Source organism: Enhydra lutris, unplaced genomic scaffold, assembly GCF_002288905.1.
Source record: "Enhydra lutris kenyoni isolate GAN:26980312 unplaced genomic scaffold, ASM228890v2 scaffoldscaffold13, whole genome shotgun sequence".
Classification (NCBI taxonomy): Eukaryota; Metazoa; Chordata; class Mammalia; order Carnivora; family Mustelidae; genus Enhydra; species Enhydra lutris.
The window spans coordinates 32,322,992-32,393,165 of NW_019154097.1; the positions used below are offsets into that span (position 1 = coordinate 32,322,992).

The 70,174-nt window shown below is 56.0% G+C and overlaps 1 protein-coding gene across 1 annotated transcript; it reads right to left on the bottom strand.

The window, feature by feature from the left end:
• Positions 1-883: 883 nt before the first annotated feature.
• Positions 884-52,224, bottom strand: LOC111146267 (family with sequence similarity 129 member B). Its single transcript, XM_022501741.1, has 14 exons — positions 52,033-52,224; positions 20,656-20,786; positions 15,541-15,669; positions 13,793-13,898; positions 12,302-12,469; positions 7,503-7,618; positions 6,847-6,951; positions 6,600-6,762; positions 5,304-5,491; positions 4,317-4,472; positions 3,700-3,816; positions 3,454-3,561; positions 3,260-3,371; positions 884-2,852 (listed from the first exon to the last, which is right to left on the bottom strand). The coding sequence occupies exons 1-14, from the start codon at positions 52,085-52,087 to the stop codon at positions 2,269-2,271; spliced, it is 2,238 nt and encodes a 745-aa protein (XP_022357449.1). The 5' UTR covers positions 52,088-52,224; the 3' UTR covers positions 884-2,268.
• Between the last annotated feature and the right edge of the window lie 17,950 nt (positions 52,225-70,174).

Consider the following 70,174-nt stretch of genomic DNA (forward strand, 5'->3'; position numbering starts at 1 on the left):
TGCCCCAAATCTGGGCTCAGCTAAGGGAGACTGAGACCTGGGCCCGCAGGGCCACACAGGGCACAGCGTTTTGCAAATCACCAGGACGGGCTCCTCACTAGGCCCAGGGAGAAAGACTGGAGACTGCCCCCCCCACCCCCACTTTTATAGATGGAGCCCGAGGCTGGGTGCAGGGACTTGCCAAGGACCACAGCACGACTGCAGCTGAAAGTTCTGGTCTCCAGCCCCAAGGCCCCCGCCATCCTTTACCCTGGCCCTTGTTGACCAGCCCTCAGCCACTGGCCACCGTGGACAGGCTGGCGCCAGGGAAGCCAACGTCCCCCAAGGTGACCGGCTGCCATCCCACCCAGTAGGCCTTTCGCCCCTGCGTGGGACAACACCTCCCTTCCAGCTGTGTGTGTGGTGGTTGGGTGTGTGTGGCCTGTAATCTCAGCCAGGGATGCACACCTGCTTGGGCCTCAGTTTACGCCGTGGTGAGATGGCAGTAACAAGGGTGCCCTCCTCCTGGAGTGCTCAGCCCCTGGCAAGGGCTCAGGCAATGCTGTGTGACCAGGAGTCCCGAAAATCCCCACACCGCTGTTCCGATCCGGCTTGGGCCCGGAGGCCTCTCCCTGCTGCGGACGCCCCAGGGCGACTTGTCCTTAAAGCTGCTGCCACCCCCTCCTGACCTCCCTGGCTCCGAACAGCCTGCACCGACCCAGCTGAGAAGGCCAAGCTGCCATCAGGCCTGTCCCCTGTGCGCCCTGCACCTCATCTCCAGGGCAGTATCCTCGGACCAGGCATGGAGAGGGGGTCAAACGATAAGCCCAAGAAGTTGGTGCACGGGTGGTCCTAGACCAGCTCCGGCGCAGGTCTCCCCCTGCCGGCACCACACACAGTCTGCTGGCTTTAAATCGTTTATTGATTAGTAAAGCTTAAACAGTTTGCATAATATTTTCAGTATGATATCTGGGAAGGATGATTGAAAAACCCCCCAAGAGAAGGCACCAGAGGAGAGCTCAGAATACGGACTGTGGTGGTAGAAGGTTAGTGAGGCATCTGAGATGAAGGCTGGGGGACCGGAGGGGTCCCTGAGCACCAGCCACCGCCGCACGTCCTGGGGGCCTGAGGCCCCTGCCCCGGGAAGCAGATCAACGGGTCAGAGGGGACTGGGGAAGCCAGGGGGTCCCGGGCCCTGGGGTAGGGGCTGCTCGCTTGACCTTAACCCCCTAGCCCCCAGATAAGCCACTGAGGGAGGAGGACATCTGAGAAGGTAATCTTTCAGGGTGAGATGACTTGGTGACTCGAAGGCAGCAGAGGCCAAGTCACAGCCTGACCCCACATCCTCAGGGGCCACCAGTGGTGCCTTGGGGAGCCGTACCCAGCTCCCCTGGTGGACAGTGCGTACCTTGGGGGTGGCCCTCAAGAAGACCGAACCCACACCCCTCAAACCCCACCTCTGAGTGGCCTGTCACCCCTCCGTCCCAGCCTGGAGTGTGTCTCCACTGGAGGGGCAGGGGGAGGCAAAGCCTTCTCCAGCTTCCAGAGCCCTTCCCGCGGCCACCTCGGCCTGCACTGGGGACACTCCCGGCAACACCTCCCCGGCAGCTCACCTCTCTTCTCCTTTGGAACACTTCCTCTCCACAGACCAGCACATCCTGGGCCTTTCTCATTCCAATCCCAGCCCCTCGCCCCTTCTCCTCCATGAGGCATCCCCCCAACCCAGCATCCCCAGCCTGAAGCCCCCTCCGTGCACCTCCCCTCACCCAGGGCAGGGAAAGCGAGGCCAGTGTCACTCCAAAACTGGCCTCTGGAGGCACAGCCAGGATGGAGGACGACAGCGGTCTGGACCCAGAGCTGGGCCTCAAAGCTCCCTATTCCTGGTTCCAGTGAGCCTCCCTCCACTGGCGAGAAGGGGGCGAGTAACACAGCGAACAAGAACTCTATATCCGTCTTTCTGAGAAGGAGGGTGAGACCAGTGATGGCCCCAGAAGGCAGGAAGGGAAGACCCAGGGACCCAGTGGCCACCTCAGCCCCCTCAGCTGTGCCCACCTCCCAGCACAAGCAGGAAGCCCAAGATCATCCCACAGAAGAGAAAACAGGGAGCAAAGTGTGACTGAACCCAGTAAAGTGACTCAGGTGGGCCACCCCCGCCCCATAAGGGCAACAGCCCTCCCATTCCTCCACCCCGAGGCCTAGATCCAGGGCCCTCCACCTGGAGCCAAGCCTGCCAGTGTCTCAGAGGGGGTGGCCCATGTGCCATGTCCAGCAGGAACTCAGGGGAGGAGCCTAGAACTCCGTCTGCACCCCTGCGCTGTCCTCGGTGGTGGTGTGGATCGGGGGGCGGCCACCAGGGCTGGATACCTGCTCCCCGGTCTCCTGGTCACTGGGTTTGGGAGGCTCAAGGTCCGCAGCCTTTCCAGAAGGGGGTTGCCGGAGGGGTGAGGCAGGCGGCGATGAGGCCTCAGGGGCTGCCGTGGGTTGGGGGCTCTCCTGAGATGGGGCCCCGTTGAGCAGAGGGCCGGCCGGCGGGGGGCTCTCAGCCCGCACATCCCGGGCCAGCAGGCCCCGGAGCTCAGTGACACTGTCCGGGGACGCAGGTGATAGTGGCTCAGAGCTGGCCTCGAACGGCAGCTCTGCCTCCTCGTCCTGGACCACAGACACCACCTGCTTGGCACGCCGTCGCTTTTCCGAATGAGTGGCTGCTTCTGGGACGCTGGGGCTGCTACTGTCCCCCATGCTGCCACCGTACTCCTCACCCCAGTCGATGGGCGCGCCCTCGGCCAGCAGGTGCAAGTTGGGGTCGCTGTTGTGCATGACCATGCTGTCCCGGTAGAGGTTGTGCTTCCTCTGCACGGCGGCCTCCTTCACGGCTGCAGAGCCAAAAGGGGAGTCAGGATGTTTGGCGTGGGGGCCGCGGCCGCCACCCACTCCCACCACGGTGCCCAAGAAGGACCCCCATCGCCGCCTCTGGCCTCACGATTAACCCAGGCCTCAGTGCTGGGAACAAGCAGCCCAAGCCATCACTGTGTCCTCCTGTCCCTCCTCTGACACTGTCTGTAATGCCAGAGCCCTGAGCTGACACACAGGACAGCACAGAGAAATGATGCTACCTGCCCCAGCCCGCACCGCGTACCTAAACCAGCCCCCAGGCCTAAGTCTCATGGTTTGGGCTGGGTCCAGGACGACCTCTCAGCAGCCATCCGTATCACCGCCCCCTCCCATGGCAGTGAGGCTCCCCACGGCAGCTCCGCAGCCGCCCCCCGCCCCCCTGCCCTACCCTGCAGGATGTCCTTCATGACCGTCTGCAGCACCACCTCCTCGTACGTGTTCTCCACCAGGATGAACCTGGCAAAGTCCTCGAAGATCAGCTCCTGGAACCGGGGCAGCTCCTGCAGGGGTGGGGCAGGCGGTTAGGCCAGCTGGGTGGCAGGAGGGGGCCGTGGCGGGGTGGGGGGTGAGGGGCACGCTCACCGACTTGCACGTGGGCGCCAGCTTCCTGAGCAGGAACGGGATGGTGATCTGCAGTAGCGCCTCCCGAAAGAACCGCTTCCGCACTGAGCTGCTGTCGTAGTCGTATTTCTGCCAGGAAAGAGGGGTCAGGGGGATGGACCCGAGCCTCGGAATCCTGGCCCAGGTCAGGGGCTCTGTGGTGCCTCCCGCAGGGGCAGCAAGCCTGGTGCCAGCCCGGGGCCTGGGCTCGGGGGCCAGGCCGCTCACCTTCAGCACCCGCTCCAGGATCCGCTGGATCGACTTGCACAGCTCCTCCTTGGTGGGCCCCTTCCCCAGCTCCTGGTGCAGGAGGGTCTCAAAGGTGTACACGGCATTGTCCATTTGCTGCAGGGCACACCGCGGGGCACATGAGGGCCCTGGAGTGACCCCAGCCGCCCCCTGCGTGCCTCGGAAGGGCTCCTCAGCCTCTGCCCCCCAGGTCCACTAGGGAGGTGTGCAGGCGGCCTGTGTGTGAACCTACGTGTTCACCCCCATCTTCACTCAGTGTCTGCTGTGTGCTGGCACAGTGCTGGGCACCAGCCAGTCCCTGCCTCGAGGGAACAGAGGTCCTAGGCCCTGCAGGGAGGGGCTTAGGGAGCAAGGAGGGCTTCCTGGAGGAAGGGGTCTCTAAAGTGAGACCGGAAAAGGAGTCCAGACTAACCAGGTGAACGGAGGGGCGGGTATTCCAGCAGCTGGGAGCACCCGAGAGGCCAGAGCAGGACTGAGCATGGCTGCTGGGGGGCCCAGGAGGAGGCAGGGCCAGGGCGTAAGGCCACGGAGGGAAGGGCCTCTGCCCAGGAGATGGGGCCCGTGGCAGGGGGACGGCAATGGGTGCTGGGGCCCACCTCTCGCATGTGGATCTGGGCCCGCTGCTTGAACACGGCTGTGCTGGACACGTCGAAGCGCTGCTGCAGCCCGTCGAGCCGCAGCGGCTCCATCTTCTCGTAGCAGCTCTGCATCTTGAGGGGGTGGTACGCCAGCTGCGACAGCTTCTCCATGTACTGCAGGGGAGCGGGGACCTGAGCCGGGGCCGCCGGAGTGCAGGCAGACCACAGCCTGCCCGGGGCCCCGGGAGTCCGGGCCTGGCCCTTGCGGGGTAAGCTGCCCGGAAGGATGAGGACGCGAAGGCTGGAGCATGGTCCGGCAGCCACGGTGCCAGGCGAGAGGCTCTCATGCCTTCTGGGGCACTGTGGGACCTCGGCAAGTCGCTCACCCTCTCTGAGCCTCTGACTCTGCAGCCTCAAACTCAGGGGACAGTTTTTCATGATTTCTAAGGTCCTTTCTGGTTCTCAAATTCCGATAGTGTCTGTGGACCTCAGTGCGGGGTATGGAAGAGGAGGCCAAAGATTCTGGGATCTGTTCTGTCCCCACCTGACAGCCACAAGGGGTGTCAGGCAGACATGTACCCCAAAATGGGGTCTGTGGAAGGTTGTGCACCCTGAGAACTGGGTAACGGAGAGGTGAGAGAGAGGTGCCATCTCCACGGGTGGGGTACGTGAAATGGTACCTAGGTAATTCTGCTTCCCGTCAGAGGCTTGCCTCTCCTTCCCTCCCCCCCTCTTCCCTTCCCCCTCCGCCTCCCCTCAATTCCTCCTCCCCTCCTCCTCTCCTTCCCTCTTCTAAGTCCTTTGAGACTAAAGTAGCCAGCCTGGTAGAGGGGATCGGCGATCCCCCTTTCCTCTGACTGCTGCCCCCCAGTGCCTCACACCCTCAGGCCCTTGGTCTCCAGCAGACCCTCTGGTGACAGGTTACACCCTGAGTCACAGCCTGGCAGGGGCAGAGCAGACCCAGGCCCCGCATGCCGTGTCCTGGGGCCCGGGGCATGGCCTCACCTCACCCAGCTTGTCGGCGCCACCCTCGTTGATGACGTTCAGGTTCATGTCGGTGACCTCCTTGAAGAAGACGTCCCGCACTTCGGTGAAGCCCTGGCTGGTGGGCACCATCAGGGCTTCCAGGATGGACGGGATGTAGGGCTGGACGTGGTTCCGGACGCACACCTCTGCCTTGGGGAGGATGAAGGCTGCGCCCAGAGGGAGCCGGGTGAGCGGATGGCTCCCGGAGCCCAGAGACTCGCGAGCGTATTTGCTTTTAAGGAAAACCACTTGTGGGGCACCTGGCTGGCTCAGTCACTAAGCGTCTGCCTTTCGCTCGAGTCATGATCTCAGGGTCCTGGGATCGAGCCCCGTGTCAGGGTCCCTGCTTGGCGAGAAGCCCATTTCTCCCTCTCCCACTCCCCTTGCTTGTGTTCTGTGTCAAATAAATAAATAAAATCTTAAAAAAAAGAAAAGACAGCAAGCCACTTGTGACACCAGCAAACTGCATGACAGATCCATGTGTCAAAGAGAACGAAGGGTTCTGAGCCCGGCCCCCGATTTTTCTCAAAGTCTGAGGGCAAGGAACCAAGAGAGCGGCTCGCCCAAAGGTGTCAGCATTGTTCTGCTTCACTTGAAGTGGAAAGAAGCGCATCTCTAGGGGTGTTGTTGCTTTGTTTAACGAAACAAAACACACCCTGGTAGACTCCCCGAGCCTCTAGGTTTTGCACGCGCTGAGCCAGCCCCTGCTCTGTGCAGCCACGTACAAGGCCACGGGTCCCCGGGCACGACCAGCTCCAGGGCACTCGGACCCACCCAGGGTGCTGTGAGGTCCGTCCCCCTCCTCTGCCCAGCTAATGTTTGTTGCACCAGACAGCCGTGAGCTCTCCGAGGTCTACCCAGCACAGTGAGGACAGAAGGGGCTCAGGCAACTGACATGTCCGGAAACTGCACGCGGTCAGCGTGCGGGGCAGGGGACGGGGGGCCGGGAACAGAAGGGAATGTGTGCGGACCCCGAAAAGCGAGCCCTGATCCAAGTGCATCGTCACAGCTAAACGGATGCCTATGAAGCCACGGTCAAGTCCGTGACCGACTGAAGCTGAGCGACACACTGGGACTTCCTTGACAAGACAGACATCTTCAAGGTCTGCGTTTGCAAAAATAGCCACAAAACTACACCCAGAGGTTGGAAGGACAATGGCTCAGGTTGGTTTTCATTTTTCAAAATGACCAAACGAATCGAGTCACTTGTACACGGGTCCAGCACAGACGGGAGGGCCGCCCCGGGCCCCCGAGCACAGCAGGTAGCCTGCCTACCTCGGATCTTGCTGGCCAGGTGCTCCTTGGAGGTGATGATCTGGTCCATGTCTGTGCGGATGGTGGCCTCCATGGCCGGCCGGGCCAGCTGCAGCTTGGCCAGCACCGCCTCGAAGCGTGCCTTGGCCTGCTCGTATACCATGCGGTACACAGCGTCGGAGATCTGCGGGCGGAGCCAAGGCGTCAGAGCCAGAGCCAGGGTGCTGGGCAGGCACAGCCCCCCGCCTCCGAGCCCCCAGGCACCCACCTGGATCCACTGGCGCTGTCGCTCCTGTGGTTTCCCCTTCAGCCGCGGGGCGAGCTCTGCCTTCAGCTCAGGGCCCAGCTCCTCCATCACCAGGTTGCTCAGGATCTAGGACCAGGAGGCACAGGCCAGGCCAGAGCTTAGAGCATGTCCAGCTGGCAAGTTCCTCTCCACGTTCTCCTCAAGCCCCACCTCCCCTGGGCCTGGCCTTGGCTCCATGTCTCCACTGCCCTCTCTTCTGAGCATCATTGTACCCCAGATCCCAGTTCATCTGCTCGAGGGACCTGCCGGATCGTCAGAACCAGGAGTCCCACCCCAGGGCCTTTGCACCTGCTGCCTCCCTGTCTGGAACATGACCCCTCCTTCCCCCCTCACTTGCACATAGTAGTATGTGTGTTTATTTGTCAAACATCTGTTTCTCCTGCTAGAGAGAGAATAAGGGCGCAGGCCATGTCCCTCTTATTCACAGAAGCACCCCAGCCCCTGGGTCAGGAGAGATATCAGTAAACAACTGAATAAAGTATCTCCACTTGTCCAAAATGATCTTATTGTCTCCTTACAAACCGGGAGCACCCGAGCCCAAAGTCTCTGTGCCTGGCACCACGCTCTGACCTTCGGGGTGACTCCTACGGTCCCCTCAGCAGCCCCCTCAGTCTCACCTGCACCTCATTCCCACATAGCATCTCCCAAGTGCCGTACAGCTCCTTCGACTGGCGGTACATGCGGATGGCATCCGTGAATGCGGGGCCCTCTACCTTCGAGTCCTCTGGGATCCCTGCTCCAGACGGAGGGAGAGGGGAGATCGGTGGGATGGCCCAGTGGCCTTCACGGAGACCGACTGGCCGACAGCCCAAACGCCCACTCCCTCCCCCGAGTGTGCAGACACAGGCACACCCCTCCTGCAGCCCCACTGCCTTCACAGCGATGGTGGCGGTCATGTCTGCAGTGACAGCGACAGCGATAATAGCCCTCCACCAACAGCAGCGCAGCACTCTCCCTCGTATGCAACTTCCCTTCTCAAATTTTCCCAACTACCCCAAACTGTCCTCAACCCTACTTGACAGATCAACACAGGCTGCAAGGACAGGCCACTGGCTGGACGTCCTGGGGCAGCGAGTGGCAGAGCTGAGTCCCAAGGTCACCCCACCCCTGCCGGGAGATGCGGCCAGCACAGCAGAGAGCGGGCCAGAGGAACCCTAAGGTCTTCATTCCAGTCCTGCTCCCTCCCCTTACTGTCCACATCGGGATCTCAAACTTTCCCCGCAGAGGGCCAGCCAGTAAATATTTTCAGCTTTGCAGACCAGATGATCTCTGTTGCAACCACTCCGCTCTGCCACGGCGGCATCAAAGCAGCCACAGACAATCTGGAAACCAACGAGCTGGTAAAACTTGATTTGCAAAAGTAGGCAATGGGCCAATTCTGGGCCGTGCGCTGCGTAGCTTGCCAAGTCTTGCTTCAGATCCCTGAACCCTAAGGGTCTCAGTTTTCTCTTCCTAGCAGTGGGAACAACGGCCCGGCCTGGCCTCCCACATCCACGGTGAGGCTCCAGCCGTGGGAACGGGCTGGGAACGGGTCATGCAGGGGCCCCAGAGCAGAACCCACCTCCACACCGTGTCGCCCTTTACTACGCCTAGCAGGGAAGGGGTGCTCTCGCTGTCCGTGGGTGGACTGGGTCACCCTCATTCACCACGGCATCCCGGTCCCACTACAACACACCAGTCCCAGACTCGTGCTACTGGTGGCGCTGGCAGCGGCCCGTAGGAGCTCACCCTCCTTCTGTGTGCCAGTGAGGTGGGTCAGGGAACGAGGCACGGGCCCCCCGAAACAGCTGCTGGGGGAGGCAAGCAGCAGGAAGTTGCAAAATCGGACTCGGGGAAGAATATGGTTAACACGCTGGCCCTATGCCCCCGACTGCTGTGTCCCTGGAGCCCAGGAAGGGGAAACGGCAGTCTGGGCCTCCAAAACCCCGGCTCCCACGGCACTGACTACAGGCTGAGTCACCCCCGTGGAGAAAAAGCCCCTCTGGGCGTGGGGACAACCCCCTCACCTCCAGCTGAGCGTAGGAGTCACTGCCTGTCAGTGCCGGAAGGGGGCTCAGAGGTGGGAAACGGGGCTCCCTGGATGGGGTGGGGGCGGAGGGGTCTCCCCGCTGCCTTTCAGGGACTGAGATCAGGCAGAGTGACTGGGGCAGGGCAGGGGTGCTCCAGCGGGGCTGCCCATCGGGCCAGGGAGGAAGGAGGAGCACGGCCTCCCAGAGGCCAGGTTTTGCCTAGAAAATGTGGGCTGTGCTGTACATGTGCCCTCGCTCACCCCAGGGCATTTACGGTCTACAGACAAGCAGGGGCGTGGGCGGGGGCAGCAGGAAGGAGGCTACAGCATCCCAGGCCTGGGCTCTCAGACCCTCAGGACATCTCTACTCCGCAGCTGGGCTGCTGAGTCTCATAGGAGAGAAGGTCCCCTTCCTGAGCTCTTCCCCTGAGCCTGGCTGTCAGGGGCTGTACGGTGTCCCCCCAGATTCCTAGGTTAGAGACCTAAGCTCTAGTATTTCAGAAGGTGACTATATTTGGACATTGGGCCTTTAACGAAGTAATTTAGGTAAAGTGAGGTCATTAGGATGGGTCCCCATCCAAGAGGACTATGTCCTTGAAAGAAGAGGCAATCTGGATGCAAAATGTGCACAAGGTGGGGTTGCTGCGTGAGAAGACAGCCATCTGCAAGTCAAGGAGACAGGCCTCAAAAGGAAACTAACCTATTGACACCTTGATCTTGGACTTCTAGCCTCCACAGTTGTGTAAGCCATCCAAGCTGTGGCGGCCCAAGCAGACCCAGACGCCAGGCCCAGCCTGAGACCTCACACACATTCCCTCATCTATGAGCCCTGTTTGATGGCTGTTCTCAGTCCCACTTTTCCCAACGGAGGAGACCGGCTCAGAGATGCCAGGTTACTGGTCGGAGGATACACAGCTAGGGAATGGCAGTAGGAGGGCTCCAGCACAGGACTGGAGGACTCCAGCCAAACCTGGGGACTTCCTGCCCGTGGGGTCATCAGGGTCAGACTGAGAAAGGAAACTGCATTCCTCAGTCCCAAGCAGCAGAAAAAGGGGGATGGCAGTCAGACAGGAAGAGGCCTTGACCTCTGCAGTCCCGGCCCACCCTGAGGGCTTAGCTCAGTGCCCCAGCTGCCTCCTGCCACCCCCAGCTGCTCCAGGAATGCAGGATGTAAGGGGGGCCTTGGGACGAGCTGGCGTCCCCCCAGCTTGGCCTCCTCCCCCCACACCTCCCCCCACTTCCTGGCAGCCCCCAGAGTGAGCAATTCCAGGCCCAGCCTCCAAGTTAGAGGAAGCAGAGAACTTTCTCACAGTCCTCAGGGTAGAAGGAAACTCCTCTAAACCCAGCCGCAGGCTGCCCCTTCTCCCCCCCACCTCCTGCCATAGCACCCGCACCCACCCACGGGGCTCCCCTCAGCCTCCCAGGTGAGTTCCCAGCTGTGCCAGGCATGGGGCCAAGAGCTCTCCCCAAACCAGCTCATTCAGTCCGCCCGGCAATCCCACGGAGCTCAAGCTTGTCATCCTTGCATTGTGCACAAGGGGAACCCACCCTTGACCTGGGGTGGGCCTGCCAGCTCAGCCATGAGCCCGGGAAACCTGGGGAGGGCAGAGCTGGGCCGGGGCTGGGGTGGGGAGGGAGAAGAAGGGCGGAGCGGGGCGGGTGCCCAGATGGCCTCCGCCGGCCCTGGCCCCACAGCCCCAGGGGATCTGGGAACAGGAGGCCTTTTGTGGGTGGCAGGGCCTGGTCCAGGTGACAGGGGCTGGCTCAGCTGAAGACCCGGTTCCTCCCACATGACAGATTCCAGAAAGAAGGCGGCTCTGCAGAACAGGGAGGATGGGTGGGCGAGCAGAGTCACCACAGCAGCCCAGCCTCCAGGCGTGGGTGCCCATGCTGTCCACCCCCAGCATGGGAGACATGCTGGGCAGGGAGGGTGGGGGTGGTGGCCTCCTTCTCCTGCCTGCCCCAGGCCGGGTCACAGGAAGGAGGGTCAGGTTTCAGTACAGGCTGTTCCTTCCCCGAGGGCACAAAGCCCCTCAGCGCCCCACTGTCCCCATTTTTGATCAAACTCCTTACGGCCCTGCAGGGCCCTCCAGACCAGACCCCAGGGCCCCCCAGTGCATTGGGTCACCCTCAGCAGGGCTTCATGCAACTCCTCCTCTAAACTGTCCCCACCTCCGAACTGCTCTCCAGGCTGCCCTCCACACTCAAGGCTAGAAAGCGCCTCCCCCGACTCGAGGACCATTCATCCTTCAGGTCTCAGTGGAGCCCTCAGCTCCTCAGCTGGCCCACTGTCTGCCCACACAGGGTCAACACCCACCCCCCAACACACACCCGACAGGCTCCCGGGGCGGTGCCCACCCAGCACCGGGCACAGCTGCTCCTCCTGCTTAACGTCTGCGGCGTCCACAGGGCTGCCGGCCACACAGGGGCAGGACCCGGGGCTGGCTCCCTGGGTGCAGCCTCTGCCTGACACTAAAAATGTCCACTGAAGGAATGAGCAAGTGGAAAGAGACCCCATTACTTTACAGAAGAGAACACTAAGAAAGGCCATGAATTCCCAGGCTACCCTACAGGTCAGGGTGAGGCAACAAATGACACAAGTAAGTCTTGGGGTGCCTGGCTGGCTCAGTCAGTGGGGCATGCAAATCTTGATCTTGGCATTGTGGGTTCGAGACCCACACTGGGGGTAAATATTGCTTAAAATATTTTAAGAGAAATTAAACAGGGCACTGGGTGGCTCCGTCGGTTAAGCATCTGCCTTTGGCATAGGTCAAGATCCTGGGGTCCTGGGATCGAGCCCCACATCAGGCTCCCTGCTCATTGGGAAGCCTTATTCTCCCTCTCCCTCTCGCCCTGCTTGTGTTCCCCCTCTTGCTGTCTGTCAAATAAATAAATAAATAAAATATTTAAAAAAAAAAAGAAATTAAACAAGTGAATAAATAAAAGTCATGACACCAAGCATCAAGTGGACTCTCACCGTGAATCCGTACAAACACCCTAAGACCGGGGAGGGATTCTTATCCCATCTCATGCAGGCTCAGAGAGGTAAACTGGTCTCCTCCTAAAGTCATGTTGCTAGGAAGGGGCAGAATCGGGACTGTGATTCTGGGCCCCAGGGCCCAAGGGCTCAACAACCATACCCCCTCTAAGAACAATTTCCCAAATTTTCTCCGAGCCTGACAGAACTGTTTTCTTCAAGGAAGAGAGTTAAAAGGCGACATCGCAGTGGCTTCCTAACAACCCCAGTGGGAAACGGAGAACAGCTCCTAGAGCAGGGTTGCCGCACCGTACTCAGCCACTAGGTGTCGCCACTCGGCGCATACCCCAGGCCACGCCCCCCACCCTGCCCCGCGGCAGCCGCCGCCACCACCACCGCCACCGCCACCACCGAGCCCAGGGGCCCCTCACCATTGTTGCAGTGCCGGATGCAGTCCTGCAGGACCGCCTGCCACTTGTCCTGCTCGGCTTCCGTCATCATGCAGAAGTAGTAGTGCCGGGCAGAAGGGTGCCAGAGGATGAGCGGGAACTGCGTGGGGCACTTGAGGATGGGGGCGGTGCCTGATTTTGACGAGGTCCCTGCGGAGACAGCGCCGGCTGAGCCGCTGCCCCCTGCAGTTTCTGGGGCGAGGGATGGGGCGGGGGGGGGGGCGGGGGGAATGGCAGGCGACGGGACGACGGGGCGACGGATCCCCGGGCCCAGCTCCCAGGGGCTGGCTGAAGCCCGGAGAGGGCTGGCCTGTTCTGGGCTGAGCAGCAAGTCAGTAGGGAAACAGCACGCTTCTCTGCCACTGCAGCCCAGCTAAAGGGACCTCAGAGTCCCCAGGCATGTTCGGACCCATTTCTCAGAGCTGGCACTGCACCCGGGGAAAGGCTCGCCAGTCCGTGCCTACAGCACAGGGAGCACGTGCCTACAGCACAGGGAGCACGGGTCAGAGAGGCCTCAGGCTCAGAGGCGGAGCACTACCTTCTTGGGTTTCCCTTCAAATTTCAGCTGTGGAGGCCAAAGAGTAGCTTAAATGTCCCAGGAGGAGGGAGGGTTGGGGGGCGGGGGACAGAAAATAAATAAAAGGAGATTTTTCTCTACTTCTTCCCCATGGATATTTGAGATCCAGAGAGCTAAGCGGTCCCGGGCTAGGACCTCGCCCCTGTTGATAACACAATGACAGCCCTTCTTCTAGGCCTGGCTCCGCATCCCTGTGTGGGGCCTGGGGGCACACAACACCTCGCAGGGTCTACACAACACCCCAAGGTCAGTCCTCCCAGTGCCAAGTTGCCGGAGAAGACACAACAAAAACAAAGCCAGCCTTGGGGCTGGAATTCAGGAATGCTGGGCTTTCTCAGAGCCCTCAACAGCACAGGGCGCTCTACCCCTAAGCCCTGTCGGGAGGGTGGGACACAGGCTGCCCCCCAGATCGGCGGCTCCCCCACCCCCGGGTTTCCCTGGGATCACCTGGAAGACAGATGTGCTCCTGTAAGGCTTCTGGGAGGCCCCGACAGGGTGGGATGGAAACGGGATACCTAGAACTCCTCACCAATGCAGTACTGACTCCACAGTTTAGAGAGTCACCTGGGTCATCTGCTCCAGGGATCTCACAAGGCCTCAGGGAGGTGGGAAGGGCAGAGAGCAGGACCCCCACGGCATAGCTGTGACTGTAAGGCTCAGGAAGCCGGCACGCAGCAGGGAGCCAACACCGGCCCAGGCCCAGTTCACTGGGTGGCCTCAGGCAAACCCCCTCTCGGCCTCCCCTCTGAGGGCACGTGCCATCCCTCGAGGCCGGGCCACTCTCTCTGCAAACGTGGAGCCTGGAGCTCTGTGATCAGGGTTGCCCTCTCCCCCGGCCACCTCCTGGGCCTGAGCAGGGCATCTCAGCCTGGGATGGGGTGCGAGGGCTCCTTTACCTGGTAAGGAGTTGCCAACGAGCTCCAGGTACTGGTCCACGGAGGTGAGGATTTTGTAGCCGGCACTGTTGATGATAGCCCGGGCTGGGACCTGCCGCTCGTAGGCCTGAGGAAGGGACAAGAGAAATGGCCACTGGGGGTTACAGCGTGGCCAAACCTAAGCCCCATTTTCCACTCAGGCTCCAGGGCCCTCTCAGTGTGACCTGTCTGACGCAGGGGGGAGGAGGGGAAGGGAGAGGGGAGAGGGAGAGAGGAGAGAGAGAGGGGAGAGGGAGAGAGGAGAGGGAGAGAGGAAAGAGGGGAAGCCTACCCACCGCAGTGATTTGAGACCACCTGGTGTAATGACCTGCGTCCTGGCCAGGGGTCAAATCCCGGCTCCACTGAACACCTCCTATGCTTTTGTCTCCTGACCTACTAAACCAGGGCGATGACAGCTCCCACCCCACAGGCCGAGTGAGGACAGCGTGAGATGATCGATGTAACATGACTGGCTCCCCGCCTCGCAGCCAGCCGCGGTGAGCATTCCCAGCACTCCCGCCCCTGTTAGCAGCAGCCCCCACCAGCTGAGTCTGAGTGTTTACTACACACCAGGCACCGTGCTAAGGGCACTGCACTGCTTCCTTCCACAAATTCCTCACCATCCAGTGGTGGGGTAACATCGTCAGCCACAAGCTCACAACAGCCCGTGCTCAACTGAGGACATGACCTGGTCTGTGCGCCTCCTGGCTCCAGAGTCTTTGACTATTACCCTGTATTGTCCAGCAGATTCCTAGGTTCTGAGCCCCCCACAAATCTGCTTTGGATGAGAATTAGGTCTGGACACTGCTTTCTTACACCCAAGCGGCTAAAAAGGGTCTCTGTCAGAGTGGCTTGTACAGCAGGGCTGCCATGCTGCCTCTGGCCACTAGGTGTCACTACCCAACACATTTTTTTCAGAACGGCTCAGGACCTCCAGGGCCCTGATTTGCAAAGGGTGGTCCTAGGTCCCAAGCACCATCAGCATCACCTGAGAATTTGTTAGAAGTACAAACCATCAGCCCTGCTCAGACCTCCATCAAACTGGGTAGGCCCAGCTTGTACCATACACCCTCCAGGTGGCACAGCTTGAGGACCCCTGCCAGGGGCCATCAGTCTGCTCCCGACCCTGTTTCTGTTTCCTTAACCCTGATTTTCCTTAAACAGAGGACACTCAGGCCTGTCCTTTGCTACTCTGGGGAAATGTCTGGGAGAAGAAATTGGGTCTGTGGCTCAGCCAGCGGAGCTTCCCCAAGGGCCCAGGGCAAAGATAAGGAATAATGGGCAGGAAGGACACTTCCCCATCAGGCAGCAGGTGGCCGCGGGGGGGGGGGGGGGTGTGTGGCAGAGGAATCAGGAAGGAAAAAGATGGGATCACCACCCTGGGGTAAGTGGGGGAAGGGAATGGCCAGACTCCTGTGTCAGCAGTCGGTTGTGACCATGGAAGAGCAAGGATGGGAGCAGCTGGAGAGCTGCAGGAAGCCCAGCCAGGAAGGAGGCTGGGAGGGGTGGGGGGTGGAGGGGAGAAGCTCCGGCCCTGGCACTGGAGGGACTGGACAAGAATCTGAGGTGGGTAGGAACTAGTGGCGAGTTGCTTCCAGGGGGAGGCAAAGTGAAAGGGGAGCCCCAGGGCTGGGCTGTTTAGAGGAAGCTAGCGGAACAAGCAGGCTGGGCATGGGGGCTGCGGAGAAGGAGGAGAGCAGGGGTGTGGTTGGGGGGATGATGGGGCTCACCACTTTGTTCTCGTAGAGCACCAGCCCGTAGTTGTGAGGCACGAGACTGAAGCGGTTCCTCCACTTCTTGTTGTCCTCCTGGTACTGGAAGAGGTTCCCCGAGAAGATGATGCGCTCATCCAACGGCACCTGCGGATGGGGTGGGGTGCGGAGTGAGGCCCGGCTCCCCGACAGCCCAGTCGGCCAGTGGGGCTCCCCCAAGAACGGGGGGTGCTGCTGAGCACATCCCTCATCCCAATCTCCCCGAGTCCTCCTCTGAGGCAGGGCTGCATCTTAGCCACGTGGCCAAAGAGCAGAGTGAGGCTCAGGGCAAAGGGGCTTCCCCGAGGTCCAGCCAGAGCCACCGTGATGCCAGGACTTGAACCCGGGCCAGGCACCAGCATTCGGGGCCCAGCCAGGACCAAGGTCTCCCACTCTATCCTGGCCCTAGAACCTTGGGGCGGGTCTCTGGAGCCCACGGCAGGCTGCTTCCTCATCCACCCACCACGGCAGCGCGGCGGCACCAGCCTGATGGGAGATGCCCACAGGCCAGTAGAGTGAAGGCTCCGGTGCCTGCTAAAGTCTCTTTCCTGCTCTCACCTCAGTTTCCTCTCAGGGTAACAAAAATTTGGCCAAGGTGGCTGCAGAGAGCCTCCCCTGGCTCTGACCGCTAATAAGATGAGCTCCGTGAATTCAGGTGGGGTTGGAGCGGACCTGAGTTTGGAGGGTTCAATGTTGGACCAGCATCCTGGCAGACAGGATGACCAATGGGGGCGGCAGAAACACCCAGACCTTCCTTGCAAAGCCCTAGCTTAGACTCCCCCTCTGACTCAGTGTGATTTCGGGCCTGTCACATCAGCTGTCTGAGCCCCGGTGTCCTCATCTATGACATGAGGACGGGGACAGCAGTGACTTCAGCCCAGTGTCTCGAGGATTCCGTGAGATGTCGTGTGCAGGATCGCACGCACCTTACAGGCGGTCTGCTTGGCTCACAGTCCCAGCCCCCGTGACTGCGCTGGGACTCCTGAGACTGTGTCAGTCTCCTGGCTCCACAAGCTGACTTACTTGGGGAGGAGGAGGGGTGGCCATGCCTGAGAGCTGAGAACGTGTTTCCTGAGAAACCCCTCACCGGGAAGTTTCAGGAAAGGGAGATACAGAGGCCACAGGGGGCAGGCTTACTCCTGGATGGACGGAGTTTCAATAGGTTCTAGCTGTTCTCCAATAAATATGGAGCCTCTTGCAAAAATAAACACGCATCCGATTAATAACGGCAGAAAGTATTAATATTAACAGTGCCTGACCCTCCCCAGCTTCCCCACTCCGCTTCTGCCCCCGTAGCTGGAGTCAGGTGGGAGGCTTGGTCCCAAGCCTCCCACCCCCAAGGCCTGTGTCTTCACAGGGGCCCCCCTCTCCCCAGCAACCTCCCCACTACTCTTCAAGGGGAAATGCCAAAACACTCTTGGAAAACGAGGGCCCATTGTACTCAAACAATAGTACCCCGGGACTGCTTCCTACCCGGGGATAAAAATATTTACAGGAAAAGAAAATGGTCCCCCCACCACCCCTCCCCACAACGCCACCCCACTGCATACAAGTGGGCTTTGCCCAGCCACAAAGCTCTCCTCAGTGGGCTATATTTAGACAGGGGCCTCCTCTCAAACCCAGCTCTCAAATCCCCGTCTTTTCTGGAAAGAAAGAGCAGACAGCTCTCCTGACACCCTGGTGAGACCCCCTCGCTCCCCCCCCACCCAGGGGCCCCCCACCCACCCCATTTGGTCCTCCTCCCAGCTCAGGGCAGGATCCCCGCCTCAGGGGCAGCCCAGCCCCCCCACCCCACCAGAGTCCACCCCCAGATCCAGGGGCAGCCCGTAATGGGCGGTTGCTTGCGGGTTTGGGTTTTATTTTTAAGACTTTCAAATGGCGGAGTCATGTTTCCATTGGAAGGCCTGCAGGAAGTGAAACGGAACCCGCCAGTCCAGGCAAAATATTTTGGACGCTGCCAAGTTCTCCAACGCTGCGCTGGGGATCTTCAGGGGGGAGGCGAATGGCGACCCCGGTTCCCACGGCCCGGATTCCAGCCCCAGCCCCACCGCCCACGCTGCGGGAGTCTGGACAAGCGGCTCCGCCTCTCTGAGCCTCCGTGTCCACATGGCGGGTGTGGACAGAAGTAGAATCCCTCAGGGCGATGTCCCGCCCGCTGGATGAGCGGTACCCACACAGCCCAGCTGCTATTTTTAACAGAATTTCTGGTTTTTTACTATTACTATTGCTACTCTATTATCATTTCTAATAAAAACAACTGACATTATGATGACCATTAACATTCGTATTTCTATTATTAGCCTGATTTATCACAATGGCCAGTTTCCTAAGGGGCAAAACGGGACCAAAAATCCCTGCTTTTGGGGGGTTGGGGGTGGTTTCCTTTTACTCCTCTTACTGACATGTCACTGTGGCTTTCCTACAACGGGCACTAAAGCGTTACTACAGACGTCCCCCCTGCAGTGACTCTCAAGCCTCGCGCCATCAGACACCACCACTCACTCGGGTCACTGGGACCCCGGCTGTCTGGGACACCACACAAGAGGGCATGTGCCAGACAGCCAGTGCGGGCCACACCTCTGGGCACCACCTCGGCTCTCTATTGCCACAGGATGGGGAGGGGGCCACAACACCAAGGGACCAGACATAAAGGGTCCCATGATGCTCCAAGGCTCAGGCGCGTAGCCCCGGCCTGCCCTCCACCCCTGGCAAGAATCGAACCTGGCTCGAATCCTGCCTCCACCACCCTGGACGACCCACTGAAAGGCCCAGCTCTACACGCCGCTCTTGCAGCCTGATGGTCTCTCCTCCTGGCAGGTCCTCAGCGGAGACGACCCCCTCCCAAGAGGCCCTGGTGGGACCACCATGACAGTTTACTGTCTCCTGAGTGTCTGTGGGACCAGTGTGGCCTTTGCACCTGCCTGGCTCCGTGTGTGGTCCTGACTATGGACCCACCTGTCTCTCCTCAGGTGATGCCTCCAGCTGTCCCTCCCACTGAGAAGACACCAAAGGGTAACACGTGCCAAAAGCCAGCTCCAGCCCCTTTGATCTCAGGATAACAGGACACATTTTCCACTACTTGGGTTTGGGGGAGGGTGGGGACATGAAGAATCCCAACCCTTCCAAGTCTGGGGCCTTCGGAGGCTCTTCTGCTGTAACACCTCTGCGACCCCCAGACTGGTCCCTTTCCGCATAATCTGAACCCCACCCGGAGGCCCCAGGACATCCCCACCCCATCCCTAGGCTGCTCTCCCACCTCTGGCCCATGAAAGCGGTTCTGGGTGTCCATTCACATGCAGAGAAACTGAGGCTCAGGAAGGTGAGGTGGCGGGCTGGAGGTTACCCGGCAACTCGGGACTTGCGTGTCTTACTAACCCCACCTGCTCCCCTCGTTCTCTCGGGAGTCATCTCCACAGCCCCCCGAAGGAGGTGCCCACCTGTCAGGTCAAGAGACCAAGCCCTGACGGTTGACTCAATTGCCCAAGCCAGCAGCTACCAAGAAGCTCTGGGCCCGGACCCCTGAGTTTTCCTCCCCCAGACCACAGCATTCCGGCCTCCTTCCTTCCCCTACAGTCCTTCCCCTGCCCCGGAAGCCTGAAAACAGGCTGACCCGGGCAGCTGGGAGGAAGCCCACAGGACTGGGTGGGGAGGTGCGATGAGGTGGCCCAGGGCAGCTTTGGAGCCCACCAAGCACGGAATTCAGCCACAAAGGACCGGAGCAGCCCCACTGAGCTGGCCTGGCTGACCTGGTTTGGAGTCCCGGTAAGGGATTGGCTCAGCCGGTCCAATCCCCCAGAGGGAAACTGGTGGGCGGACACTCTGTCCCCGGGCCACCAGCCAGGAGCAAGTAGCCTCTGGGCTGCTGCTGGGCCACTCCGGGGCAGGCCACCTGCAAAAGAGATGGGGCAGGCACCCTTCCTCCTTGTCACCCTTCCCTCTGCCACCCCTGGGCTGTACGGGCGGGGGTTGGGGGGGTAGAAGGTGAAGGTCACTGAACAGGTATGCCCTAGATCGTCCCTGGGCTGACTCAGAGCCCCCCGTACCACCCCAGAGGAGCAAGGGTTTGGGGGAGCACCGACCCCAGGTCCCATGGCCCAGAGGCTCACCCCATAGGCTCAGGCCTGGGGCCGCTGGCTTCCAGCTGGGCACTCATGACCGGTGTGTTCCAACGTTCCCTCACCTCCTTCCACCAGTCCCACCCCCGGCCCCACTCGGAGGCCAGTCTCTGCCGGGCCCCTTCCCAGGAGGCCTTGTGTGCCTCCTTCAGTCTGTGCTGACCCGTGGGCCACAGTCACACAGCTTCCAGTCCCACAACAAATATTTACTGGGCAAACACAATCCTGCTAATGACAGGTTAATGACACGGTTGGTGATGCTGACACTATGAGCCAGCGCCCACCGAGCACCTCCCCTGCTCCAGGCGCCTGGCCGACTAATTCTTTCACCCTTACAACTCTCCGCACAGGTGTTCTCACCCCATTTCACAGATGAGTAAACTAAGGTCCACGAGGGCAGGTCATTTGCTCACGGGCATTAGGCCTTAAAGAGGAGTGGCCAGTGGCGCCTGGGTGGCTCAGACGGTTAAGCATCTAACCATCCTGAGTTTGGTTCAGGTCGTGATCTTGGGGTCCCTGTATCGAGCCCCACATCAGGCTCTGCTGTCTGCTTGAGGATTCTCTCTCTCCCTGTCCCTCCTCCCGCTCTCACGGGCACATGTGTACACAATCTCTCTCTCAAACAAATAAATCTTTGAAAAAAAAGTGGGGGGCGCCTGGGTGGCTCAGTGGATTAAAGCCTCTGCCTTCGGCTCAGGTCATGATCCTGGGGTCCTGGGATAGAGCCCCACATGGGGCTCCCTGCCCAGCCGGGAGTCTGCTTCTCCCTCTCGCTCTGCCCTCCTTCTGCCCCTGCTCGTGCTCGCTCACTCTGGTACTCAAATAAATAAATAAAATCTTAAAAACAGACCAAAACAGACGCTAGGTGGGGCCCCTAGAGACCATGGAGGCAACAACGGTAAACTGAGGCCCGGGGACAGGAAGCCACTCGCCCAGGCCATGTGGGGGCCCGCCCCGCCCCCGGCTCAGCACCTCTCACCTTGCGCCAGAGCAGCTGGGCCTGCGGCAGCCCCGTGCCCTCGATCTCGTGGCGCATGCTGTTGAACAGGGCCACGCCATACTGGTCCTCATAAAAGCGGAGGAACTCCGTCAGGATCTTCCCGGTTCTCTCTGAAAGGGAAGAACAAAGAGGACGGTGAGGTCGGCACAGTTACCTCGAGCAGCAGCCATGCCCCAAGGAGGGGCATCGGCCAAGCTCGGTACCCCCGGCTGGTGAACCCGCTGGCCCAAGCGCTCTCCTTTCACCTGCCCCTCTTTCCAGGCCAGAGCGCTGCTGCATTCCCTGCGCACAGGGGGTGGCCCTTCCGACAGGAAACCGGCCGATGACGGTGACAGAGAAAACATGAGAAACCGACAGACGAGTGAGCCTGTCAGCCTGGGCCTCTCAGCCACCAGGCGGCCGCAGGCAGAGACCAGTCAGGGTGTGGGGGAATAGACACCTTAACTCGGAGCCCGGGGTGCCGGAAATCGGGAGGCCCTTTCTGGAGGGCGACTGGTGGCTGCACGTGCAAATTCTAAGGGCTCACGTGGGGCCCCAGAAGCCACGCTCACTCCTCAAGGAATTTTCCACAGAACACCTCGCCGGGGAGCAGGTGTATATACTCAGCCAGGCGATCAGCAGACGCGAGCCAGGTGCGCGTGCACAGACACCGGTTCCCACCATTACCTGTGCACCTGGGACAGGAAGCGGGTGGGGGGACCGATGGGTACCACCAGGGCAAAGGTGCCCACACCTGGCCACATCAAGAAAAGCGAGTTACGGAACCACGTGCTGACTGTTACCTCATTTAAAATCACTCCTGTTTGTGCCTCAAAGTTATTTATGCCTGGACATGGAGGAAAAGGTCCCAGAAGGCAGCACGCCCCAACTGTTCTGCGTGGGACCCCTGGCTGTGGGAAAGGGAGGGCTGAGTGGATTGCATGTTCTTCTTTCTTCACTTTTACAGCATTTGAATTATTTTACAACCGTGATTCCTTCCACGATTCAAAAAATAAACATTCTAAAATTAACTCATCCCCCAAGTTAACCACCTTTTTGCTTCCACGGGCCATTTGCTTCTCTGCTGCCAAAACAGGTTCTGAACAGAGAAGGTGACTCTTGTGGCCTCCAGGGCTCGCCCAGCACACACCAGACGCTCAGGGCTGGCACTGATGAAGTGCCAGATGAAGAAACTGAGGCCCAGGGAGGGCGATGACCCATGACAAGGAGGCCCTCTCCTTGGAGAGAATTCCTCGTCCCGAGAAGCTGCTGCTCAAGTCCCAGTTTCAGGGTCGTGCCAGCTCACCCCAAGGCTCCCCTTCCTGGGCCTCCGTTCCCTGCACACTAAGAAGACTAGACTCCGTGGTGGACAGCACCCCCCCGCCACCGCCTCTGCCAGTCTTGGGATTCCAGGTTGGAAGACCTGGTCCTTTCTCAAAGAAGGGGCTGATGAGACGCCATCCCTCCTACGGCTGGTCTCTGCTTCCCAAGAGCCACCCAGCTCGGACAGCATCTCGTCTGATCTTCTCAAGAGCCCTCCCTGTGCGGTGGGGCTGGTGTGATTCCCATTTTCGAGAAGACCCAGAAGAAGCACTGAGACCCAGAGAGGTTAAGAAGTCACAGGCTCAAGGTCACATAGACAGTGGGGGGTGCCGCTGGGGTACAGCCAAGGGGCCCCGCTAGGAGGTGGTGGCCGGGGAGGAGGGCTGAAAGCATGCGGCCACATCCCCATCCAGGGTCTCAGGCAGGCTCAATCCCTCTATTCCCTCTGGAAGAGCTCAGCCCACCACGGCCCCCCCCCTCCCCCACTCCACAGACCCTGCCTGTGGTCCTCTTTCCCGGAATGAGGTCATAGCTGTCCAGATTCCAATATGGGGGGGGGGACAAATGAGGAATTTGCTTTGAATGCCCATTTTTTAAAAACCATAAACAAGCAGAACTCTCACAACGACCACGGGAATTGTTTTGAAAAATAATGAGGCAGGACTGGGAGGGGCGGGGGGAGCCGGCAAGAAGGGGTAAGAAATCAGAGGGGAGCCCAAGAGAGAAGATGGGATGGTGGGAGACAATAATACTGATAAACCCCATCATCATTCCCATCATTGTGGCTACCACCTCCTGGGCGTTAACCTGAGCGGGCAGGTGGATAAGTCTTGCAGGCAGGATCCCAAAGAATATTCATGAAATCCCTAAGGAGGCATATTATCATTTTCTCATTTTAGTGCCGACGCGGCTTGCAGACCCAGGACGGGAGAGCCAGGGTCTCAGCCACCAGGCCAGGCAGCCTCAGCCCAGGGCTCTGTCCCAACTCTGCCACAAGCAGCCAGACACCCAACGGGAGACTCTTTCACCATGAAGGATCTCGAGGGTCCTTCAGCCACAGCTCTGGGAGGCCTGACCAGCCCCTAGTACGCCCAGCCTCAGAGCATGATTTCCAAAAGCGCCAGAATCTGCCCTGACCCTTGAGAAGCCAGACCTAGGAGGAAGCTGCTGTCCTGGGTCAGAACTTGAACCCAGGTCTGCCTAAGCCATAGCTCAGCAAAACCCAGATACTGGATCCAAGCAGGGGGTGGCTAGGTTTAGAAGGCCACAGGGCTAGACTGGGGAGGAGGAGGGGAAGGGCAAGGTAACATCCCATTATCCCATCAGGTGCACCAAGACCCCCGGGCAGGGGGTGGGCTATAGGTTGGGGAGGAAGCTGGGGAGGAAGCTGGGGAGGAGGCAAAGACAGAGCTGACAGGCTTGAAGTGTCTGGGCTGAGAAGGGCCAGGTGGGGTAGGGGGGAAGGAGAAAGTCCCCTGTAGCCCTCCCAATGGGGTGCGGGCAAGTTATCCAAGTGAGACTATGGGACCAGGGTCCAGGAGTGGAGGGCACAAGGACTGGCGGGCTGGGGTGTGGGGGTGGGAGTCCCCAGGCAGAGTGGGGAGAAGTGAGAGGGTACGGGCTGAAACGGACAGAAAACAGGAAAAAAGGCACCCTGTACCCCCAAACAGACGGAAGCAGCCCTGACCCCCGCTTCACCCGACTGCAATGACAGGCATGCCTCACTATCCAAACTCGAGCACGATATAGATCAGGATCTGTTTTCCAATGAACCCTTTGCTACCTGAAATTCCAGAACCAAATAGATCATAGAGCAGGGTCTCTACCCAAACTTGCTCTCCCAGCTCGGGAGCCTAACAGATCGGGAGGCTCGTATCTAAGGACGGACTGCACACCACAGAAGGTGGCCCCAGCACCCTTCTGCGCACCGCTAGATGCCCTCTGCCCCCCTCTTGTGGCCTGTCACAGGCAGGTGCTGAGCAAGGGGGATGTCTACTTGCCTGTTACTAAATGTCCCCTCTGCGCCAGGCCCCGCAGGGCTGGGGAGGCCGTCAGGCCAGGGGTCGGGGACATCATTCCTCAAGGGAGTAAGGACTCAAGGAGGGTCCCAAGCAGTGCCAGGAAACTGGGTGCACTCGGCCCAAGTTCGGCCAAGGGAGGGCTAGAAAGGGAAGACTGGGGGGTGGCGGCAGGGGGTGGTGGCCGGAAGGGAGCAGGGCCGCAGGATGGCTTCTTGGCAAGGGTCGCGCTGGGCACATTCTTGAGGGATGTCCTAAGACAGCTTGGAAGGAACTGCCTTGTGCTTGGTACAAAGAAGTACTACAGGAAGAGAGAGGATGAGGCCTGCGGCACCATAGGGGGCCTAGGATTGGGGGCTGGAAAGACCTCAGAGAGGCACGCTGAGGGAGGGGGTGCAGGGATAAAGGGCTCATTGGGGAGAAGCCCTGAACTGTGTCCCCAGCGGCCTGTGTGGCCGACCCTGCTGGAGGAGAACCTGGATGGGAACCACAGTCCTGGCTTCTCCCACCGGCAGAGCTCTGAGATCAGGGCCCGGGAAGCCCCCTTCCTGTCAACATCGCTCAGCACCCCAGTTCTTCTTGCCACCCCACAGCGGCTGTCTCACTGGAGCTGCCCAGGGATTTTTACAGTTCAAATCCCCACTGCAGTGTCCCTGCCTGGGTGTCTATGGATGGTCCCCCAGGCCCGGGGGGCCCCTCTCTCCTCCACACCTGCCCATACCACCTCTTCCGTCTCATTTCATGGCTTCTAAAGACACCACGTGCCATGGATTTAGGGCCACTGAGACCAAAGCTCACCACCCCAAAAGGCACACTGAGCCACAGAGTAGGAGGGGCTCACTGGAGGTCACACATCCAGACTGAGGCGGTCAGGGTTCGACCCACAGCCTGCTGACTCCCGCCCACTCCCGGTTCTGACCACGGTCCCCACGGCCCCACAGAGGTCCAGCAGGAAGCTGGCTGTGGCTCCATCCCCAGAGGCAGGGCCGACCCCGGGGGTCCAGGGCCCAGGGATGGCTGGGAGCTACAGAGATGCTGGCACGGAGCAGGGTGGGGGCATGAGTTCCCACTCTGTCGGCCCCCAGCCCCAAAGCCACCTGGCCCTCTCAGAGCCTCAAGTTGGGAAGGGAAGCTTCGTCTGAGGATCAACTGCAAACCCCAGGAGGGTGGGCCTGGCACAAGCAGGTGCTGTGAGATGGGCAATGTGACGGGATAGCTGGGCTCAGGACGTCCCTAAACGTCACTAGGATGTTACTATTAACCACAATGGTGCTCGGCTTATCACAACAATGGTAAAGAGACTGAAATTTTTATTAGCAGATATAATTTTTATAACTTGAAAAAAATCCAGGACTTTTTTTTTTTTTTTTAAAGAACCAGGACAAGAATCACAAAATAATGACAATGATAGGTATATCTTCAGCCGACAGGCCAGACAAATGGAGAGCCCACCAGGAGGAAGCAGGGGCTCAGGTGAAGGTAAGGGGGTGGGAAAGCCAGGCCAGGCGTGTGCGAGATGCACACAGGAACCCCGCTTCCCACCTGACCTTGGACAGGCTCCCCCAGCAAAACCCGCGGCCTCAGCTTCCGCCCAGGGTGCATCACTGCCCCCCTCCCCGCGCCCCTCTGCCAGCATATCCTGCAGAATTCGGCGGTAAGCTCACCCTACTCAGACTCAGGGCCCTGTGCACACGCTTGGATTCTTCAAATGGGCCCCAGAGCTGAATAAAACCCTCCTCTTCTCAGGTGTATAAGCCAGTGCTTGGAATGATGAACGGCTCAAGAAAAGTCACTCCACTTGTGGGTCAACAAAAACCTACTGAGCATCGCCATGGGGTGGCCATGGGAAGCACCCACCTGTGGGGTCCTGATTCCCTCTTTAGCCCAAGAAGGCCGCCCGTGAATTCTGGGAGGGGACCTGAATGTCCCAATCCGCACCCAGACACCGCTGGGCTCTGGGACCTCAGGGGGCCGCCGCTCCCTCCCCGGCACCCCCATCTCCCCATCAAGACGGCAGTATGAGGGTAGCGGGCTCCACCTGGCTCAGGACTCAGGGGCCATGCACACACACACACTCTCACGGGGCTTGTTTTGGGGTGAAGCCTTGCAGCCAGCTAATGGAATACAGGATCTTGCATCTGTATCTCTGTGGATCTTAGCATGACTCTGCCCCCAGATAACTGGAACCCTGTCTCCAAGGGCTGCCCCTTTTGGGACCATCAAGAGTGACCCAGTAGGCACCCCTTACCATCGAGGCCTCCTAACTCTGCCCCCAGTCTACCAGGTATGCCTATCACTAAAACCTTACCTATGTTCAACAGCCCACTGAACCCTAACAGACACTGCTACCCCACTTTACAGATAAGGAAATTGAGGCTCAGAGAGACCTGGTGACCTATTCAGAGATGCACAGCCCAGACGGGGAAAGAGGTAGGTTTCAAAGCCTGTACAAAGCCTCCACCCCATAAAGCTTCCTCATCCAACAGCCTCCCACATAGCACCAAAATACAATTTCCAAAGCCCTGCCTTGAACTTTCTTCTGGGGCCTTTGCCTATTCCCAAGAGGAAGGCAAAGCACACTTTACTATCCCCATTTTACAGATGAAGAAACTGAGGTTCAGAGAGGCAAAGTGACTTTCCCAAGGTCACACAGTTGACAACTGTCAGAGCCAAGACTGAAGCCTGGGGTCTCCAGCCCCCATCTGGTGAGCGCTGGTGGGGAGCCTTCACACCTACTGGATCCTTACCTGTCCCATCTCCTCTGGGCCTTAACTGTACTGTAAAATGGGTGGGTGGGTCCCTGTTGGCTCAGCTGATTCAAAATCTCAACGATGATCTAATCAGTGTTGCCCTGGCCCCAGGAGCTGACCAGGATGCTGGCCTCAGCATCTCCTTTGAGCTGCTGGTGAGTCAGCTCTGAGTGGGAGCTGACCACAGGCCTCTCAGGCTGGACAGAGGGACTGGGAGAGAAGTTGGGGGGCAGGGGCAGGACTCAGCATCAATGCTACCTAGGTACAAGGCACCATCTCTACTGGGCACATGGGCTCTGGGTCCCAATGCTGGCTCCGCCACCTACTAGTTGTGTGGCCTTGGCCAAGGCACTTCTCTCTGAGCCTCTGTTTCCCGCTCTGCAAAATGGGACAACAGTATCGGCCTGACCAGGTTATAAGAAGATCAAGATCAATGAGCTAACGGGCATACAGCACTTGACCCTGGCGAAGAGGAAGCACGTTGCTAATAGGGGCTCCTACAGAGTACCTTTTGTCCGAGTTCCTGTAATTCAAGGAGGCGCCCTTGAAACCCCCGTGGCCCAGCTGAGCGACCCCTGGCCTGGCCCGGCCCCAGGACCGGCACACAAGAGTAGCCACGGCAACCGGAAGGACGTTAATCTCTGATTTTCCAAAGTGACAACATTAAGGGTCACGCTGCTTCCTGCACTCAGAAAGCGGGGACTGGGCGAGACTGTGGGAGGCCCCAGGGTAGCCTTCAGTCTCCTGCAGATTCTAGGGGGTCTGGGAGATTTGGCCCACTGTGCAGATGGCAAAACTGAGGCTCACACAGGAAAAGGGGCTCATGGAGCTGAGGATGACAGAAAGGCACACAGGGCTGCCCCAGAGCCAAGATCATCCCCTTCATCCATGACTCAGCCCTGGGGCAGGTGGCGTCCGGACGGGTAGAACATTTCAGACGAGAAGAGCCAGGACCCCTGCCAAGTCCTCCAGCTAGGGAGCAGCGGATGCGGGATCTGAACCCAGGCCCGGGACCCCCTCCACACCAACCATGGAGCCCTGGGACAAAGAGGGCGATATCCAACTGAGATCGTGTCAGCCTCATGCCAACCATGGGGGCTTCATACTGGTTTAGCCCCAGCTGAGGGCAACGTGCCCAACCTGTTCCTGGCTCATCTGGTCCCTCCAGCAGGGCCCCAGGGACACACCTCCCCCAGAGGCCCGGCCCGGTTTCAGAGCTGAAAGAGATTTGCCGAATGAAACCAGGCAGGCAGCACCCTACAGGGTGGGGCCGGTACAGAACCTGCCTACCTGGTTCCCAGTGCTCTGGGGAGAAGGCCCCCGGTGGGGGCGGAGGAGGAGGCAGCCAGCGACTCAAGTTTCCCTGGGTCACACAGTCATCCAAAGTACCACCATCTCCATCATCCACCTAGGAGAGCAGGGGCAGTCTGCAGTCCAGAGAGGAGGCGACACTCTCCTACGGTCCACACAGCATGTCTCCACAGAGCTGGGTCGGGGCGCCGGGTCCCCAGGGCCTAGCCCAGGCCTCTTCTACTCAGCCCCCCTGCTATCACTACAAACACATCCTGGTAGCAGCCGAACACTCAGCACCTCTACACCCAGTGGGGTGCTCCGTGTTTGTACGTGTCATTTCATGTGTTGTCCCCACTTCACAGAGGAAGATGCTGAGCCTCAGAGAGGTTAAGTGACTTCTCTGAAGACACACAGCTTGTCAATGACAGGGACCCAGAACAGCCCGATTCTACCACAGAACCAGAGTCTGGACAAATCCACCTTCCCCCACAACCTGCCAGCCTCCGGGAGCAGGGGTTCCAGGCCACACGGGCCCTGTGGGTGGCCGCGGTCGGAAAGGCTGACATGGCTCCCGCTCAGGACCTGTAATCAGGGGGGGAGTCAGGAGGAGGGGATAATGACAGGCTCCGCTGGCTGGCAGAGGAGGGGGACTGGCAGACCACCCATGAGAAGAGCCTGAATTAGCAGCCGGAACCCCGCAGAGCCAGAGCCAAGAGGGGGTTAAGTCAGCTAAGCCTCCTCCACCCCACCAGCCAGTCCTTGTTCAGAAGGGAGACAGCAGCCAGAGAGGGCAAGGGACCCACCCAGGGTCACCCCACAGATAACCGTCAGAGAAAGAGTTTGCTCAGAGCACCTATACAGCAGCAGCAGGTCCCAGGGACCCCACTCTGGGCCTGAGAGGATTCCCAGCCCAGCCATGCCCTACTCCCCAGGGCGAGGCCATCAGGGGGAGGTGGACTTCCTAGCTGACCTGGGGCTGGTCAAGAGGCTGGTACAGCTGAGCCCTGACCCTGTCACTAGTCACTGGCCCCCAGCCAAGCCACTCCCACCCTGTGCCTGCCCCCGCCTCCAAACTCCTACCCACTTCCACGCCTGGCTCCTTCAGCTCCCGCGTACAGGAGTCACAGGGTCTTTTCATTACAACTCTCTCCCTGAACCGGCTCTGCCCAACAACCTTCCACGGCTCCCACTGCCTTCCGGACAAAGACTGAGCTCCTCAGGAGGCCCTGAGGCTCCTGCATGCTCTCCCTCGCCACAGGGTCCTACGGCGGGCTGTGCTCCAGGTCAGGAACACTCCCACCTCCTCCTCTAAGCCCACTTCTCAGCCCCTCCACTGCACCGCTCCTTCCCCTAAGAGGCCCCTGGCTCAGTGGGTGCCCCCACTTACTTCCACAGCCCACAGTGGGTAAAGGCCCGTTCCCCGTCAGACTCCCCTGGACAGTAGCCACCACATCTGGGACAGGGTCCGGCACGCAGCAGGAAGCTCAGAGCGAAAAGCCAGAGGCAGTGATCCAGAGCCACGCTGCCCCCCCGGCCCAGAGCCACCCTCGTTGAGCAATAAAACTCGCCCCACACACCCCAGAGATCCCTCAAACAGAAAGGGAGGTTTCAGGTCCCAGGAAGGAGAGGATACGGATATGCACAACGCTGTCCTTCTTGCTTGGGAAGGTGACTGCCACCCACGAGGTTCCCTCCCTGCCAGCCTCAGGTGCCCTGAAGGGATCCTCTGCTGGCTACCCTTTCCCTGGGGCCAGTTATTAGGAAGGAAAAGCGTGTCCCTATAAATACAGCAGCCCACAGCATGCCAAGGCCCAATCGTGATAATCACCCGATGGCGTGCCAGCTCCGTGTGAGGGACTCCATGTGGGAGATCAAAACAGCCCGGTGGCCTGGGGGGAAGGGGGGTGTGCTATTATTACCCCAGGGGACAGAGGAGGAGAGGAGAAAGCACAGGGCAGTGAAGCCGCCTACCTGGCATCTCACAGCCAGTAAGGCACAGCACTGGCTGCTGATACCCCGGGAGACTGGGGCGGGGTGGGGGCGGGGTGGCTCACCCATCACCACATTCTCGGCACCTGCTACGGGGCCCAACACACCATGGCCTGCAGACGCTACACTGCATCAGATCCAGGACCCGTGAGGTTCTGAGCCCCACTTTCTTCCCCAGGACCCACCCAGGCCATTTCCTACCTACCTCAGGCCCCCACCCCCATGCTTTCACCTGCACCTGCCCCCCCGCAGGAGCCCCTTCCCCCTCGCTGCCACAGTCCAGTCTCAGCCAGCCTTCCAGGCCCCATTCAAGCGTCTCCTGTGCGGCCCATTTGTGCATAATTATAACAATAACTGGGGCCTGAGCTAATGCCTGTAGCCCCCAGCCCGCCGTCAGGCACAGAGGCAGCTGCCATGTATGTTAACCATCACCATCCGCATTACTGCATTTAACCCTCGCCCGGATTTATTCTCCAGACTCCCCACTGAGCGGGGAGCCCGCTGAGGGGCTCGAACCCAGGACCCTGCGATCATGACCTGAGCCAAATGCAGACGCTTAACCCACTGAGCCACCCAGGCGCCCACTCAGATTTAGTCTTAAACCCATTTTCTAGATGAGCCCGGAGAGGGGAAGTGACTTGTCCAACGTCACACAGGTAAGAAAGAGTATGTCCGCTCCTCTGTCCCGACACCTGGAAGTGTGCAGAAACAGAGAAAAAGCTTAGAAACCTGTGGAGTCTCTCTGCCAGGACGTTCCCCACCCACCTGGCAGCTGCCACGCCCAGACGTGGCACCTTGTTCCTTTGTCCCCAGCGCCCTGTGCAGCACTGGCTTTGGGAGAGAAATGTGGGTTTCTCACGGAGGCAGGTGTGTTCCGGGGCCAAACTTGAAGCAAGAAGCAAACCCTGAGCTCAAAACAGTCTCTCTGGACCTCAGTTTCTTCATCTGGAAAATGGGCATACTGTTTCCTCACACACACACACCTCAACTGGTGACAAGGGGTCCTCGGGAGATGCTGGCTTTGGTTGCTAATAGTCAAAGGGCTGGGTGAGCAGTATAAAGGTAAACCGCTCTTATCTTAACCTTTGGCACCAACAGAACCTCTGCCCTAGAGTGTCCCCTTATTAATGGCCAGTGACGTATGCTTACAACAGGCCACGGCATCTGGGGAGGGCCTGCTGAGATGAAATCCAAGCTCTCCATTGGACGAATGGGGAAACTGAGACTGGGGCCAGGAGGAAGGAGCAACAAGAGGTCCCACAGTCCTGTCTGTTGCCCAGCTTCTCGTGAGAGCAGCGTGAAGAGAAGGAAGTCAGGGGAGTTTAAGGCCTAGATGAGAAAACGAGCTCTGGTCTTGGGGTCTCCGGCCTCAATGCTCTCTTAGAGCTCCCCCTCGGCCTGGCCATCTCCTGCTCCTCCTCCCCACGCTCGAACAACGTCACCTCCTCAGAACCCCAGACAGGCCCAGGGCCCTCAGCCTCCACCACACATACCCCCTACCTCTCACAACTGCTGTGAAAGGCTCCTTCCGTCCCCGCTCCCCACACGGAGACCTCATTCCCACCGTCTCCCCGGCCCCCAGCTCGTCTCCCCGGCCCCCAGCTCATGCCTGACAGACAAGTGCTGAGTGGGCAAGGCGCCCCCCGAGGGAAGGCCATCCAGGGTCAGGTGGTGAGCCCGGGAAAGAGGCTGAGGAGGGCAGAGACTGGCTGGGGAGCTCCCCCCCTACATCGTGAAGGCAACTTTGGGGCAAGGCGGTGGGATTTCTCCCCAAGCTGCCTTTAAAGCTCTTCTCAGTTGACAAATATTTAACCAAGGCTCAGTGACCCAGGTCTGCTGGGGAAAAGTGTCCTGGGAGGCGGGAGGGCCTGAGGAGGAGGCAGGTGGCTGGAGGGAGCCCCAGGGAAATGCCAGAAAGGAAAAAAGGCCGACTGAAGGCCCGCCCACCTGGGGTTGCCCTTTCCTTTATCCCTTGGGCAGCTTGGTGGGAGGAAGTCGATTCCCATCTTGACACAAACAGGGAAACAAAAGCCCTCTGATCCCCTCCAGGCCCTCCCTCCCTGCTCAGCAGCACCCGTGCCCACAGCCTGCCGTTGGCGGCTTGTTGGCGGCTTGTTCCGGGAGCCCAGAACCCAAGAACACAGCGCCAAGCTGCAGAGGGTGGAGAAGGGGGCCAAGCCCTCGCCCCCACCCCAGTCAGGCCAGGACGGGGCCTCCCCACAGCCACCCTGGGCCCACGGCAGGGGCCCAGCGCTGTGCCTGCCACGGAGGCCACCACTTCCACGCAGGGGAGCAAGCCTCAGGCTCCTGCACTGCCCATGGCTGAGGCCACCCCCAAGGTCCACGGAACCAGGACACAAGGATCAAAGGGAGGGTCAGAGGCAGCCTGGAGGACCCCCAGAGCTCCAAAATGGCGGCAGGAAGGCCAGCCGCCTCCCACTGTGCCAGCCCTGTTCAAACCCACCCCCCCAACCTCCTGCCCCAGGACAGCCCTGGCTTGGGAACCAGACAGATGCAGAGCTCTGTGCTCCAGCCGCCTCGCCTCTGGGCCTCGGTGTTCCCCTCTGTGCGCTGGAACACTTGGCTTCTCTCTCTGACAGTTGTCATCAGGCTGGGCAGAGAGGCAGCTGATCTAGGATGGTGATTTTGTGAGCTCTAACCTCCGGCCCCTCACACCCACTCACCCATTCCTGTGGCCTTCTCAGCAACATCCTCCGCCACCTCCACTCCCTTCTTTTCATCCCCGCCACACCCACTGGAGCCCTTGAACCTGGGGCCTGGCCACCTGTCCAAACTGCCCCCAGGCCTCAGGGCAGCGGTGGCAACACCCCACCCCAGCCCAGATGTTCCTCACCGCACACCTGCTCGCAGCCCAACGTGCAGGGCACCGAGGCCGGACTGAGGACTCCGGCGCTCTCGCCATGGCATGCCCTGTCCTTGACCTGTTTGAGAACCCACCACCGACTCTGCCCTCAGTGCCCAGACTGGAGCTAGACCATCTTGAGATGGCCAGGCAGGCCTTCCTGATGGGGTCCTTCCTCCACAACCCCCGGGGAGTCAGCATCACCACCCAGCCCGTCCCCATCGGCCTCCGAGAGGCAGGAGCTGAGGACAGAACTCAGCCTGATGGCTGGATGGCTCAGGGCCATCCAAAATGACTGCTGGGGGCAGAGCCAAAGTCAGGTGAGGGTCTCAGGGGCTCTAACTGTGGTAGCCAAGAAACGTTTCCTGTCACCCTCATTTATCAACCACGGGGCAGAGGGAACTGGACAAACCCCCTGCCATCTAACGAGGGAGACAGATAGTCACAAAACCTAAAATGAGCACGGTAAACCTCCAACTGGGAACAGCATGGGAAGTTACAGGAACCCAGAGGAAGGACAGCTAACGCAGCTGGTGGGGTCAGGGAAGACTTCCAGAAGGAATGGTGCACGGAAGCCATTAAGACAGGCAAACCATGTGAAGGGAGAGGGCCAGGCAGTGAGGGTGTGCCAATCAGAAGACACAGGAAATACATAAATTCAGGTATTCGAGAAAGCATTAATCCATTCCACAAATATTAAGGAATACCTTCCGTGTCAAGAAGAGTACTTGCACAGAACTTCGTGGTGTCAAGCTCCCAGAATCAGATCTTGATTTAAATACTGACTCCACCACTCACCAGCTGTAGGACCTCGGGCATGTGACTAATACTCTCCAAGTATTAGTATTAGTACTTTCCTCGGGTGTAAAATGGGAGGACCAGCGGTACTCACCTGGCCAGATTATCCTATGGATTCAAAGAAATGAGGAACTCTATAGATCCTGACAGAGAGGGTCCTGTATTATCAATAACAATAACAGCAAATAGAAAGAAGTTCCATCTGCCCGAGTGTTGACGGCCAGGAAATGTGTTCAGGTGGGTAGGGTCTTTCACAAGCTCAGGGGTCCCATGGTGTGTTCACCTGCGCAAATGGCAGTGTTCCATAATGTGTGCCACGCCATGAAATGGGGACCGGCAAAGGGGAAATGAACAACAGCTACTCGGTCCCTCAGGGGGCCACTCAGGGGATGGGAAGGTGACATGCTTGGGGTCCCATCTTTCTGGGCCCTCATCCCTCAGAGGTTAACTAACCAGAAAGGGGAAGCAGTGACAGAAACATCAATGAAGATTCTGAAAGCAAATACCCAACAAACCACACACCGCTAAACCTCAGGCAACCCCAGCCCCTCCACTCCACAGCACTGCAGGTAGGTGAATTCCTTGTCTGAGCCTCCACTTCCCACAGGAAGCCTCACAGGGTGGACAAAGCTAAGGGACTGGCAGGCTCAGCCAGAAGAGCATGTGACTCTTGATCACAGGGTCTTGAGTTTGAGGCTCACACTGGGTGCAGAGATTACTTAAATTTAAAAAAAAAAAATTTTTTTTTAAGCTAAGGGAGAAGCTAGATGGAAAAGTGCTTTGACCTCCACAAAGGCAAGACCATGTGTTTTCTCTTGATATCTTGTAGTTATACCTCTCTCTCTCTCTTTTTTTTTCTTGTCTTATTGCATTGACTGAGATGACCCGATCAATGCTAATGAAAATACCTCTAGAGTTTCAACATCCAGTTTGCTCGGGCTTGCTCAGTATGTGATGAAGGGCATGTAAAGGGCTGAGTACCAGGTAGGGGCTGCTAAGAGAAAGGAGGGAGGACTTAGCTCTTCTCCCCAAACAAAAAAGCTGGAAAATTCCCTGGGAAAACAGATGCTGGGGAAACTGAGCCATAGCCACATCCCAGCCCAACTGGAACCTCTTCTCAAGCGACCAAGCAAAGACAGAACTCCAGAGAGGGCTTTCTATTCAGATGCCCCATGTGGGAGAGGTAATCCCAATAGATAGAGAGCTCCCTGTCACTGGAAGTATGCAAGCAGAGGCTGGACGGCCATAAGGAGGGGGTAGAGAAGACTGTCAACAGGAGGAAGGTGAGCTGTAAAAACACAAACTTTGGGACCAGACAGACCGGCTCTGCTCCTGTCACTTCCCAAGCCTCAGTTTCTTTATCAATAACGGGGAGAAAAATAACACACCTCAAAGAGGAGCTGTGGGAACAAAATGAGGCGATGCATGAGAAGTGTCTGGCATTCTGCCTAACTGTTGGTAAGAGTCCGGTCAGTCGCAGCAGCTGTTCCAATGAGAACCAATCACTCATTAATGCCAGTGACTGGGGCCCAACCCTTCTGGAAAAGTGCTAAAAAAAACTCAGAGACACAAATCCCACCCACTGCATTAGCCCAGGGCCCATAGGATGCCAACATGCTTCTCCCCAAATATAAGTCAGGCTCTTCCCAAGTTGCCTGGGGACCCAGAATACCCCCTGCCCGGCCATCTCTCCCCCACACATGAGTGCACATGCACACACTACGGGCTCCCCCCCAACCAGCCAGGTCCCCGACAGCAAGGGAGGTGGGGGCCAGGGGAGAGCACCGGCCTTCTCAAAGCCAGGGAGGGAGACACAAAGGGAGACAAGGGTGGGGGAAGGGAAGGAGGAAGATGAGCCAATATGAAAATTCACTCATGGGCTTGCTGCTGGGCCAGAAGGAAACCCAATCCTGGGCTGGAATGCCAGGGTCCCTCAGCATGGACAGGCTTTATGCAGATAGAAGATGAAAAGCTTATTCAAATCACAAGACTCCTGTGGGCCTGCCTCTGAGCCAGCAGGAGGAAGGACCTGCCCCACCCTTGGGTCACCAGATACAAGTCTCCTCAGGCTCCAGAGGGGAAGGTATGAAGACAAATCCCCTGGGAGGCCCTGCCAGCCTCGAATTCCTCATTCCAGGTGCCTGCCTGACCCCATCCGTGCTGCATGGGAAACTCTGCTCTCAGCCAGCAGGTCCAAGTTCTATGTCTGCTTTTCCTGGGATCCCTTAAGGGAGCTGCGGACAGGCTCGCTGTCTTTCCAGGAGGTGGTGACGAACAGGCTCCAGGCACAGGCTCCAGCCAGTGATGCAGGGATACACATGGCGGGCCCAGAGGCTGGGCACCTGCCTGCCACCTGACCTTGGGCAAGTCCCTCACCCTTCCTAGCTGTCTTGTCTGTCCAGTGAAGAGGTGGAACTCCTCTGCACTAGACCCGCAAGACCCTAACCCCCTCCAGCTGTGACCTGAGAAAGTGTTCCCTCCCCACACAGGACCCCACGGGCGGGGTGCAGGCTTGATCAAACCGATCCAAGTTCCACCTGTCAGGCGGGAATACTGAAAAGGACTGTCCCTCACAGTCACTCCCCAATTCGCGTCAGAAGCCCCGTTAGCCATCAGCACAACTTCACTTAATAAATAACCACTGAGTGTCCATTTTGCCCCACCAGGGCAGAGACCCTGTTTGTCCCATTCGCAATGTACCCCCAGCACCACGCAGAGCACCCAGCACATAAATATTTGTCCCTGCCTGTGAGATGACACCAGAGGGCCTCAACTTGGGTCTCCCAGGCATCTTAAGACACAGGCAGAGAACAGTGTTTTCCGGAAGGGCCAGCTCAGGCCTAGGAACAGATCCTTCCTGGCCCCAGGGAAGTGTTAGCCAGGGGCCTCCAATCGCCATGGGGCACTTTCAATACAGCCAGGGCTGGGTCAGGAGCTGGCCAGGCCAGCTCAAGGTCACATATCAGCTGCAGACCAGGTCACCACCCCCGTCACACAAACCGAGCCCAGTCACCTAAGCTGGGATCCTCCGTTTCCTCTTCCAGCAGATTCTGTCAAATGATATAGCACCCGCGAAGGGCCTGGGAAACTGGAGCTGAGGAGGTCCCTCACTTGAGCCGCCTGGGCCCGCTCCAGGCTAGTGGGGACACCACTCAGAGAGGCAGGAGGCCTGGGTCTCACCTGGGGCAGGCACATGACCCCAGCCCCAGGGAGATACAGACGTGCCAGCACTTTGCATAACAATACCGAGGTACGGTGCCTGGTGCTGCGGCTCCTAAGGAAGCAAGAACCAGAGCAAAACTGCCAATTTCTGGGAATTTCTGGTTCCCCCAAAGACCTATCTCCCTCTCGGCTTTGGGACTTTGCAGTCCTGCTGCTTTGCCTACAACCCTCTCCTCCTCCAGCACCTTCCAGCCCCACCCAGACTCCCCCTTCTCCAACAAGCCTGCCCTGCCTCTCCGAGTCTGGGTTACTGCTGCTTCCCCAGCTCCCAAAGACACCCTGACCCCCACCTCAGCTAAGGAACCCAACCCATGTCGGGTCTGTCCTCCCAGAAAGGGGCAGGTGAGGGGGTGAGGACCACGGCTGTCTCCCCATCCAGCACCCACAGCCCTCGGAACAGGCCCTCAAACAATGTGCAATCGACAGATTAATCCCACAGAAGTGATTAAGGCTCCCCAACATGGCCCTGTCTACACCGATGAAAAACAGAAGTGACCGGAATGCCCAGGAATGGGAGTTTGGCTGAGCAAATAAAAACGCAGACTACCTGGGGGGCGCCTGGGGGGCTCAGTCGGTCGAGCCTCTGACTCTTGGTTTGAGGTCAGGTCACGATCTCAGGGTCCTGAGATCAAGCTCCGTGTTGGGCTCTGTGATCAGCGCAGAGTCTGCTTGTCCCTCTCCCCCTCCCTCAGCTCCTCCCCCGACTCGTGTGTGCACACTCTCTCTCTCTCTTTCTCTGTCATAAAAAAATAATTAAAATTTTTAATTTTTAAAAAATATTTTAGGGGCGCCTGGGTGGCTCAGTGGGTTAAAGCCTCTGCCTTCGGCTCAGGTCGTGATCCCAGGGTCCTAGGATCGAGCCCCGCATCGGGCTCTCTGCTCAGCAGAGAGCCTGCTTCCTCCTCTCTCTCTGCCTGCTTCTCTGCCTACTTGTGGTATCTGTCTGTCAAACAAATAAATAAAATCTTTAAAAATATATATTTTAAGACAAACCATAAAAGACTCAATCTCACAAAACAGGCTGAGGATTGCTGGGGGGGGTTGGGAGAGGGTGGTGGGGTAATGGACATTGGGGAGGGTATGTGCTATGGTGAGTGCTGTGAAGTGTGTAAACCTGGCGATTCACAGACCTGTACCCCTGGGGATAAAAATACATTATATGATTATAAAAAAACTAAAAAATTAATTTAAAAAATAATTAAAAATTTTAAATCGCAGGCTGTTGGGGCATAATGAAATATTCTGAGAGCATCCGACTCACTGTCGGGGGCCGGCACGTACGCAGACGCCCAGGACTCACTATTGATTGTGCATCAGGAAACACCTGAAAATCGTTAGTTCTGGGTAGTTTGGATTATTGGCGATTTTCATTTCCTTCCTATTTGTTTTCTAATTTTTCTTTGATCATAGATATTGCCTATATAACAGCACCAACAAGAGCCGGAGATCTGAGAAAGCTCAGAGTTGAAAAGCGAAGACTCCCTTGGTGGGGGCACTGGGCCCTGAGGGCAGAAACCTCTTCTGAGGGTACTATGTGCCAGGCACTGGGCATGGCATCATAAAGCTCACAGGATGGTAGCTGCGTATGGCCTTTACAGTTAGGGAAACTGAGGCACGGCGAGCTAAGGTCTTGAGAAAGACGGCCCGAGGGAAGCCCCAAACGTAGCCAAAAGTGGTCCTCAAGTCCCACGTGCCCCACACATCCCCCGGCAGCCCACAGCCAGGGCAGCCGGCATGCCCCGCACGTCACCTGGTGGGCCCAGAGCAGCATTCTGGTGAAACGAGGAGTGAGGACACCTGCGGGCTGGAGGCTGGGTGGGTAGCAGACTGTCCCCGTTGAACAGGCACCCACTGACTCCCCACCACTTCACTGGCTCCACCCACACCAACCTTCCCTGCCTGGCACAGAGAGGGACCCCATTTGTGTCGTCAATCCACCATCTCTGGCTTGAACCCCCACCTGCTCCGCCATCCACGGCCACAGGTGCCTCCCCAGGGGTGCAGAGAGCAGTGCCCAGCAAACGTGTTGCTATTGCTACCTGGGGGAGCAGAGGGGGAGCCTCTTTCTGAAGTCCAGCCAGTGAGTGGCTTCTTACTGGTCCACTGAACATCACCTGTGGATAGACACTGTTTCTCCCCCCCTTTTTTTTTTCCCATTGTAACGGAAGTTGTAACATAATCTAACCTTCTGGCTACTTTCGGGTAAATTCTTGGTGCAGAATGGCCGGCCAGGGCTCACCAGGGACTTGGGGCTATCTTTCTACCACTGCTCCTACTGGTGGTGAGACCTGAGGAGGATCACCCTCCCCAGGCAGCCCTTGCCCACACAGCCTTTAGAGGACACAATGCCTCCATCACGGTGGCCTCCGTACCCCCTATTTCTACCTAGGGATGCTCAGAGGAAGGATTCTAGGGGCCACAAAGCCAGGTCAGCACAGCAGCTATGCAATCCCTGAGGCTGGTGTTGATCATCCTAAAACCCAGGGCATAGCCCAGGCCCCGTGTGCACCCAGCAGCAACACCTCTCCCATTCGGGCCCATTTTCCTGACAAGAAACTGAGGCACCAAGAAGGAAAGGGAACTGGGAGGATCCCTCAATCACCAGGAGCCTACTTCCTCATCTGTGGCCGGAGGGCACATGGGAGGCACTGCAGAGCTGACGGGGCCGGCACGCCGGTGAGCTGGAGAGGAGGATGGGCATTTGGTCACGATTTGCCCTCTGATAATTAATTGAGTGACTGGTAACCATTGGTTGAATGCGTCTCTCCTGCGGAGCCTTGAGCTCCACACAGGCAGGGCCTGGGTAAACTCGATTCGGGTGCCAAGCACAGAGGAAGCCACTGGGCAACGCACGCTCGGTGCCTGACACCCCGTGAGTCGGCAGGGGCACCACAAGGATCAGGACCCAGTGTCCCCTCCACTGCATGAAATGGGGAGGGGGGGTGTTGCAGAGAGGGTCCGCCTGTCCACCAGGGAATCCCTAGGCCCCTGCTTCTCCTGACCTCACCCCCGGGGGCTCAAGGACAAGAACAAAAGGCAGGCACAAAGGCATGAGTCAGACAGAGAGGGATACACGCCTGGAGGAAGGAAGCCCATGCACCGCCGCACGCACTCCAGGCCTGTGGTCACAGCGGTAGTGGGACCCAGACCGCTCCTTCCAGATGGGCAGAGGGGAAGTCACCACCAGCCGGGGCTCTGAACCCGCCCGCATCTGCCCCACCTCCTCGACGCCCCCCCCACCCAAGGCACCCTCTCCACCCACAGGAACCTTCACCCAAACAGCTTCGGGGCCCCTCCGCTGTAAGACCATAAACCTCATAATGACATTTACCATTCAGTCGCTGCTCGGGAATGAAAACAAATTAGTACACATTCATTATGCCTACTGATTATGGAGCATTTACTGTGCCCAGCACTGTGTTAAAGGGTGCATAAATGCAATTTATAAACACGCGTAATGTAATTTAACCAGAGAAGTATTATTATTATTACTCCCAATTTACAGCTAATGATTCCAAGGCACAAAGTACACAAACAACCGTCCAAAGGGCATTTGGCTAGCCGCTGGCAGGACACGCCCTGACCTGTGAGGCCATACTGTCTACCTCAAGGGAGCCCACGGTGACTGAGCCCTCACGGTCCTCATACCATAGACGAGAATCTACCACAACTGCTTGAGGAGGGGCTTGCGGGAGGGACCCCAAGCCAACTGGCCATGGGCGGGGCCCAGGGAAGGGTGTTCCCGGCTAAGGGGTGAAGGCGGGGATGTTGGGGGTGGTCTATGGGTCCTGCAAGGCCTTTCAGAGTCTGGAACTTGACCCAGAGAGCCTCCCAGAGGTTCTCACCCATCCCCTTCCTTGCACCATGGGGAGAACAGAGGCTCAGAATGGAGGCTACACTGAGCTCCCGGGCACAGAGCTAGAGAGTCTAGAGGCCACAGTGGGGACGTAGGAAAAGGGAAGGAGAGCAAAGAGGCTCTGCCCCTAATCTCACAGGAAGTGTGCTGGGCCCCACCCTGGGGGGCTGCAGGCCAGACAGGCAGCCCAGCCCCCAGACGGCAGGGCAAGGCCCAGAAGTAGCTCCTCTCGGCTTCTGCCCCTATCTCAACAAGAAAACAGGAAAGCTGAGCTGAGCGGCCTGCTCTGGCCTGCCTTGGATTGTAAGTTTGTCTCCCAGGAGCAGGCTGACTCTCGGGTCACTGAGAAAGTCACTCTTCTGCTCCAAGCGGGGGCCCCGCCTCCAGCCACAGAGAAATGAAGTGTACAGCGGGCTCCCGGGCTCAACCACCCAGCTCAAATCATCTCCCACCCTCGCCAGCATCCTGAAGAGAAGGGATCGCTGCACTTTCAAGACGGGGGATATGAGGCCCCAGAGGGAGCCCCTTGCCCAAAGTCACCCAGGAGCCGTGACTGCTGGGCTGAGCCGGGAGGGCTGTCCTGTGGCCAGGCTGGGCAGCGGCCCCCCTCCCCGCTTCCTGGCAGCCTTAAATATGGGAGTGGGGCCATGAGGGGAGGGCAGCTTTGCCTTTTTTAATCCACCACAACACCTCACTGTCTGTATGGGGACAGGCCCGGGCTGTCTCCTCAGACACAGGCCTATCTGTAAGGCTAGCACAGGGCTGCCTCTCTCTCACCGAGGGCTTGTTTGTTTACTCGGTTTTCAAAATTATAACCTTTCCAGCCCCACCCAGGCCAACCACTCCTTCCCTGACCAGTCTGGGGCCGTCCAGAGGGATAGGGATGGAGAACACTCCGCAGGAGGCGGGGGCCTACGTTCCCGCCCAGCCCTGCAGCCTCTGACCCGCTAGGTCTGGTCTTACTCAGTCATGAATAAAAGTAGGTGATAGCAAAGGGTTCTTCCCAGCGAGGAGGAAGAGGGGTCTAGGCCAGAAAACGAAAAGCAGACCCTGCCCATCAGCAAGCTCAAAGTTCAGGGCAAGGGGGAGCTGTGGCCTGAGGGGGAACTGTGGCCCTAGGGGACCACGGGCAAACCTCAGGCAAACCTCAGGCAAACCTTCCCAGCCAGCCCAGTGCGGCCCAGCCTCCCAAAGTCGAAGCCTTGTTCTCTCTTCTCCCCGCCCCACCTCCCACCAGGGAACCCTTCCAAAAAATAAACAAAAACGCAGAAACAAAAAGTGAAACAGAAGGACAATTGTCAGCTCCCTCCCCCTCTGGATGTCCACGTCACCCCCGAAATCTCCGTAGGCCAGGGCAAATGACAGCTCCCCACCCCACCCTCCAGAGTCCGCTAAAACGGAACCGCCATTCGCCTAGCACCTTCCACGTGCCAGGGACAACTGCCTCCCAGAAGCTTCACACCCTAGAGGCAGGGCTCACCTTCCCATTTTACTGACAGCTCAGGCTCTAAGGGGAAAGCAACTTGCCCCGGGCCACAGGGCTCTTGGTGGCAGAAGCCAGCTGCCTCTCAGTCAAGGCCAGATATGCTGCCTCTTGAGCTGGGCTGACCAAGTGGTTTAAACCAATATGCACTTTGGAAAACATAAAGATCCTCTGTCTTTGCAACAGAAACCACATCACATCCAGCTTGATGGAAACTTTGTGGCTGGCATGAGTCCCATGAGATCAGGGCTCATGTCAGCACCTCATGCCTACCACCACAGCCAGGCCCGGCATGAGACAGCTTTCAGAGAGAGAGCGCCTCCTTCCACAGCAAGATGGCATCACGCAATAAATATCACACCCTCCCCTTCAACACAGACCACGGCCCACAGGCTCCAAGCGGTCGGAGCTAGAAGGGCAGGAGGCTGTCCTAGCGACCCATTACACAGATAGGCAAAGCAAGGCCAGAGAGGGAGAAGGACCTGCCAAAGGTCACCTGGCACCAGCCCTGAGGCTCTCACCTCCCAGCCACAGATGGCTGCCAGCAGGTAGGGTGATTAAATGTGGGTGGGGCACAAGAGTGTGTAGTCCTCTGCCCAAAGGACACTTCTTCCAGAAGATTCTGGCTTAACAAACTTGGCTGGACACAAACAGCTCTGTTCGGCATGAGGCGTGAGGAGGCTGGACAGCTGCTACAACTGGCTTGGCCACAGATATGTGGGTGGGAGAGCGGGCTTCACACTTTGCAGACCACAATTCATTCTTCCTCTGCCCCAGCTGGGTGCCCAGTTACCCGCTGGAGCCCACACCCTGCATTTTGGATCGCACTGTGAGGAGGGACGCCCGGGCCAATGTCCTATCATGAACCATACACACAGCAAGGGCGAATGGGAACAGAAGCCGGGTTTTCTTAACGCAAAGAGCTCTACCCACATCACTCATCGATCCCTCACAACCTAGCAGGTCTGGGCTACCGTTATGCCCGCTTCACAGATAAGAAACCTGAGACCCAGAGAAGGGAAGACACCTGCCAAATGCCAGGGTAGTTGAGGCAGGATCTCAAAACCAGGTCCTTGGGGCGCCTGGGTAGCTCAGTGGGTTAAGGCCTCTGCCTTCAGCTCAGGTCATGATCTCAGGGTCCGGGGATCAAGCCCCGCATCGGACTCTCTGCTCGGCAGGGAGCCTGCTTCCTCCTCTCTCTCTCTGCCTGCCTCTCTGCCTACTTGTGATCTCTGTCAAATAAATAAATAAAATCTTAAAAAAAAACAAAAACAAAAAACAACTAGGTCCTTGGCATCCAGACCCAGCCCTCTTCCCGCTCTGTCCTTGGAAAGGAAAAAGGTTCTCATACTCAGAGCCGCAGGAAAGACGTGAGTCTCCCGTCATCGGAGGAATGGGAGCAGAGGCTGCAGGACCACTGGCTGCCTTAATGAAACCACCTACGGGATCTACCAACCGCACAGGGCTGACAAGGGGGGACACCAGATCTCCCCGGCCTCGCACATCACCATCACAGAGGCCTGCTTGCTCTGTGTCCCCCATATACACTGTCCCCTGACATGCTCCACAACCATCACACACTGGTCCAGACCATCCCTCACCACCGGGCTCTCTTCCTCTCACCCTCCCTCCTAAGTCTCCCTAGGACCCTCGGGGCACGGTCCCCTCTCCTCCAAGGCCAGCCCCTTGGCTCCCCCCATGTCACCTCAACCCTCCCCTCCCCACTAAGCCACCCCCTCTCACACCTTCCCACAGAAGATCCACCCTTCTGAGAACACTCCTTGCTCACCCAGCCAGAAAGTTCCACGTGGGCAAGAGCCATGGAAGAGCATGCATGAGCGTGTCCCCGGTGCCCAGTACAGTGCCTGGCACACAGTAGGAGCTCAGTAGCTACGGACTGAAAGAAGAAAAGAAAGAAAGCCCAAGTGCATCCAGGGGCAGAGCTCATCACACCTTTGTGGGGTCTCCCGGGCACACCATAGGGATCTTCCACTTTGACACCTAACATCAAAACCCTCCCAGCCCTGCCTTTGGAAGTCACCTTGAGACCCCTAAGAAAAGATTTTCAGGGGCGCCTGGGTGGCTCTGTCAGTTAAGCAGCTGCCTTTGGCTCAGGTCATGATCCTGGGGTCCTGAGCCACACCTCAGGCTCCCTGCTCAGTGAGGAGCCTGCTTCTCCCTCTCCCTCTGCCCTTTACCCCCTGCTCATGCTCTCTCTATCTCTCTGTCCCAAATAAATAAATAAAATCTTTTTAAAAAAAGAAAGGAAAGAAAAGATTTTCAGTGGCAGAGAATTCTCATGAGTCAATCCTGGGTCACTGATGGGGAGAAAAGGCAGAGAGGCCCCTCCATTGGTCCAGAGTCACACAGCAAATGGTTAGTGGGACCAGGCTTGAGACCCACAGGCCTAGCTCTAGACACACATGGCCGGGCAAGGGGTGGGTGTCTTTTTCTTTTAATCTTTCCTTCCTGGGGTCCATGGCACAGGGTAAAGGTGTCTATGGTCACAGGACCCACCTGACACGGGTCCCAAGGGCCACACTCCTAAGAGCACCGTGTCCTCGCCCCCCATTGGCCCTGTATGCTGTACCATCCAGAGCTCGCCACTCCTGACCTTGTGCCCTAAGAAGCCAGTGCTCTCATTCTCTAGTATGGAGGACACAGAAGGTCAGAGATGGTAACTGACTTGCCCCAAATGACCAGCCCCTCCAGGGGCAAAGCTGGGACTCGAACCCAAGCAGTCTGACTGCAGAGCCTTGCCTCAAACCTCTCGACTCCCCACTTCTAACTCACCATCCACTCTGTCACCAGGCAGGTCCCTTTACTTCTTGTAGGCCACAGGGAGTGCATCCCTAAACCTGGACAGTTCCCAGGGGGTGGATCCGGGTGCCCTGCCGAGGTGGGCACTTCCTGTTCTTCCAGTTTTAAATCTGTGCGATCAGAAGATTCCAGCCCTTCTGTGACTCAGGCCCTAAGATTCTACCAGGAGAGGGGCGTGGTTCTGTCCCACCCCGCAGGGTTTGAAAGCTAGGGATCTGCCTTCCTCTTTCTTTAAAACTCTGCGCAGCACTATCTGGAGAAAAACCCTCCCGACCTCAGGCAGGGAAGTGGATGGGGGCAGGGCAGGGGGGAAGGAAAAAGCGGTGTCTGCAACCGCAAGCCTGATGCCCGTGGGGAGCCCCACGGGGAGTGAGTCAGGAGCTGAGCCTGCGGGGGAGGAGGGGGCCACGCAGAACGGGACTGGCCAAGAGTGACTTGAGTCTCAGACTGAGTAACGTCGGGAAGGATATATTTGTGCAGCCCACGGGAGCCTCTGACACACGCGGCCCTGTTCCCCTCCCCTCCCAGGCCCTCTGCTCCCCACCGCTGGCCTCTCTTTAGGGCCTTTTCCACGTTGTCCTCAGGCCCAATCCAGGCACCAGGACCATCTCATCACAGCAGAGCATGGTTCTAACAGCTAAGGTCTTGGACTCCCATGTCTGGACCTGCCACTGCCCTGCCCTACCTTTAAATGTTGGGATAGGGCACTGAGGGCAGGGGTTCAGAGAGAGAATACAGGCAAAGGAAGTCCCGGCACAGAGTAAATGCTCAGTTAAAGGATTGCTAATCTTATAGGTATGGCTCAGAGCCTGATACAGCCCCTCCCTGCTCTAACAGCCACCACCCTCTCACAGAAGACCCATCCATGGAGTCCCTGCAGGCCACAGGTGGGAGAAGCAGCCAGACTTATGTGGTCACACACACCCAAAGGCCAATGTCCTCAGCCCCTGTCCCCTGCTCACAGACAGCCCCTTGGAACCTGTTCCCACTGGAAAGACACTCAGAGGTGTTACAGGTTCCCAGAAAGGAGCCTCCCTCAAAACACCCAGATTGGTGGAAGCAAGGCTGAGGGGAGAGCAGGTCAAGGGCATGAGTCTGTCCTCAGCAGGGCAGCTGACCTGAGCAGGAAAGGAAACAAATACAGTGACTCAGTTTGCCTCGAAAAACCAAATGTCCAGTCACTGTGGGACGTGGCAGAAACCAGCATTAGGGGTAAGGCTACAAAAATGTCTGCACGGATGTAGCCTTGGGGGAACACGACACAGCCTTTGGGAATGCCTGCAGGGAGATTCTAGAGACCCAGGAGAGATGTTTCTTATAAGTCGTTTGGTGAAAGGAGCAAGCAAAAATTGAGTCATGGTCTCAGCAATGTAGAACAATAAACACGGAGGAGAAATACTGCTAAAAAACGGGGGGTTAAGCCTCTGCCTTTGGCTCAAGTCATGATCTCAGGGTCTTGGGATTGAGCCTGCAGCAGGCTCTCTGCTCAGCGGGGGGCCTGCTTCTCCACCCACCCCCGCCCCCACCTTCCTCTCTATTTGCCATCTCTCTCTGTCAAAATAAATAAATAAAATCTTAAAAAAAAAAAACAAAAAACAAAGAAAGAAATACTGCTAAAAAATGGAGCGGTGCTTGCAGGGCGGTGGTAAGTGAGTCCCATCCCCGTCTCTAAACTTCATTCCTCAGGCGGCGGGGACCATGACCCAGTTTGGGCTTCGAAAGGTCTCTTTGGGGGCGCCTGGGTGGCTCAGTGGGTTAAGCCGCTGCCTTCGGTTCAGGTCATGATCTCAGGGTCCTGGGATCGAGTCCTGCATCGGGCTCTCTGCTCAGCAGGGAGCCTGCTTCCCCCTCTCTCTCTCTCTGCCTGCCTCTCCATCTACTTGTGATCTCTCTCTGTCAAATAAATAAATAAAATCTTAAAAAAAAAAAAAAAAAAAGAAAGGTCTCTTTGGCTGTGTGTGGGAAAAGGATGGTGGGGTGAGGCCAGAGCTCAGGCCCAGCGATGGGAAAGGAACAGAGTGGAGGCTGGATGGAGGGGCAGGACAGGGTCAACGCCAACAAAAGACGCGTTCTGTTAGACCAACACAAGAGAACAGAATCCCCAGACACTTCGCCCCCAGGGGCTGACCCAGACCTTGGCTAGGGGCAGAGGCCCAGGCAGGGCTGGGGCTGGGCACTGTTTCCGGCCAGTCTGGTCTCCCTGCAAAGCCCCAGGGCGAGGACTAGGAAGCCACGCACCTGGAGGACAGGGTGGCCGAAAGAGGACACCTTCCTACCTCCCTTCACGCTGGGGACCCACAGCCCTTTCCCAAATGTGGAGAGGTAGGTTTGCAAAATCAATTCGGAAAAAGGCGTTATTCATTTTGCTCAATAAATAAACGAGATTCCCTTTTTCTCATATCCAGCTGTCAGAAAGGGTGATCACACTTCCTACTGAGCTATGCTGTACCAGCGGGAGGGAGTTCCAACCGTTTACAGCCTTTTCAGAGGCTCCAGTTTCACTACAGGACAATGCGACCCGGGAGTTCCATTTTGAGACCTCTCTGACCCCCAGAACCTGGCCCGGGACGCGTGCGAGGTCTGGGCAGCGCCACAAATTCCTACAAAACACTGGAAGCCACCCCAGTGTCCTTTAGTGGGGGGAATGGGCATATAAACGGCACCACGCACAGAAGGAAACCTGTAGAAGAACGGGGCCGACTCACGGGCTCCGACATGGAAGATTTTTGCAACAGATGGAGTGAAAGAAAAGTCCAGCCACAGAGACATACCACCGGAGCTCATACACCCAGAGCTAAACACGTGTGTCCACAGAGACGTGGGTCTGGACACGGAGACGCACCAAACTCCAGTGGTTTCTCCCAAAGGGTGGGAGCAAAGCAGAGGACACTTTCTCACCTTACATTCCTACATGGTTCGTGCACGCATTACCTGTGTGACCAGCCAACATGAGCTGTGGCTGCCCACGGTGGGGGGCGACTGGGGGAAGGGGAGTGACCACTAATGGGCACAGCGTTTCTCTCTGGGGCGATGAAAGCATTCTAAAATTCACACACGCGTGCACACACACACACACAAGACCCAATGAACTGTATACTTAAGTGGGTGAATTGCCTGGCAGGTAAATTATGTTTCAATAAAGCTGCTATTTAAAAAAGAATTAGCAAGGGAAAGGTGAGCCTGGCAGAAGGGAGGAGCACAGGTCCTGGCAAACTACCCTACCAGCCCTTTCAGGTAATAAATCTTAAGGGCAGTTTATGTATGTGGGTGATGGGCGGGGGGGTGTCCCTCGGCTCCCACAATTTCATCCCGGCTAACAGAATTTCCAGAAGGGCTGAGTCCTTCAAGGCTGTCCTAGAGGTAGAAGGGCCCCCCCCGCCCCAGGCAATCCTAGGATTCCTGCCAAGGGCACAGCACCCAGGCCCTATGGAGCAACAGTGAGCTCGCTCCCTCACCTATTCTCCCATCCAAGTACTAACCAGGCCCAACCCTGCTTAGCTTCCGAGATCAGACGAGATCGGGCGCATTCAGGGTGGTATGGCCATAGATCCTCCCTCACTTATTCCATCTTAGCTTTGGGGGCAGAGAACCCCTCCTGTAACACCAACATGGGCCACCCAGACACTGCCGCTCTCTCATCCCAGCCCTGTCCTCTGGGCCAGATGGAGGTGGGGGTGGGCCTAATCCCCCACCTCCCCATGTCCTAGCTCCTTCCTAGTCATTGTGGGACCCCATCACAGCCCTCCACACCCGCTCAAGATAGCCTACATCCATGTCACACATCTCTCAGTGCACAAGGAATGTGGATTTCAAGGTTTCTGAAAACCCTGGTGGATTCTTGTATCCGAGGAACCAGCAGGGACCAGACAAATCTCAGAGAAACAGGGCCTACACCACAGTGACAATCGCCCCCTTCGCACTCCAAAACCTGGCCAGTCTCTTCACCCACTGGAGAATCGATGACAGAGTAAATGACAATTGTCAGGGGACTGGGTGGCTCAGTAGGTAAAGCGTCTGCCTTCGGCTCAGGTCATGATCTCAGGGTCCTGGGATCAAGTCCCACATCTGGCTCCCTGCTCAGTGGGGAGCCTGCTTCTCCCTCTCCCTCTGCCTGCCACTCCCCCTGCTTGTTCTCTCTCTCTCTCTCTCAAATAAATAAATAAAATCTTTAAAAATAATAAAATAAAATAAATGAGCATTCTGAATAAAAACGACAACTGTTTGCTAAGCACTTGCTATACCCCAAAGCACTGGGCACTAGTCTTACCAGCATTATCTCATTAAATCCTTGCAACAGAGCCCAGCAGGAAACTACTATTACTGCCATTCTACAGATTAAGAAATTGAGATTAAGATGCTGGCCCAAGTTCACATCAGCTAACAGAATGTGGAGTCAGTATCGGAAGCCCGAGCTGGCCCAAATCTGGAGGAGATTCATGGGGAAAATTTGGGACCCTGAGACTCTTAGAACCAGAAAGGACTTCATTCAGCCATCAGGTCACCTACAGCCTTCAGCTCACAGCTAGGGAAACAGAAACCCAGGGACAGTAAGAGATTGCCTGAGGCTACCCAGGCCTTCTGGCTCCCAGGTCAGGGCTCTTTCCTCCATCAAGCTCCCTCCGGAAAAGTAGGAGGGACTAATCCTGCCACCAGCCCCACGAGGCTGCTACTGTGAGAACAAGTCCCTGCTTGCCAGGGGCTTCGAAATCCCAGGATGAAAGGCACCGTGGCAGCAAAATGCCACAGTGGGCAAGAGTGAGCCTGACCTCTGCCAGGACTTGCCGGCTGGTATTCACCTGCTCACCTGTGCAGGGTGGGCACGAAGCTGCAGAAGCCGCCCGCCCACCAAGCCACAGAACCCCAACAGGTCTTGGAGCCCAGAGCACTGTGGGAAGGGCCATCCCAAATGTTGACGTCTCCAAAGGGGTGGCCCCAGGTAGGGAGGGCTCTGGAATTTTAATTGTCTGGCACAAAAGGGCTCAGCACTCCTTGGGTGGGGTGAGAAGGGTACACAGATCGCCAGGGGTGCCAAAGGCTAGCCTTCATTCCCTCCAGAAGAAATTTCTAAGGTGGCCTGCTTCCCTGGGAAGGGGCTAGAGTCTTTGCCGGGCTTCCAACCTCCCAACCCCGACTAGAGACGCTCCCCCAGGTGAGCCTGGACCAGGAATTTGAGGCATCTGAAGAGGGTTATTAATAGGCCTGAAGTGTTGAGAAGAGAGGCCAGCAGGCTGAGTGGGCACAGCCCTCTTCCACCCAGCCTAGTATCCACAGAACAAACCCAACCCTGTCCAGGAGAGGACACTTCACCTTTTGTGGCTTCAGTCTCCACCCCTGTAAAATGAGGGGGTGTGGGGGGGTGCTGGCAGTTCGCAGTCCAGGAGGTAGGAAGAAGGGGGAGAGCAGGAGCTGGGTGTGGGGGAAGGAAAAACCCACCGAAGAAGGAGCAGCACACCCCAGCCAGGCCGGGTGAGGGGCCCCAACAGGAGGTCGTGAATGGATGGACTGTTACAGAGCCCCAGGAGGCTGCCACCGACAGGGAGGGGACAGGAAGACTCCGCCCGGCTTTCCTCCTCCCAGAGTCCAGGCCGGTCCTATAAGGAGGCTTTTCCGGGACTTAACCCCCTGCTGCTCTGGGGCTGGAGAGGGTCTGACTCATTTCTACCTCACGCTCACCCCTGCGCCCGGGGCCCAGGCCTGGCCCAAAGGGGGAACTCCAGGCCCAGTGCCACAGTCACTGGACAAGCCTTCCCCAGAACCCTCTCTGTCCTCAACCGTGGGGTCCTGGAGACACAGAGTTAAAGGACACTTGGTCCCTCTTCTCAAGGAGTACAAGTAGGCAGAACACAGCTGCTGAAACGCTACAGGACCGCAGGACACATCAAGACACATGGAGGTAGACACAGTGCTCTGGCTTCACTGGACAGGGAGTGGCGAATTCAACACAGGGAACAGATAACTCCTTCCATCAGCTGCACCCACCCCACACCCCAGCAGACCAGCACCCCGGGCATGGGTGCCTCCTCCGTGCGGGGCCCTGCGCTAAGCAAGCTACATGAAACAGAGTCTCTCAACAACGCATTAATAAGAAATTATTCATCCCATTTCAGAGAGGAGAAAACTGAGGTGCCAGGCTATTAACAGACTTCCCTACGACCTAACGGCTGGGAAACAGATGCTGGGATTCCACCCAGGCAGCCTCACCCAGGGCTGGAGAGGTGAACCACAAAACCGAAGTTTCCCAGGCAGTCTGAGATTCTCACCCCACCTCTCCATTCTCCAGGGTAGGGGGAGGAGGGACCCCAGACCCTGCTGCTACCCTGGGGCTTCCCCAGGAAGCCTGGGGTCCCTCGACCTTCTGAGAAGTAGCCACAATGCGGTGACAGGCTGGGAGCAGGGTTGGCTGAAGGAGGGGGCTGAGGAGGCTGGGCTCCGGCCCTAGCTGGACACGCCTGCCCGGCAGGAGAATCCTGCTTGAGCCCGAGTCAAAGGGCAGGGGTTCTGAACGACCCCTCCTGTGCACCCCCACAGGCTCAGCCCAGGCATGGATGGGCCTGTCCCTAGAAGCCTCAGCCACGTGTACTAGGGCTGGGGCCAGGACGAGGTGGGGACCCGGACAGTGAGGGAGGAAGATCAGGACACGCTGGCGGAGTGGGCCACAGCTCCATCGGAGTCGTGTGCTGGGGAGATTCGAAGGGACCGGCTCGGAGGGGGTTCCAGTGGAGGACAGGGAGGTTCGACTTCCCTCGGGAGGGGGAAGGGCGAGTTCAAACGGGGCAGGAAGGAGAGCCCAAACGTGGAGGGAACAAGCTCGGAGGCAGGACTTGGTCCCCAGCCACTCCCGCCTTGCCCAGGGCCTGATTGTCCCGAGTCCCGGCCCCTGCGCCGCCGGCCGACCGGGTTGGGGGCGTGGCCCGGGGGGTCCCCGCGGGACCCCCCAGCGCCCTGCACCGCGCGGGACTCACCTGCGATGTGCTGGCGCCGGGCGTCGTCCAGGTGCGTGGACAGCACGTCCCCCATGGCGAGGAAGAGCCGCGGCCCGATCCGCCCGCCGCCAGTCGCTGCCCGCGCCGCTCAGGAGGACGTCGCTGGCGCCATGCAACCCGGCCCGGCCCGCTCCCGCCGTCCCTCGCTGTGGCCTCTGCTCTGCCCGCGCTCCAGCCCCGCCGCGTCGGTCCCGCCGGCCGCCTCCGCCCAGCTCCCAGCCCGCCGCGCAGCAACCCCGCCGCGCCGCTCCCCGCCCCGCCCGGCCCCGCCCCCCGAGCTGAGCCCCGCCCCCGCCGCCGCCGCAGACGGGGTTGGGGGGGGAACCAGGGGAGGCCGGGACTGCGGGCGAGACCCGGACAAAGACCAGTCGGAGAGAGGGAGAGCGAGGAGGGACGCCCTGAGGGGCGCGCCGGACCCAGACCGAGCCGAAGAAAGAGATGGGGCTGATGGGGGCATCTAAAGAACGGGGAGCGCCCTGGGGGGCTCCAGCCTGGGGTCACCTCCTCCCCTAGCCGCGCGGGAAGAGAATCACGCCGAGCAGGTCATGGGGAACGGGTAGGGGACTCCAAGGCCAAAGTGCGGGAACTTGGCGTTCGCACCCCACTCCTCCCGCCCCCGCCCGCCGCCCGCCGCCCGCCGCCTCCCGCTCTCAGGAAGTTCCTGGCCTTGATCCGACCTGCCCCAGAAGGTGTGCCCGCCTGTCTTGCGCAATAGTGCAGGGAAAGGGGAGGTGGCAGGGAGGGCTAGGGGCCCAGGAGTCATCCCGGGTGCCAGTGCCAGGCGGACATTCCTCAGGCTCGGCATATGAGTATTTTACTCGGGGAGGTGGCTTGTGGGACAGGGCAGGTCAGGAATGGAAAAAACAATAGAACTTTCCAGTTTGTAAAAGATTCAAATCCCACGGACCTGCATGGGTATCAGTCGGGCCTGCGGGGCTGGGCACGGGTGGGTCCAGGGTATCCCAGGAATGTGTTCCAGTCCTACGCTGGACACCGCCCAAGCCAGGAGGGGAAACAGGTTCACATCAGGGATCCCCAAAATCGTGAATTGGGGTGGCAGAGGCCTTCCTTGGCCGCGGATACTCAGACTTCCCTTTCCTGCATCGCAAAGGTCATGCAGTTTCTGCTTGCTTACCCTGGGGACTGAGTACTCGCCACCCATATATCCCACCCTGTGATTGGGCAGTTCTTACTGTAGGTGTGACAAAGGCAAAGAATGATGGTAATAAAAGTTAACATTACTGAGCATAGATACTTCAGTCCAGTCCACACCACCAAAGGTAGGCTTGAAGTTGATTAATGTGACATTGGCACTCATTCATGCAGCCAGTGGCTTACGGGTCATTCAGCATACAAGTGAAAAATACCTGTTGTTAGGCCCTCTGCAAGATGCGGGGTTGGGATGAGGGGGGGCGGGCGTGGTGGGGAGGGGGTTGGGGGGAATGGCTTGCTAGCTGGCTCAGTCCCAGGAGCAGAGGACTCTGAATCTCTGGGTTATGAGTTTGAGCCCCACCTGGGGTGTACAGTACTTAAAAAAAAAAAAAAAAAAAAACTTAAAAAAAAAAAAATGCTAGGGTTGGGGGAAGAGAAGTTGCCCAAGCTGTCCTACCTGCTCTGTGACCCAGGACAAGTGGCATTATTCTGAACCTCAGTTTCCTTGTCTGTCAAGTGAAAATAATGACACTTTGTTGTGAGGATTAAAGCACATAACAAAGTGACTGGCACAGGATTGGTCATCTCAGTAAATAGAACCCACCATTCTCTCATTGTTCATCACAGCCCCTGCCCTTGAGAGCTTATAGAAACTTAAGGAAGGAGCAGAACATTCCATTTTGAGGACAATCACAGAGGGACTAGCACCCGAACTACAAGTAGAAAAACCAGAATTTTGACAACAGACGTTGGAGAACAGCATCCCAGGGAGTGGAGAGAGCACGGGCAGAGGCCAGTCTTTGAAGGGCAGAACGGATTCAGGCACTAGTCATCAGATGCAGTTGAAGTCAAGCTGAAGGCTGAAGCCCAGAGAAGGAAAGTGACTAGCCAACGTCACACAGCAAGGCAGAGGCAGAACCCAGCCAGAAGTCAAGTCTCCTGATACCCAGTGTCTGTCTGTTCTCTCTGAGCAACCAGACAGAAGTAATCAGAAGCAAGAGAGGGTACTAGCCTTGTTTCATTTTCCCCACAGCCCAAACTATAGGGACTGGGAAGGCTTGCTTGCCCTGAGGAGATAACAGGAGCCAGCTGGCATCTGGACACCCCAGGGCACCTCCCCAGTCATACTGGACACCTGGGCCAGAGGTGGGGCCCCAAGCAGCCTTTTGTCAGCCTTTATGGCACACCCGGGCCTGTCAGCCTGGAGTACCCACAAACTGCCCAGAATGCCAGGCCCCTAGCCCAGCAGCCGCCCCCTCCCCCACTTCTTGGCTTTGGAGACCCCCCTGTCATATGTCACCTAGTGCCTCTGAGCATCCATGGCCTCATATGTGCAAAGCAAATGAGACCATGAAAGTAGAAAGGCATTTAAACTACAAAATGCTCTGTGCATATATGAATAGCTTCCCCCAAACCTTGGGGCCAGTTCCAAATCAAAATTCATTCAGTTCAGGGGCACCTGGGGGGCTCAGTCATAAAGTGTCTGCCTTTGGCTCAGGTCATGATCCCGGGATCCTGGGATGGAGCCCCCCATCGGCCTCCCTGCTCAGCAGGAAGCCTGCTTCTCCCTCTCCCACTCCCCCTGCTTGTGTTCCCTCTCTCGCTGTGTCTTTCTCTGTCAAATAAATAAATAAAGTCTTAAAAAAAAAATTGATTCAGTTCACACACACACACACATACATTTTACCTAGGGGTGGAGTGGAGGGGAATTGACTGCAAAAAAAAGCCAGACAGGAACTTTGAGGGAGGTTGGAAATGGTCTATGCCTTCACTGGGTTGCTGGTAATGTAGGAGTACCTGTTTGTAAAAATTCACCAAACTAGGGGTGCCTGGCTGACTCAGTTGGTAGCGTGTGTAACTCTTAATCTTGGGGTCCGGAGTTCAAGCCCCACGATGGGCATAGAGCTTAGTTAAAAAAATCAGCTGGATTCAATAAACTTAAACATGGAACAAAACAAAAACAAAAAACTCACTGAACTATAAAACTTTAAATGGGTGCATTTTTTTTTAAAGATTTTATTTATTTGATAGAGATCACAAGTAGGCAGAGAGGCAGGCAGAGAAAGAGGGGGAAGCAGGCTTCCCGCTGAGCAGGGAGCCCGATGTGGGGCTCGATCCTAGGACCCTGAGATCATGACCTGAGCCGAAGGCAGAGGTTTAACTCACTGAGCCACCCAGGCGCCCCTAAATGGATGCATTTTGTTACATGTAAATTATACTTCAATAAAGTTGGTTTTTTTTTTTAAAGATTTTATTTATTTGGTGGGGGGGGTGGGCAGAGGGAGAGGGAGAATCAGACTCCCTGCAGGGAGTCTGACTCAGGATCATGACCCAAGCTGAAGGCAGATGCTGGACCTAATGAGCCACCCAGGCGCCCCAGTAAAGTTGATTTTAAAGCGATAAATGAATGCATGGAGCTCTGGCTGTGTGTCAGGTGCTATTGTAGGTGTTGGGGCTACATCAGTGTCCCTGGTGGTCAAGATTCCTGCCCTTGCAGGAGCTATGTTCTCATGCTGGAGGGAGAAAGGCAGTACATAAACAAGATGATTCAGAAAGGATAAGCATTAAGATAAAACAGGATGAGGGCGCCTGGGTGGCTCAGTGGGTTAAAGCCTCTGCCTTAGGCTTAGGTCATGATCCAGGGATCAAGCCCCGAATCGGGCTTTCTGCTCAAAAGGGAGCATGCTTCCCCCTCTCTCTCTGCCCTCCTCTCTGCCTACTCGTGATCTGTCAAATAAATAAATAAAAATCTTAAAGAAAAAAAAAAAAGATAAAATGGGATGAGGGATTAAAGTGACGGAGTAGGGGTGCCACCTAGGAAGACAGTCTGGGAGATGACAGTTGGAGACCTGATTGGTGAGAGGAAGCCTATTCGATGACGATCCATGGATAGCCACCATTCACGGGCCTCGTGCCACCTGTCAGGTATCACACCAGCGGCATTCCCTACCTCATCCGACAGCCCTCACGACTTCTTTATTGGAAGAATTACTAATTGTAAGGATTTTCAAAAGATAATGTTCCATCAGATGCGCATAGCAACCCTTACTCAAATGCTGGCTAGTTAGGGCTAGAGAGGGCACCCCCGGTAAAGGTGTCAGTATGAGCAAAAGCAAGGGAGATGGGTCCTTACCAGCCCAGAGGCTATTCCAAGGGAAGAGGAGAGAAGGGTCCTTGCCATGGACAGGTGGGATGGGATGGGAGGCTCCTTGAGTGTCCGGAACACAGGGTTTTTTACTTTATTCTGAGACAGTTGTAAACTCCTTTATAAGTTCTCAGCTCTCTGGGAGCCTGGGTGGCTCAGTCGGTTAAGCAACTAACTCTAGGTTTCAGCTTGGGTCATGATCTCAGGGTCCTTAGATGGAGCCCCAAGTTGGGCTCCCTGCTCAGTGGGAAGTCTGCTCCCCGCCCCCCTCTCCTCCTTCTCCTGCTCCTGCACACACACACTCTCTCTAATAAATAAATCCTAAAAAAAAAAAAAAAAAAAAAAATTCTCAGCTCTTGGGGCACCTGAGTGGCTCAGTCGATGAAACGTTTGACTCTTGCTTTCAGCTCAGATCATGATCTTAGGGTCATGGGATCAAGCCCCATGTCCAGCTCCACATGCCTGAGATTCTCTCTCTCCCTCTGCCCCTCCCTCTGCACTCTTGCTCTCTCTCAAATAAAAAAGTAAATCTTTTTTTTTTTTTTAGAACTTTTATTTATTTGAGAGAGAGAGAGAGTGAGAGAGAGCATGAGAGAGGAGAAGGTCAGAGGGAGAAACAGGCTCCCCTCGGAGCCAGGAGCCTGATGCAGGACTCAATCCCAGGACTCTGGGATCATGACCCAAGCCGAAGGCAGTGGCTCAATGAACTGAGTCACCCAGGCGCCCCATAAAAAAGTAAATCTTTAAAAAAAAAAGTTCTCAGCTCTTCACTACTTTATGTTAATAATCAGACCAGTTGTGATCTTTGGGTGAAGGAAGAATGACTTATTTTTTTAAAGGAAAGAAAAATGAATATAGTCATCAGTACTATATGAGGAAGAGGAAAGAATTTCAGGAAATTAGACATCAGGAGAATTTCTCAACTCTGAAAAGCTGGGAACCCCTACCCCTACACTTGAGGCTGTTTTACTGTTCAGTTTTTAGTTTTGAATAAATTAAAGCATGTTTGCATACATTTCTTGGCTCTTTGTGGGTTTTTACTATTCATATCTTCTGCCTGCTTTTGTGTGAGAATATATTTTTTTCTTGTTGGTTTTTAAGAGCTCTTTCTATAAGGAAGAATTTCTGGGGGCGCCTGGGTGGCTCAGTCGGTTAAGTGTCTACCTTCTGTTCAGGTCATGAGCACAGGGATCAAGCCCTATTCGGGTTCCCTGCTTAGTGGGGAGTCTGCTTCTCCTGCCCCTTTGCCCATCCACAACCCACCCACACCCCCCGCCACCGCCCTGCTCGTAATTTCTCTTTCTCTAAGAAATAAATAAAATCTTAAAAAAATAAAAAAAAGAACTCAACACTGCAATGTTTGTGTGTGTGGCCGGGGGAAGGGGGGGCGGTGGAGGTTGTCTCTGCTCTTTTTCTAGGGCTCTAGATATGTATCTATTCACCAGCTCTCCCATACCCTTCCCTTGACCCAGGCCCTACAGCCCAGTGGAAGATACCAGGCATGTGGACAAAGAAGAGGAATGGCCCAGATCTGGAGCAGAGAGGGAAGTCTCCCCATGCCCACTTGCTGGGCCTGCCCCCTCCCAGGCAGAAAATGCCACCTACAGCCCCTGATTCACCGTCCTTTGTCAGGAAGTGGCTTCTGCCAGACTGTCTCCCTGCAGGGGTGCCCCGCCCTGCCCCACCCCACCTTAAAGCACATTTAGAAACTAGGACCCAAAAGTAAAGACTAATAATACTTTACTTTGAAAGGGGGGATCCAGAAGGGTCCAGAGGTTGGACAGTAGCCCAGAAGAAGGGAAGGAATTTGCCCCAGAACAACCAGTAAAGGCCCAGGCCAGGACCCTTCCTGGCTTTGTAAGAAGGAGGACGGGCCCTTCCTTGCCCCACTGGTCCTTCTCCCTCCCAGCTGGCTCTGAGTCCCCACTCTGCTCTCCCCACAAACCTGTCAGACCTGAAATAGCCCAGGAGGAAAAAAAAAACAAACACCTTGGGTAAACAACGGGGAATGTGAATGAATCAGGATTTTGTTTTTAAGGAATATCATGTGTCCGTGGCTGTTTACCCGGTTGGCTTGGCCCCTGGTGCGGAAGGACCCTGGCACCCCGCCTAGACCTCCCCTCTTTATTAACCGTAGGGTAGCGGAAGGAGACACAGCTCACCGCCATTCCACCTGTCACGTGGGCCCGGGCTGCCCAGACCCCCGTTGCTCCTCTGGGGGGGTGGGCAGCTCCACCACCACACTCAACTCCAGGCCCCTTACTGCTTTCCCATGCCCCCCCCCCCCGCCTTGGTGGCCAAACCCTTCAGTGGCATCCCCACCTCCTACTTCCCCATTTATTCTCCAAGAAACAGCCAGCTGGGTCGTTCTAAAACACAAATACGACCGTGTCATTCTCCTGCTTCAAGCCTTCTGTGGCTCCCACTGTCCTCAGGACAAAGTCAGACCCAGACCCCAAACATGGCATTGAAGGCTCCTGCCAGCCTCCTCTCTGTCCCTCTTTCCCGGCCCCTTTAGCCTCGCTGACCTTTCCTACCCTCAAACTAGCCGTGCTCCCTCTACGTGCGAGCTTACGCATGCTGGTTCCCTTTCCCGATTTTGACCTACCCAGCACTGTCCATCCTCCAGAACTCAGCTAAAGTGACCTTTTGTCAGAGAGGCCTTTTCTGCCCGCCCCTTCTCCCAGTGCCCTATACCCCTCCTTCATCGCAACCCGCACGTGCATTATTACTGTGTTTTGCCTGAAGTTATCTGTTGAAATAGATCTTCCTCTCTGATGACAGGATTGTCTTCATTCAAAAGGACATCCCTAGCATCGACATCTCGGGAGCTTGGGTGATGTGCAGAACGCTCCCCCCGGGGCACTGGAGAGGAACGTGCCTGGGACACCCACCTAATCCCTGGGATGGGACTCGGCCACCTTGTTCCTAGACCTGCCTGTGCTCTTGCCTGTGGTGGCCACACCCACCTCACTCCCCATTTGACAGCAAAGTCTGTTCTACAGGGTCCCTGCCTTTCAGAGGCTCTGCTTGCATACCTCCAGGAAGGGGGTGCTCACCACCTCCCCAGGTCATGATTCCACATTGGCCCGACAGCACCAAAGTCAGATGAGGGAGTATCAGGGTGCCAGCAAACAGGCAGGGAGAGAAAAATAGAAACAACGTTGTTGTTCTCAGCTATGGGCTTTACATCCTCTGCCTTAATCAATCTTCACCAGAGCCTGTGAAAGAGGCCCTTTTCAGGGACATTCATAGTACAGGAGAGAAAACTGAGGCTCAATGAAGTCAGTGACCCAGCCAAGGTCACACGGCAAGGAAGAGGTGAAGGTAAGAGCTGTACACAGAGCCGCAACATACTGCCACACACCCCATCCTCCCAGACCCAAACTCGTGTGTTCATCTAGTTTTCAAACACGAGAGGGAATTCTCCGCTATGCCCACTGTCTGCTCACCCATTTTCGATTCTCACTTAGCAATAGGCTATGAACATCTTTCCATGAATTTTTACTTCTACTGATTTTTCACGTCTGTGTGATATTCCATTGTGTGACTGATCCGTTAAACTCTTTGCCTGGGACCGGACGCTTGTATTCTCAATTATTTTACAAGGATATGTTTCTAGAAGTAGAATGGCTGGTATAAAGTGTCTTTGGAGGTTTTGATACATGGTGACAAATCGCCCGGTTGAAATGATTGTAGCAGGCCCTCGTTTCCTGGGTCTGGCCTTAGGCCTGTCATATGTAGGTCCCTTGTCAAGAACTCTGCGCATCGTGGTGATTTACGCACAAGCCTTCCCTCTCACCTCGCCCCACCCTCCAGAGTGCGAGACCACCCCCGCCCCCGCCCCCCTGCAAAAGCAGAAACCTCAAGCCTCGATGGGTTCCTGCCTTCCTGGCAAGTCCCGGAGAGATGTTTTCGCCTAGCCAGTGTTGCTAGTCACTCCTAGTTCCTCCAGGGCCCGCCAGGAGGGGTTTCGGGCCTCACCAACCCGCGTGTGCCACTTCCATGCCAGGCGTGGTTTCCCGCTGGGCTGCAGCTGCCCCTCACCAGCTGGTGACTCAGACCCTGGCCGGGCTGGCAGCGCTGGCTGGCTCTACCCAGCCCTCCCTGTGACTAAGCCTGCGGTAAGTCTGGGCCGGGCCTCTGGAGGTGGAGCCACGTCCACCGCAGCCAGCCCTCCTTCCTCTCTCCCTTAAGTCTTACTGCTTTCTGTCCTCTGGTCCTTCTGAACAGAATGAGAACAATCCTGGATTCGGAGTGCCTGCGTGTCCCAGGGTGACTGAGACCTGGTTCCCACACCCTTGGAGGTGCGCCCCGCCTGGAGGACATAAGCCATGGCATGGGAAGGAACAAAGAAGAGCCCCAAGAGGAAGGGGGGGGCGTGGAGAAGGAGAGCGATGCCGTGGGGAGAGTCCACAGCTGGGCATCAGGGTGGGCACGGGCCACTGTGTGAGGACCACGAGGACCAGGTAGGGTCCCAGGAGCAGGGAACTTGCAAGGACTGTACCCCCTATATGGTGCCTCCATGAAAAGTGGCCAAGTCAGTGACAACAGGCTGGGACAGTCTCACCTCAGGGCCCCAGCTGGCTTGGCAAGTGCAGCAGGGTCTGGATGGACCCCTGTCACCCAGCCCACCAGACGCCCTCAGAGAAGGTTGGACCTGCACATGTGTGCGGGAGCCCCAAGCGAGGAGGCAGTTGCAGGGCTGGTACCTCCTTCCAGGGGGGCATTTGGAAATGTGCGTAGGGGGCTTTTCTTAATTATCACCATGAGGGCTGTCTGTGGGGTGGGGGAGGGGATGTTCCTTGCATCTGGTGCCTGAAGGTCAGGGATGATATGCATTCTGCTGAGCTGGCCAGTTCTACCCAGCGGAACCCTCCCTGCACCCTGAAACCCAGGGCTGAGACCCCTCTGCTGCCCCGTTCCCTTGTGGAGAGGATTGTGCCTACTGCAGGTGTCCCTCTGATGTTTGAAGTGGTTCTGAGATACACTGTGTCCCTGGGCTTGCTCCTTGCCCAGGCGGGGACACAGCTGATGTTCTTACTCATCATCTAGGAATAAGATGGTAAGGACATGGGCATGGCACGTGCTGGGCACACAGCCAGGCCCTGGGATGTGTTATCTTCCTGATGGTCCCAAGAGGGTCGCACTATTATTATCCCCATTTTGCAGATAAGGAAATGCAAGCTCAGAGAGGTGAGGTCAGTCACACGTGTGGGAAGTCAGGAAGCCAGTTTTTCAACCCTGGGTTTTCCTCACTGCAAAGCCCTAAACCCATACAGGACAGACAGGAAATGGACACACAGACGTTTTCATGGCTCCCCAACTAGCCACTGGCAAACCCAGAACCAAGGTCTCTGAACCCGCTAATCAGGAATCTTCCCTTTCCAGCTCTGTGCCAAGGGCCCCGTCTGCAGATGTGGAGCCGTTTAATAAGAATAAAAACCCAGAGGAGAGACCTTTCTCGAGCCTGTCCTCTACCCACGCTGTCTGCTTTCTCCACGTCTTCCTGCTCTAGAAATTTGAAGGCAATTCCTTTTACCTAAAATTCCTTTTACCTTTCTACCTGTAAGATATCTTCCTGCAACTCTGAAGAACTCCAGAGCTGCTAAATCCTACCTGTCTGCCCACCAGAAAAGGCCCCGGCTGCCCTCAAGGTGAGCAGGAGTGGCGTTTGAATGTTCCTTAATCTTCCTATGGCCCTGGGGACTAGGTCCCACTGGCAGTCCCCATCCTGGGCCTCAGCTTTCGAAAAAGGGATCTAATAATCCCCATCCTCCTAGGTGATGTAGAGAGACAATGAAATTGAACATGCACAGCTCTTGGCCCTGGGCCATTAAATAGTAGCTGTTCTCATGACGACTGTCAGCATCGAGTGCGGAAGGCAGGTGGGTCTATACGGACAGTGAAAGATGCTGGGATAGAGCTTTGAGCTAAGGATCCCGGGAGCCCAGAGCTGGGAAGGTGTGGCATGAAGCAAGGTGGCTTCCTAGGAGGACAGGTGCTTGAGCTGGGCTGTGAGAGCTGGAATAAGGTTGTTGTAAAGAAGCCATGGGTCGCAGGTGTGCCTGCTGAGCTGCAGAGCGCTGATTGGTAGACATTCTCTTAGGGATGCCCCAGGTGAGAAGAAAGGACCCTGTGGGGCACAGGAGAAGAGGCTGGAAGTACTGAGCGGGGTAACAGGGTCAGGAAAACAGTTTCTTTCTTTTATTTGTTGAAGCCTAATTTACATATATCAAATGCACAATGAGTTTTTTTAAAAATGCTTTTGCAAAACAATGCTTTTGCTGCTTTATTGAAGTATAATTGACATATAGTAAACTGCACAAATTTAAAGTGTAGATTTCGGGGGTGCCTGGGTGGCTCAGTGGGTTAAAGCCTCTGCCTTTGGCTCAGGTCATGATCCCAGGGTCCTGGGATCGAACCCGCATCGGGCTCTCTGCTCGGTGGAGGGGCCTCCCTCCCCCTCTCTCTGCCTGCCTTTCTGCCTACTTGTGATCTCTGTCAAATAAATAAATAAAATCTTTAAAAAAATAAATAAAGTGTAGATTTGGGGCACCTGGGTGGCTCAGTCTGTTAAGCGTCTGCCTTCGGATCAGATCATGATCTCAGGGTCCTGGGATCAAGCCCTGCATTGGGCTCCCTGCTCCGCACGGGAGCCTGCTTCTCCCCTCTCCCTCTGCCTCTGCTCATGTTCTCTCTCTTTCAAATGAATAAAATCTTTTTTTAAAAATGGTTTAAAAAATAAAAATAAATAAAGTTGTAGATTTGATGATTTGGGGCATAGGAATAAGTCTGTAGAACCAGCACCACAATAAAGGTTAGAAACACACCCATAATCCCCCAGTGTTTCCTTCTGGCCCTTTGTAATTCTCCTTCCTCTCTCCCACCCACCTCACTTGGAGGCAGCCACTGATTTGATTCCCATCGCTATAGGGGAGTTTACATTTTCTAGAATTTTATATAAATGGAATCATACACTATTCTTTTTTGTCTGTCTCACTTTTTTTTTTAAGATTTTATTTATTTATTTGACAGAGATCACAATTAGGCAGAGAGGCAGGCAGAGAGAGAGAGAGAGAGAGAGAGAGAGAGAGGAGGAAGCAAGCTCCCTGCTGAGCAGAGAGCCTGACACGGGGCTCGATCCCAGTACTCTGGGATCATGACCTAAGCTGAAGGCAGAGGCTTTAACCCGCTGAGCCACCCAGGCGCCCCTTGTCTGACTTTTTTAAACCCATATCATAATTTTAAAGATTTTATTTAAAAAAATTTTTTAAAGATCTTATTTATTTATTTGACAGAGAGAGACACAGCGAGAGAGGGAACACAAGCAAGAGGAGTGGGAGAGGGAGAAGCAGGCTTCCTGCCAAGCAGGGAGGCTGATGTGGGGCTCTGTCCCAGGACCCTGGAATCATGAACTGAGCCGAAGGCAGATGCTTAAAAACTGAGCCACCCAGGCACCCCTAAAAGATTTTATTTTTAAGGAATCTCCACATCCAACGTGGGGCTCAAACTCATAACCTTGAGATCAAGAGTCACATGCTCCACCAGCACCCCTTAAAACTCAGTATCATAATTTTGAGATTGTATTAGTAGTTTCCTCCTTTTTATTGCTGCCTTAGTCTATGCAGCACAATTGTACCACATTGTCTCCATCCATTCGCATTCATCACATCTGTCTTTGTGACCATCTGAGGTGTTTTAGCTTTAATGTCTAGGCAAAGCTGCTGTGCGCAAGTGTGCATGGCTTGCTGAGTTTTTTTTTTTTTTTAAGATTCATTTATTTATTTGAGAGAAAGAGAGGAGAGAGAGAAAGAGAGAGTGTATGTGAGCAGAGGGGAGGGGCAGAGGGAGAAGGAGAGACTCTCAAGCAAGCTCCCCACTGAGCGTGGGGCCTACAGCGGGGCTAGATCCCAGGACCCCGAGGTCCCGGCCAGTGCCAAAATCAAGAGGCAGGTGTTTAACCGACTGAGCCATCCCAGTGCCCTTGCTTGATGAGTTTTATCTACATAGGCGTGTGTGTAACTATCACCCAGATCAAGATATGAAACATTTCCAGCACCCCAGAAGTTCTCTTAATGTCAGGCCATACTCCCCCAAAGGTGATCGCTGTTCTGACTTCCACCATAAATCCATTTTGTTTGTCCTAGAGCTTCATATAAATGGAATTAAACAGCAATGCAGTACATTTTCTTTTGTGCCTGGTTTCTTTGGCTTAACATCACGTTTCTGAGATTAACCTGTATTGTGTCCTATAGCCGCAGTTCATCCCCGTTTTCTGCTGTGTAGTATCCCGCTGTGTGGACACATCATAAAGTGTTTATCACATGCTCCTGTTGATGGACGTTTGGGCTACTCCCAGGTTTTGGCTATCATAAATAAAGATGTTAGAAACGTTTATATACAGTCTTTCCGCAGACTCACATTCTCTTTCTTCCTGGTGCCTGAGTCATAGCTAGGAGTGGAATTTCTGGTTATAGGGGAAGTATGCTTATTACTAGAAACTGCCAAACATTTTTTTCAGAATAGTTGTCCCATTTCATACCCCCACCAGCACTGTAAGAGAGTTCTGGTTGCTCGACCTTCCTGCCAACATTTGGTATTGTTAAAGCTTTTGATTTGATTTTTTAAAAGATTTTATATATATTGAGAGAGAAAAGGCGTGTGCGTGAGCGAGCACGAGTCAGGGGAGAGGCAGAGGGCAGAGGGAGAAGCAGACTCTTCACTGAGCAGGGACCCCCGACTCAGGGCTGGTTCCCTGGACTCTGGGATCATGACCTGAGCCGAAGGCAGACACTTAACTGACTGAGCCACCAGGCGCCCCAAGACTTTTGATTTTAGCCTCTCAACTGGTGAGTGGTGGTATCTCATGGTGGTTTTGGGTTTTTACATTTCCCTTATGACTAATGATATTGGGCATTCTTTCCTGTGATATTAGATTTCGTTTTTCATTTACAGGCTGTGTGATTATGAAACACGCTTAATGTAAGACATTCAATTACAGAAGTATATAAAGCACAAAAAGAAAATTTTACCTTATTCTCCCAATTTCACTCCCTGTCATTAGCAAACAGTTTATTATACAGCCTACACAAACAGATACAGTTGTATACACACACACACACACCCTTACATTTTTAAACCACACACAAATACACACACAAACAAATCCTCATTTTATTGAACATATACTATGTGCAGATTGTAGGCTAAGGGTCTGACATGCATCCTATCACTGAAACTGTATAGTAACCATGATAATTAGAAGACAAGATGGAGGCTCAGAGAGGTTAAGACAGTTGCCAAGGTCACACAGCTCATAAGTGGCATTGTCTGTACTTGAACCCAGGTCTCTGACTTCAAAACCCCAGGTGGATGAACGGAGATACTATCTTTTCCCAAATTAGATTCACTCACTCACTCATTTGACTTTTTATTCATCCAACAAGGATACTTAGAGCCCATGCCAAGCACTCCCTTGCCTCTCAAAGTCACAGAATCAGGTATATTGACTAATGTAATTTATGGAGAAAGGAGTACGATGGGAGATGTAGAGGCGGCTGGTCTGACCTACATTTTGGGTCAAGAAAGGGTCCTGGAGTGACTCCTGAGGGGTGTGTCAGATGTCCACAGGCGAGAGGGTCAGGCGCAGAAACACCACATGTGCAGAGGGTAACCTCCAGGGAGCCCATATCTTCCCTGAGGTGAGGTGGAGAATGCCAGCAGGGAGACCTCACAGCCACCTTAAGGAGCCTGGCCCCATCTTGAGCGTTAAGGGCTGGAGTCATGACTTTCGAATTCCAGGGCTTTAAGTTTTAATTTCCTTCCATCCCCATCCTACAAGATTGTTCTGCAAGGAGCACAGTGTCCCCGTGACTTGGAGGCCACCACAGCAACAACAGCTCCACAGCGGTCCCCAGAAACACACGCTCCGGCCCAGGTTTCAGGCTGCCTCGTCAGTCAGGAAGGACGCTACTGCCCCCTGGCGGTGACTGGGACGCGGCTGTGGAGGGAAATCCCACTTCTCCAGGGCCTGGGGAAAGGGAGGACAGGGAAGGGGTCCAGGGGTCCCACTCCTCCCCCAGACCTCCCGTCTCAGTCAACACCACCTCTCACCCCAATGCCCAGTCCATTTGTCATGTAGGAGACGAGAGCAATTTTTTTTAAACTTTTTTTTGGAAATAATTTCAAGCTTACAGAAAATTTGCAAGAATGAAAAGAATAGAAATGGCACACTTGTACACCCTTTGCTCAGATAAAACTATCGTTTCATATATACCCATATATACACACTCATTTGCATTGTAAGAATGTAAAGATATAAACACATAACAGGGGATTACACATGTATGTGTGTTATTTGTGATAACATTCACACATGCATGTGTATGTATATAACTTGTCCTGAATTATTTAAACATAGACTTTACACATCATGGTTCTTTATACCTAAACACTCCAGTGTGTATTTCCTAAGCTCAGGGATATTCTCCTACATAACAATACAGTTAGCAACTTTGGTGGAATTAATGTTGATTCAATACATACACACATACATTAATTAATTAATTTTAACAATTTTATTTATTTATTTGACAGAGAGAGAGGGAACATGAGCAGGGGGAGTGGGAGAGGGAGAAGCAGGCTTCCTGCTGAGCAGGGGGCCCAATGCAGGGCTTGATCCCAAGACCCTGGGATCATGACCTGAGCCAAAGGCAGATGCTTAATGATTGAGCCCCCCAGGCGACTGATCCTTTAAAAACCATGAATTACGGGGCACCTAAGTGGCTCAGTTGGTTAATCGACTGCCTTTGGCTCAGGTTATGATCCTGGAGTCCCAGGATTGAGTCCTGCATTGGGCTCCCTGCTCAGCAGGGAGTCTGCTTTTCCCTCTGACCCTCCCCCCTCTCATGCTCTCTCTCTCTCTCTCTCTCTCTCAAATAAACCAAAAAGAAAATAAAAACATGAATTACATCTCATCACCTTCCTGCTGAAATCCCTCCAATGGCTTTCCATTGCTCTTGGAACTAAAATCCAAGCTCTTTATCACAGCCAAGTGTGTGACATGGCCCCGCACCTTAGAGCCTCCCTTGCTCTTCCTTGTTTGCTATGTTCCAGCCACATAAATGTGCCTAAGTTAACCCTACCCCAGGACCTTTGCACTTCCTGTTTCTGTCTCCCAATATCCACATGGTAGATTCCTTAGATTCAAGTCTCATCTCAAATGCTCCAACTTCAGAGAGGCTGCCTGGCAACACAGATTCTTTATCCCTCCACCCTGCTTTGGTTTTTCATGACACTTTTTATTATCTGAAATTATCTTGTTTATTATACTGTTATTGCCGGTCCTCCTCATCAGAGTGAACACCACACGGGGGTAGGAATTTTTAACCGTTTTCTTCAATACTGGATCCCCCGCCCCTAAAACAGGTTCTATCACATAGGAGGCATGCACCAATTTTGCTGAATGACAAAGATGACAAATAATGATTACAAGAATCAGCTCTGAGTCAGGCAGACCTCAGACTGAATCAGTGTCTGCCACTTACCAGTTGTGGAACCTCAAGTAAAGACTATTCATCTCTGAGCCTCCGTTTCCTCACTTGAACATGAAGATAAAAGTGGTACCTCTTACCACGAGGTACCCTTGATCTGATGAGCTAATGCTTGTAGACTATTGCTGGGCATATAGAAAGTGCTTAATAACTTGTTATTTGTGCTTCAAACATAGATGAAGCAGCTGGTTTGGATGAGAAATAGGACGGAACCCATCTAGACTCTTCTTCCCGTGATCCTAGATGCAATCCTTCTTCTCTTGGCCATTTAAATCTCTTGAAACACTTCACTGAATTTTCTGGATGCCTCTTCTTTTTTTTTTTTTTAAGATTTTATTTATCCATTTGACAGACAGAGATCACAAGTAGGCAGAGAGGCAGGGGGAAGCAGGCTCCCCACTGAGCAGAGAGCCTGATGCGGGGCTTGAATCCAGGACCCTGGGATCATGACCCGAGCCAAAGGCAGAAGCTTAACTCACTGAGCCACCCAGGCGCCCCTTCTGGATGCCTCTTTACTTGATAACTGCCTAAGGGCAGAGACCCTCTGTCTACTTAACACAGCATTTGGCTTAGAGAAGCTAGGATCGAAAAAGGAAGGAAGGGAGGAAGGGAGGAAGGGAAGGAGAGTGGGAGGGTTTTTACCTGTGTTCTTACAAAAGAAATGAGAATCTCTGATGAGATGCCAGTGCTGGGTTGGGGAGGGAATGAGAATAGGGATAAAGATTCCAGGTTTTAGGAGTATAAGGTAATGGGAATGGGAAACAAGCGAGGTATTACTCTAGGGTGCAAAATTTAAGGGTGCGGGGAGACGTATGTGCCAAAAATCTCAGTAATCAACATAAATAATAGTTTAATGAAGTATTTTTGTAAAAGATTTTATTTCTATTTATTTATTTTTTTTAAAATATTTTATTTATTTGTCAGAGAGAGAGAGAACCCAAGCAGGGGAGTGACAGGCAGAGCAGGCAGTGGGAGAAGCAGGCTCCCCGGTGAGCAGGGAGCTCGAGGATCCCAGGACCCCAGGATCATGACGTAAGCTGAAGGCAGTCACTTAAATGAGCCACCCAGGTTTCCCTAAGATTTCATTATTTTAAGATTTATTTATTTTAGAGCGCCTGGGTGGCTCAGGCATTAAGCGGCTGCCTTCAGCTCAGGTCATGATCCCAGGGTCCTGGGATTGAGCCCCGCATCAGGATCTCTGCTTGGCAGAAAGCCTGATTCTCCTCCCCCACTGCTTATGTTCCCTCTCTCTCTCTGTCAAATAAATAAAGTCTTTTTTTTTTTTTAAAGATTTTATTTATTTATTTGTCAGAGAGAGAGAGAGGGAGAGAGAGCAAGCACAGGCAGACAGAATGGCAGGCAGAGGCAGAGGGAGAAGCAGGCTCCCCGATGAGCAAGGAGCCCGATGTGGGACTCGATCCCAGGACGCTGGGATCATGACCTGAGCCGAAGGCAACTGCTTAACCAACTGAGCCACCCAGGCGTCCCTAAATAAAGTCTTTTAAAAAAGAAAGATTTTGGGGCACCTGGGTGGCTCAGTGGGTTAAGCCTCTGCCTTCAGCTCAGGTCATGATCTCAGGGTCCTGGGATCGAGCCCCACATTGAGCTCTCTGCTCAGCGGAGAGCCTGCTTCCCTCTCTCTCTCTGCCTGCTTGTGATCTCTCTCTGTCAAATAAATAAATAAAATATTTAAAAGAAAGAAAGAAAGAAAGATTTATTTATTTTAGAGAGAGAGGTGAGTGGGAGGAGGGGAGGGGGAAAGGGAGAGGGAGAAGCAGAATCCATGCTGGGTGGGGAGCCCGACATGGGGGCTCCATCCCAGGACCCCAAGATCACAACCTGAGCTGGAGTCAGATATCTAAGTGACTGAGCCACCCAGGTACCTAATTAATAAATGATTTTTTAAAAAGATTTTATTTATTTATTTGTCAAAGAGAGAGAGCACAAGCAGGGGGAGCAGGAGAGTGAGAAGCAGACTCCCCACTGAGCAGGGAGCCCAATGCAGGACTCGATCCCAAAACCCTAGGATCGTGATCTGAGCCAAAGGCAGACCCTTAACCAACTGAGCCACCCAGGTGTCCCTAATGAAGTATTTTAAATTAAAAATTAATGCCTCTCGGGGCGCCTGGGTGGCTCAATGGGTTAAAGCCTCTGCCTTTGGCTTGGGTCATGATCCCAGGGTCCTGGGATCGAGCCCCACATCGGGATCTCTGCTCAGCGGCGAGCCTGCTTCCCCCCCCACCCCCCACTCTGTCTGCCTCTCTGCCTA

Coding starts and splice junctions, on each gene's coding strand:
- LOC111146267 (XM_022501741.1), bottom strand. CDS start 52,087: ATGGGGGACGTGCTGTCCACGCACCTGGACGACGCCCGGCGCCAGCAC. Junction 12,470..13,792: donor CGTTGGCAACTCCTTACCAG/GTAAAGGAGCCC, acceptor CTGTCTCCGCAG/GGACCTCGTCAAAATCAGGC. Junction 7,619..12,301: donor CATCCGGCACTGCAACAATG/GTGAGGGGCCCC, acceptor CGTCTGGAGCAG/GGATCCCAGAGGACTCGAAG.